This window comes from Somniosus microcephalus, chromosome 9 (assembly GCF_052327205.1).
Source record: "Somniosus microcephalus isolate GS21.2 chromosome 9, FLI_Smic_1.0, whole genome shotgun sequence".
In the NCBI taxonomy this organism is placed as follows: Eukaryota; Metazoa; Chordata; class Chondrichthyes; order Squaliformes; family Somniosidae; genus Somniosus; species Somniosus microcephalus.
Window position 1 is genome coordinate 182,532,851 of NC_140995.1, and position 72,089 is coordinate 182,604,939.

The window sequence follows — 72,089 nt, forward strand, 5'->3', positions numbered from 1 at the left end:
CCTCTCTGGCGGGGGTTGCTCCACCTCCGCCTCCACCTCTGGCTCCACCCCCCCTTGCTGCCAAACCTCGCTGAAACTTGGCGCTACGGGTGGTGGTCGTGAGATCTCCTCTCCCTCAACCGGGTCGTCCCTGGGCACTACCGGTGATGTTGGAACTGTCCTCCCCTCGTTCCTCATAAAATCTGCCTGGCCTGCCTTTGGGCTTATGAGGCATACTATGCCTTTTGCCTTCTGGAGGGCCCGGCTCAGATTTTCTATCCTCTCTCTACAGGGGCCGTGGTCTGCCTCCTCAAACCCCTGTTCGCTCGCTAGCTTGTAAGTTGCCTTTACCTCCTGTACTTTTTCTTCTTGTTCCCTAATTTGCCTTGCCAAGCGAGCATTCTTCTCCCGCAACCTTAACTCATTTCCCTTGGCCTCGGTGACTTGGCACCATAGGTATTCCAACTGGGCCTTGTGTTCTCCCATTAAATGCACTCTTTCCTGATTCAAGGCCTGCAAAGCTACCAATAACTTCTCACCTGCCAGAGCCTTATCCTGGACCTCCAGGGCTGACTCCCTTAACTCGACTGTCTGTGCTGCAACGAGCCTGTCCAAAAGCTGGACCTGCTTTTTGAAACACATATACCTCTTTGACCATGCTTTCGGTCACTTAAATAATTGGAGTCGATGGCAGGAGCTGCATCGACACAACAGCGTCCCCCCCGCCCGCCCCCCCCCACTGGCCCCACTGAGGCAGCTGAATGTCGGAGCGACACAGCGCTGCTCTGAAAGGAGGCACCTGAGGCTGGGAGCAGGTCGAAGACTAAAGGGTCAGCCATGTTTTTACAATGTCAGGCAGGGCTGATTGGACCCTTTGTCAATGGCAGTCTATTTTTCTGGGATTGATTACCATTTGCCTTTGCAACTTCAGGCCCCATGAATCAATGGGGTGGAAACCCAGCAGATCCGCGTTCCACCCCAAAATACGGCCACCTTGCTGAAATCACAGTCCAGTTGTGCTCTCCTCATTTATGCAGTTTCTGGGCTGTTGTGTTACTGAGTAAAACTCAGACAACACATTCCAAAAAGGTGAGGACTGAGTGTTCATAATGAGCTTTTCTTTTTTTTTCGCGTTCCTTCTCTCTGAAGCTATTGACTTCCCGCTGGGATAATTTTCTGTAGGGGGTGGCGGGTGGCGCGTCGTGTGTGCCCAGTCAGTTATGCCCCTGACTGTTGGTGAGCGGTTCGAATCGCTCCCACGCCCCTGGGTTCTAGACACCGGACTTAGGTACAGGCGGCGATACAGAAAACTCGAGTAGACAAGTGGTTTGGTGTAAGAAAACCAAGATTTTATTGAACAGAGATAAAACACAGTCTAATGAGAAATTACTGGTAAACAATTACAGGCATAAACAAAATAACTATGCTTATACAGGGAATGGGGAACACGCGGCACATCCCCTTATCCTTATCCCACCCCATACCTAACTAGATTAAGCTATGAAGGGCCAGGAATTCATGCTCACTGAGTCAAAATCTGCTGAGTTCAAACGGCTGTGGGGTTTGGGGTTCGCTCTTTGTGCTCGCTGGGGCCTGCCATCGTCACATGGTCTCAGGGCGCTGCAAGGGCGTCGTCCAGATAAAGTACCCCGAGGTTAAAGTCTTTGCTTGGGTACTTTACCTCGCAGGGATGATGATTCTTCTTCCTCGGGCGGCAGCAGCTGGGGTTTGCATGAAGATAGTTGCAGGTCGGCTGGATTGAAGGCCCGATTATTCGAAGCGTTCTTCAATCTTCTCCCAATTCGTCTCGTCTCATCTCATCTCACCTCGCCCTGTCTCGTCCCGCCTCGTCTGGCCTGGTTTGCCCGTGTTCGCCTGGTGCAATGCCGGGCGTCCCTGATGGAGTCGGGAAAGACACAGGCAGTGGCCAGGTGGCAAGCGTGGGAGGGGAAAAAGAGCAGGAGCCACGATGGCAAGGAGCAAGAGAGCGTCGGTTACCGGTGGGCCTACAATTATACTCCTTCGGATGGCCCTTATCTGCGCGCCAAATCAGGTCAGTTCATTGTTTCACTTTTGACGGGCTGTTTTGAATGATTACACCAATCTAAACTAATTGTTTTTAGATGGCCATTTATCACACCTAATAATGGCCTGATGTCCGAGCTGTATTGTCATTAATGCATTTTAATCGGCCTGTGCAGCCTTGGTCGCTTCCCTTAGCTGTTTCCGATTATGTATGTGGACAAACTAATGGCCTTGCGCTTAGGCTAACTGGGGTGATCTGTTCCAATCTGACGAAATGCATATTCAGTGTTTGCTTAACTGTCTAGGTTTTCAAACACAAAAGTCCTTTTTTTCACAGAAATGCATTTTAAGTTTCGATGTCCCAAAACAGCTTGTTCTGTGCTGCAGAGTCCAAGCTTTTAAAATCTTACAGGCTTTTGGTCACGAGGTGCGGACGCCATCTTTTTGGGTACCCCTTTTAAATTGTCCATGCAGGGTCCCTTTATTAATAACCTTGGGGGAAATGTGGGGATTTTGCAAATCTTACAGTTGCGTAGACACTGGCAGCTCTCCAGTTACCATTCTTCATGTGTAAGTCTGGACAATGTGAGCCTCCAGACTAATTGCCTGCGGAGGTCAACACAAATGAGCTCAATCCTGTCCTTACCAGACATCCATAAAAGTGCACTTTCCAGCCGGGATCACTGGATAACAATCAGGAGCAGTAACCTTGGATGATATTTCTCCCCTCAACCTAGGAGACTAATTGTAGGATCCCAAATGCTGCCCTAACTTATATCAATCAGCATAGCTCAGCCTGGGAATCCCACATGGGATTCTTCGGTTTGTATGATTTAGCACTACAATGGACAGTGCCGTCACCCACTATGGAACTGGGGAAGCTTTTCATCTAGCATCAGCTAGGCTCAGTTGATAATACCACTGCCTCCACATCAAAAGATTGTGGGGGAGAAATTCGGTTGGTTGCGCCACCGATTAACGCCTAAAGAGGCCGAGAAGTGGGGCGCTAGCCAATTTCCAGGCGGGCGCAGGGAGCCTAGCACCTCGCCCCATATTGAGCATGCATCTAGCGCCGGTGCAAACTCTTAGCGTCCGCTCGTGGGCGCAGGCTGATCATGACGTCATTTCAGTGTGCAACGCCTTTTTGGCGCCCCGGACCGGAAATTGAGTGGCGTCCGCCTCCGTTCCGCCTGGCGCTAATAGTGACAGTTCACTGGAACGTTCCCCAGGCACTCCTGGGCTAGGGGGGCGCTCTTTAAAGGGGACTGCACTGTTATCAAAGCGTCAGCCATTTCGAGAGCGCAACTTGTTGGTTGGTTTCAGAGAGTTGCAGAGCTGCAGTGGGAGAGCCTTATTGCCATTCAGCCAGCGGTGCCAGAGGACCGTCAGCCCTGTGAACATTACCTTGCTGCTGGTGAGACATTACAACCTTTACCTTGTTCGCTCTTATTATGGGGGCTGCTCTGGAGGGGAACGTCCTGCTGGTCGACCATGCTGAGAGGGCACAGAGATGGAGGGAGAGTGGGCCAGGAGTGGCCAGACGGGGGAGGGCCAACAGACATCACCACTGCAGACCTTACGCGGCGAGGGTTTTCAGGCAGCAGTTCTCCTACCACAACATGTCAGAGGAGCAGTGTGTCAGAAGGCTGCGATTCCACAAGGAGGTGGTGACTGAGCTGTGCCACCTGCTTCAGGACGATTTGCAGCCGAAGATACGGTGCAGGACCTCTCTGTCGGTGGCCGTAAAGGTTACTGTAGCCCTGAATTTCTTTGCCAGCGGCTCGTTTCAGGCAGCAACTGGGGACATTGCTAACATTTCCCAGTTTGCGGTGCATTGCTGCATCCGCCAAGTTACAGATGCCCTATATAAGAGGAGGCGGCAATTCATCTTGTTCTCTTTGACACCGGAGAAGCAGCGGGAGCACGCACAGGGCTTCGCGGCAATAGCTGACTTCCCCATGGTGCAGGGCACCATTGACTGTATGCACGTGGCTTTGCGCGCGCCTGTACATAATCCCGAGGAGTTCCGCAACCGCAAGGGGTTCCACTCCCTCAATGAACAGCTGGTCTGTGACCACCGGCAGCTGATCCTCGCGGTCAACGCACAATTCCCTGGCAGCAGCCACGACGCTTTCATCCTGCGACAGACCTCAGTGGCAGACCTTTTCGAGGCCCCGGCTCACCCACGAGGCTGGCTTCTTGGAGACAAGGGCTATCCTCTGCGCCCCTGGATTATGACCCCACTCCGCTCGCCCAGCACCCCGGCAGAGGAGCAGTACAACGCCAGCCATCAGGCGACGCGGAACATTGTGGAGCACACAGTCGGTGTGCTCAAGCAGTGGTTCCGCTGTCTCGACCATTCGGGGGGCGCCCTGCAGTACTCACCGGAGCGAGTCGCCCAACGTCATCGTTGTCTGCTGCATGCTCCACAACCTGGCCATCCGACGCACCCAGCCAATGCCAGCCGACCTTGAAGGACCAGCAGAGGAGGAGGAGGAGGAGGAGGAGGAGGAGGAAGACAGGCGGGTTCCAGAAACTGGAAGGGCCGTCCGTCAGAGGCTCATAAGGGGTCGGTTCTAGGCCCCTCTGACGGAATGCTTGGTGGCATTGGGAGAGAACCGTCCGGGTCACCCAAAGCCTATGAAGGCCAGAATGATTGCAAATAGTATAGATGGCCATTGTAAATAAAACCTTTTCTTTATTTTCAAAAATGTGCTTCCTTCCAACATGACAAAGCAATGGCAACCGAAAGCATAACTAACGAAATAACACACAACTGTCTCGCAAACCCGCCAGACTACCCAAAACATAACTAACATTCACAGCAGGTGTATACGGCCTTGAATTCAACAAATAAGACGTCTCAGCAGCTCCCTATACTCTTTACCCCTTGATGGTGATCTACTTCTCTTACGAGATCGGCCCCTTCCCTCCCTGCAGCTCCTCCGTAATTGGACCCCAGTGGCTGCATCAAGACTGGGGGACGCCTGCTGAGTGTCTGAAAGCGCAGAAGTCCCTGAGGGATGGTGTGGACGACCTCTGGGCTTGGAGGGCCCAGGTGCTGACTGCTCCAACTGTGCATGGGTGGAAGCAGCCTGTCCTGCAGGTGGTGGCAGCTGCAGTGGAGACGTCCCAGTGGTGGCATCAGGAATGCTGACATCCTGAGAGCGGACACCTGCTCCGTGCTCAGCCGACACACTGGCACTCTGACGGGGCAGCACCGCAGCATGCGCCCCAATCGGCTGGTCCACAGATTGACGGCCTGCTGTGGTGCTGCAAGGGCCCCGGGTAATCCTGCCTGATCCATCGAGGGTGGCAGCAGTTGGTGCTCGCGTGGCCTCAATCTGCATCTGCATGAGGCCAGCGAGTGACTGTGTGGCAGCACTCAGCACTTGCATGGCAGGTGCCTGTCGGTGAAGCCCTGGATAGTCCTTTCCAGTGCTTCGCTGAAGGCCGGGACAGTCCTTTCCAGTGCTTCGGTGAAGCCCTGGACATTCCTTTCCAGTGCTGCCCCGAAGCCATGGACAGTCCTATCCAGTGATGCCCTGAAATCCTGGACAGTCCTTTCCAGTGCTGCCCCAAAGTCCTGCGCACTCCTTGCCTGTGCTGCCCCGAAGTCCTGCGCACTCCTTGCCTGTGCTGCCCCGAAGTCTTGGACACTCCTTGCCAGTGTCTCGACGGATTCAGGCATTGTTGCCACTGCAGCCATCAGCTCAGTGTGCCTGAGCCGAGCCTGGGCGCTCATTTCAGCGAGGGACCGCACCTCCTCCGCGCTCTATGCAGCAGCCATCGTGGCCTGACTCGCCCTCTGGGGAGACGGCCCCCGAGCTTCCCTACCCCCCTTGCGTTGCTGCAGCCCGCTGGTTCCTGGAACTGGTTCCTCATCAGAGCCATCCCCCCCGCTCCCCTCCAGGGAAGTACTATCCCCAGCCTCCAGATGGGCTGGCTCGCCTGAGGCCGGCACGGATGTTCCGGCTTCCTCCTGCTGGTCGCCTCCAGAGTCAGTGGCACTGGCAGCTTGAGGGCCCGTCTCCCGAACTGGTGATGCAGCATCTGAAAGCAGGGAGGTTGAAGAGTGGCTTTAGCGAAAGGACAGGGTGGCAGCAAGGGATGCAAGATTGCTGCAATGCTATGACATGGGTCCAGAGTGAAAAGCATGCTGGTGGGGGGAACAAGTGGAAGGAGACAGATCAAAAAGGTGATGACCTTACCATCGCTGTGCACAATGGGGTCGGCAGCTCCAGTGGTGACAGGTCCAGTCATCCGGCCGCCAACAATCTGGTGAACTCTCTTCTCGAGGTCCGTGAGGGTCTGGAGGTGAGGAGTTCCTCCTCCGGTCCGAAGCTGCTCTTTGCAGTTCCTGGCCAGCTTGGCCTGCAGGAGAAAGGACGGGAAGTGATGAAACATGATGCCCTGAGCTGTCATCTCATGCTCCCCATGGTGGAATAGCCCTTACATCATGCCCTGAGTTGTCATCTCATGCCCCCCATGGTGGACTAGCCCTTACATGATGCCCTGAGTTGTCATCTCATGCCCCCCATGGTGGACTAGCCCTTACATGATGCCCTGAGTTTAATGTGCATGTGTGTTCCCAGAAAGGGCCATGGGTGCTTGCTGACAGATGGCCAATGGGGCATCGCGCACCCTCTGGCCATAAAGTCAGGTGCAGATGGAGGGATGAAGAAGATTGCCGAAACACCACTCATCCTGACGACCCGAGTGAGGCCGTTGAATTTCTTCCTGCATTGCACAGGGCTCCTGGTCACCATGCTGTTGGAGTTGACCTTTTGAGAAACTTCCCTCCAAGCTCTGCGGTATTCCTTCTGATTAGGCCTCCTGCCATTGTCGGGGTACAGCACAGCTCGCCGGTGCTCCACTGCGCCCACCAAAGCTTCCAATGCCCCATTGGTAAAGTTCTCCGCTCTCTGCCTCACCCTCTCCGTCTTCTCAAAGTTTTTAACGCCACAGAATGCCCAGTGCCGATTTTGAGGCCTACAAGTCGCAGAGTGTGGCTGCTGATCCTTACTGACCCACCCCTTTAAGAGCTGGCCGGCACCTGAAAGTCTCGTGGTCATCGATTATTGACAGCACCTGCGCTGCGCCCGCCCGTGCCGATATTGAGTAGCGCCGCTGAGTTAGCGCCTTAGGAGCCCCGTGTAATGCCTGATTTTGCGCCGCAATCACCTTTAGGGGCGCTGCAACCCAATATCGCGTGAGGTGGCGATAAGTTGCGTCTGGCTATAAAATTTGCGCAGCGCCAATTCTACCACCCCAAGCGGGGCTATTCCCAATTTCTAGGCCTGTAGGTTTAAAGCCTTACTCCAGGATTTAAGCACATAATCCAGGCTGACACTTCAGTGCACTGCTGAGGGAGCATTGCACTGTCGGTGGTACCGTCTTTCCGATGAGACGTTAAACCGAGGCCCCGTCCGCCCTCTCAAGTGGATATGAAAGATCCCGAGACAATATTTGAAGAAGAGCAGGAGAGTTCTCCCTGGTGTCCAGGCCAATATTTATCTCTCAATTAACATCACTGAAACATCATCTGGTCATTATCTCATTGCTGTTTTTGCGACCTTGATGTGTGCAAATTGGCTGCTGTGTTTCCAACATATTACAACAGTGACCAAACTTCAAAAGTATTCCAAGCGATTTGGGACGTCCTGAGTTTGTGAAAGGCACTGTATAAATAGCCTCAATTCTTTCTTTCATATAACTTAAACTGTCAATTTAGTGCAGTACTGAGGAAGGCTGCATTACTGGAAGTGTTGTCCTTCAAATGAGACGTTAAACTGAGCCTGTCTGCCAGGTGGATGTTAAATATTCCATGGGAGGTGGACAGCATTCGATAGGCATGAAGACAGCCTGAACCATATTTGGGTTTGGGACTCATTTGAATCCCATCGGCAAGTTGCGGGTGTCAAGCGGGCATTATGTGCAGCTGGCTGGTTTTGGGAGGGCAGGAAATTGGCCTGCTCCCACTCTGGGCTGAAGTTTTTTAAGGATCGTTGGTTAGGGCACTTTGCCATTTGTACCTGAAAAATTGCAATTACAACCAGCATAGGTTTGCATATTTATGAAGCCTAACACCTGTTTCAGGCAGGCAGGCTGCTTCCCCGTTTACAGGCCCATCCGCAAATTGCATCAGGTCACCCCATCCCCGATTTCCACCCGTTTTTCAGGCACGGAATAGGCGATTGGCAGTTGAAAATCACCTCTCCCCCCGCCCCCCGACTCCCCTCAACTTATTCAAAGAAGTGCAAGGAGCTGCTCTGGCCTCCCTCAACCAACACCATCAAAAATAGGTTAACTTGTTGTTGCCAAAATAGCTGCTGTGTTTGCCTACAAAACGAGTAACTACACTTTAAAGTACTTCAATGTATGTGAAGCGTTTTGGAATATTTGAGGCATTGTGTAAATGTAAGTTATTTCTTTTCAATTGACTCAGATTCAAAATGTGCAATCTTCAAACAAAGGCCGGAATTTTCCAAGGGGTCAGTGGGCGTGATCAGTGGTGGGTCGGGTGGGAAATGTTATGTTCATAAATAAATAGACGTTTTCATTATGAACAGCTAGCTTGAGCTAGTCATTTATTCAGCCATGTGGACTAGTGTACAGGCATCCATCTTGACTACTGCCTTGTGGGTAGCCCACTACTAAACATACAGCTCCACCTAGTGTACCATTCTAGAATGACATGTTACTGATCATTACATCCCCCTTCCTTAGAGGTTAAACAAAATCAATATCAATCAATCATAACGACATAAACATCTTCACAACAGTCAACACATTTTCAAAGCTTTACTTTATGAGCTCTAAGCTTTTCATTCTTTTATTATAGTTTTCTTTGTACTCAAAGATTAAGTCTGTCAGGCTTTTTTACTTCACGTGTGGATCTTCTCAGCACAGGTAAGTTTGATGTGTTTTCATGAGAGCCTGTATGTGTGTTTGTGTTAGATTGTTCTGGTGGTGAGTGACAAGATTCAGTTGCGGCATTGTCATCGATTTGCTCTTGGATAGATTCTTGTGTTTTCAGGAGGGAACGGCGGTTCCTCCTGAGAATCTGTCCTTCCTCAGTTCTAACAGTGTATGACCTTGGTCCTACTTCCTCAAGAACTGTAGCTTTCCTGTTCCTTGCATCTGGATCCTCAATCCTGACAACATCATCTCTTGTCAATGGTTTCAGAGTTTTGGATGACTTGTCATAGTGTGATTTCTGTTTCAGCTTTAACAGTTGACGTCTCTGTCTCAGTTCCTTACTCTGCTTTTCTTTTGCACAGCAGGGTAGCGTGGTGCGCAACTTGCGACCCATTAGGAGTTCAGCAGGTGAAGAACCACAGTCTAAAGGGGAGGCTCAGTAGCTCAGCAGGGCGAGATAAGGATCAGACTTGCTTTCTGTTGCTTTCTTTAGTAGCTGTTTGAGAACTTGAACACCTTTCTCTGCCTTACCATTTGACTGAGCATACAGAGGACTGGATGTGATGTGCTGAAAGTCATAATGTGCTGCAAACTGTTGCCACTCCTTACAGTTGAAGCACGGACCATTGTCGCGAATGGCAATCCTGGGAATTCCATGTCTGGCGAAGATGGATGTAACATGCATTATGACACTGCTTGCTGATGTGCTTGAGAGCAGCGCCATCTCAGGATAGTTAGAATAGTAGTCGATCACTATTAGATAGCCTTTACCATTCAAATGAAAGAGGTCCATACCAACCTTTTGCCATGCTGCTGTTGGTAAGTCAGCTACTATCATTGGTTCCTTTGCTTGTTTGTTTTGGTGTTTCTGACATGTTTCACATTTGCCTATCATGTTCTCAATGTCCTTATTTATGCCAGGCCAATAAACAGTGTCTCTTGCTCTCCTTTGGCATTTTTCAATTCCGAGGTGTCCCTCATGAATCCTTTTGAGCATGTCTTGACGTAGAGCCTGTGGAATGACTATTCTGTTCTGTTTTAGTAATAGTCCATTTGCGACACTCAACTCTGACCTGATGTGATAGTACTTTGGACAGGAACCTTTTGGCCAACCATGATGAATGTTCTCTATTACTGTTTGTAACACATCTTTTACTGTTTCTTTTGCTATTTGCTTTGATTTTGTGTCTGACACGGGCAGTGCAGCAGTGACCATACTCACATGAACATCCACGTCTTCCTCAGTAGAGCTCACATGACTCATTGTGGGTGCTCGGGATAGTGCATCTGCTAACACTATGTGTTTGCCTGGTGTGTAGATCAGTTCAAAGTCATATCTTTGCAGCTTCATCATGAGTCGTTGAATCCTTGGAGACATCTCATTCAGATTTTTTTTAATGATGGCAACCAGTGAGCAGTGGTCTGTCTCAACTGTGAAGGTGGGAAGTTCATATATGTAGCCATGGAACTTTTCTAGTCCAACTACCAAGCCTAGGCATTCCTTTTCAATCTGGGCGTATCGACACTCAGAATCAGTCATAGACCTGGAGGCATAGGCAACAGGCTTCCAATCTTCACCCTCTGCTTGTAGCAAGACCGCGCCTAGGCCATCTTTTGATGCATCCGTTGACACTTTGATTCTCTTTGTTGGGTCAAAGAAGGTGAGTACAGGGGTGGTTGTCAGCACTGTTTTAAGGTTCATCCACTCTTGTTCATGTCTTTCTGTCCATGCAAACTCATTTGTTTTATGTAGCAGGTCTCGCAGACAGGCTGTCTTGGCTGACAAGTTAGGAATGAACTTTCCAATGAAGTTTATCATCGCCATGATGCGTAGCACTCCTTTTTTGTCAGTGGGTCAGGGCATGTTGAGTATGGCGTTTACTTTTTCCATATCTGGCTCTATTCCTTTACCAGATAGATTATCTCCTAGGAAAGTGACTTCCTGGACGCCAAACTGACACTTGGCTTTGTTGAGCTTCAGTCCATTCTGGCGTATGCTCTGTAGCACTTTAGTCTGTCTCTCATTGTGTTCTTTCAGTGTGGAGCCCCAGATGATGATGTCATCAACATAGACCCGAACTCGTTCCAGACCTTCAATTATGTGTTCCATCGCTCTATGAAAGATTTCAGATGCAGATATTATCCCGAAAGGCATTCTGAGGAAACAATACCTGCCAAATGGTGTGTTGAAGGTACAGTATTTGGTGCTCTCTTCATCCAGTTTTAGTTGCCAAAGTCCTTGTGAGGTATCGAGCTTTGTGAAGTATCTGACACCTGATATTTCACTGGTGATTTCTTCTCGCTTGGGAATCTGGTAGTGTTCATGTTTTATGTATGCATTTAAGTCCTTTGGATCCATGCATACTCTTAGCTCATTGTTCTTTTTCTTTACACATACCATGGAGTTAACCCAGTCTGTTGGCTCTTCGACTTTCCTGATGACTCCTAGTGTGGTCATTCTGTCCAGTTCTTTTTTGAGCCGGTCACGCAGGGGTGCTAGAACTCTCCGTGGAGCATGTACCACTGGCTGAGCATCCTCCTTTAGCTGGATCTTGTAAGTGAATGGTAGAACTCCAAATCCTTTGAAAACATCCTGGAAATTATTCACTACAGAATCCACCAAGTCATCTGGTCTGCTTATGGCACAATTTATATGGTAGACTCTCTTGACCAGTTCTAAGTCCTCACAAGCTTTGTCACCTAGTAGTGAATCAAGTCCTTTAGCCACAACAGAAAACATGAGATGATGCACTTTGTCTTTGACTGTCACTTTGAGTGTGCATACACCTAAGCTCACCATAACCAAATTTACTTCACTTGATGCTGTACACCCTGGCTGCCACATGATGCGCCAGGTTGGCACCACCCCATACCAACACCATAAAGCATCCCTACAATACCCAAGCCATTCCTTTCACACTCCTCACCATTGCGGGGGTACCGTTATATCTCACCATTCACTGCAACTCGCTAAACCACTTCCAAAGGTGCACACAAATCTGTCCAAGAATGCATAGTGTTGAAAATAAAGTTTTCAATGTTTGACACCACATTAACAGAAACTTTACATGAACATTACATAAAATACCCAAGTGGCTACCCTTGTGTGTTGTTAGTTGCTATGATTGCACTAGGATGAGAGTGAGTATGAAGGGTGGCAAGTGAGATAGAGAAGTGATAACATAGATAGAGAGGGATGGGTGGAGGTCCAAGGTTAGTTGGTGTGAGTAAGGATGTGCAGGAGTAGGGTAGGGAAGGCAGAGTGATGGGGATGTGGTGAGAGGCACAGCAGGATGAGGCCGAGTGTGGCTTTGTACTAATGTTTTGTGATCTAATGAGATCATTGAAATGTTCGCGCCACTGCAACCAGGTCCCCCTGACCACATCCCTGCTTGTGCCCACCTGTGCAATGTGCAACTAGGCTATGTTGACCTCCTGGGGAGGCCTCTTCCGCCCATGGGAATCGAAGAGAACCTCCTTGCATGCTGTGACGCCCTCCATAAGCATATGGAGGGAGTCATGGGAGCGCCTGGGTGCAACCCTCTATCTCTGTGCTGTGATTGTCAGCATTTGCAGCACCTCAATGCTGTAGAACACTGACAGCACAAATGTCAAAATAAAAATTTGTGCATGGTCCCTTTAAGGAAACCGGCTGATGATGCATCATCAAATGATGTTATCAGACCTGCTTCCTCTAATTGGGCCAGGAAACATGTTGGGCGGGTTTAACAAGCTCAATCAAGGAAAAGTCATTTCACAAAGCAGGATGGAACCAGCAGTAGGGCCGGGACCCGCCACTGACGTCACCCGCCATGGACCCACCAAGGTGAGCAAAATCCTGGCTCAAAGTCTTTTATTGACTGATTAAATCCATTGAATTGTATTGAAAGGATCTGCAACACTTACACTGTAAAAAAACATCTAAAATCAAGACAATAAGCCATTTTGTATTAACTACTGTAAACACTTCAACTCTTTGACCTGGCAGGAAATGATGAAAATTCATGGGTTTTGGACTTGACCTGTAGACCTCCTGGCATCAAGTTCCTACTATTGAAAAGACAATAGCAGCCACCATCGCTCTGCTAGAACAGAGACATTCCTCTTGCCTGTCTGTAATAGGAGTACTGCTTTCTTTACTAATGCAACTTTAAAGCACATTCCTTTCTTTACATTTTCAGTACATGGACATATAGTTCATCTCTTTGTGTCTGACACAGCTGGACAATGGAAACCCTCCAGAATGTAGACCAACCTTCTTTAAATGAACTTTTGAATACCCTGTCACTCTTGAACCTGTCGGTAAGTGTGTGAGAATTCAGCCGTTTAATGGTTTTTGGACCTACACCATAGACATCAAGCTGTCATGTCAGAGTTTTAAAGGGTGTGTGGTAGAGTCAAATCCTGACACATCATTTGCCAAGAAATGTTATGCTTAGAATCTATAAAGTGCAAAGAAAATATACAGTCCATTTAATCATTTAATAGCTCTGTCTAAATAAACACAATGGAAATTTTGAATAAAGCCATATTTTACTTTAATTTAATTAGGGGGCTAAATTAGTTTGGTTAGCGCCCTAAGATGACGTTGTCGCCATGTGCAGCGGCCCGCTCGCGCCCCGGCTGTAATATTGGGTGGCGCCCCCCGACTTACCGCTGGACACTATGTCCGCCGGGGTCAGGGGGGCCTACCTGCAGCCGGGGCGGCGCTAGTTAAAGGGGAGGTGGCAGGCGGCCATTTTTGTTGCTGGCTGCCTGCCAGCATCTGCCCCCGTTGCTGTCCCCGGCCCCCATGAAGCCCCCCGCGGGGTGCCGGCTGCTCTCTGTGAGCCCGGCACTCCTCTTGAGTGCCGGGCTCATTTGCCAGTACTCCCGATCCCTGGTGGCCCAGCTGGGTGCCGTGACGCGCTGTGCCAGGCCCCTCCCCTTTAATAAGGGGAGGAAGGCCTGCAGTACTGCGGCGCGATGTGCCCCGGCGAAGGTAGTGCCCCAAAGGGGGTGCTACCCAATTTTTACCCTTAGTCTTTGAAAATATCAAACTAGTGCCAGTAATTACCATTGAGATTCTCCAAATCTCCGGCCATAATTTTGGCAGGAGGTTGGTATAAACCCTGAAGAAATGGTGTAAACGGCCAGTTACACCGTCTCTCTGGGGTTTCCGCTGATCTCCTGCTGGCGAGAGATTGGGGATCCCCTGTGGAAATTCTACCCTAGATATTTGGGGTACAAAATGATTCGAAATTTGTGTTTTCTGACATACATGGAACTCCCATCTCCAGATGAAATTAATAAGCAATTCACAAAAGTAGAGTTCCTGACTGCCTGATATCATGTGTACACTCTTCCCTCTGGAGACATACCTCTTTACTTAGTAAAGTAGAACTTAGGCACAGGTTGGCAGAAGTCAAGGCTTAGGGACTCCAAGGGTGTCTGGAGTGGAATGGGTTCGGGACTACAAGGGTAACCCTAGGAACCGGCAAATGTGTGCTGGAGTACTGCTGGAGTTTAACCAGATAAAACCACACACAAAACACTGGTAAGCTTCTCACTGATAGTCCAGTTTGGACCTTACCAGTTAGGGGCATGAACTTGCGGGGTTATTTAGAACCAATTGGCCGAGTGAAGGTTTATCCCTCCAGATCCCATCACTGAGCCAGGCTGCTTGGTCAATCATCATCGGTGCCCTGGATACTCTGCACCTGGCGGGCTCAGGTATTGGATGATCGAGACCACACGGTATTATCTCTGTTCCAATCTTACCATTGTCAGATGTGCTACAATTGTTGGGATACAGCATTTGAGTCATTTTAGATATGACATGTGGTAAATGTACTGTGCTTGGGAAGAAGAAGGTGACTTTGGAGCAATGGTTCCTAAAGCTCTCCACCGCTGGAATTTTTCTCATTTTTTTGAAGAACACGTTAATCATTGGCACTGGCTCAGAACTTTTCAACAATGAGAAATAACAGAATTTAGCCAGTAACAACATGATTTAAAAAAAAAGACACAGAGACACAGGCAGTCAGTCAGTTAGGTTTTTAAACAGAAAGCTGTGACTTTCTGAAGTTATGAATTTTAGCATGCAGGAGGGTAGTTAGGAATTACTTTTTTAAGTAAGTATGATGACCCACTGATATGGGGAAGTGTAGCATGCAGGATTATTTGTTATTATTAGGAAGACAAATTGTACTGATTAAATTAAGTTAGTCTGATCATAGCTGTTGCTCAGTATGTTAACTTGCTGTGAAATAAAGCAGCTTAATGAACATGTGCTGCAGATGATTTTTTGACCATTAATTCAAATGGTTGGATGACCATGTGCAGCCTGGATTTCCAGTACGTGCTCACTGGCAGACGAGGCTCCCAGCAACAGTGTAAAGTCAGAAAATCACCCCTATAGGCTCTATCAGTTTTCCATCTACTCTTAAATCAATGCGAGCTGGCGACCAGGAGGCAGCAGAGACTATCCAGGCTTGATTCTCATGCTGAGAAAAACCACAGGCTCCACTCTCCACTTCCCCATTCAACATGGCTCAGAACAGGAAGTGAACAATGTGGGGCTTGAACCTGCATCAGTCCTCGTTCTGTCCTGACTCAAGTATAAAAGCAAACACAACTGCAACGCCTGACATTGCGAGGAAATTTCGGACCACTTCTATCTGGGTTATAGTTACCTGGAGTTAACAGTACAATTTTTCATGCAAAATAGAATGATCTTACTCTCAAGATCATCTGCTATAAAATAATTCATTTCACTGGAGAGTGAATATATCAGTGAAAAGATGACACTCATGCAAAAGAGGAACAATAAGGTTTACACAGCTAAACTGTCGTTATTATTCTAGCTTTCTTTTCCTTTTTTTTTAGAAATGGTGCAAGTAGTTGATATAATCCAAGAATGCTGAGATAATGACGAGATTAATTTTAATTGAGAGTTAGTTGTTCCAGCAATTTCCTGACCGTAATTTATTTTGTACAGAGGTAGGGGCCGGTGTTGCTGAATTAATAGTTAATTTAGCAATGTGAGCATAGTTTGCATTTCTGTTGAAAAAAAAGATAAGTGACAGTTGAAAAGAAACTGGACTAAGATTTAATTAAATTGCAGAATTAGAATGTATGGTTGATGTTTTAAAGTAAATGGGGGTTACTTTGGCCAAATGGTGAAAACAGGCACTAAATCGATGCTGTGCTAGTAAGACACGCCTGTTTGAAAGTCTGGATTTAGCACACAATTTTCGTCCTAATTGCTGATTACTATAATTTGAATTTGCCTGAACGTGTATGTGGGCTCCTCGCGCCCACTTCCAGTTGTAAGAAATTGTGAATTGGAAGAAATAACTTGAGACAAAAAAGTATTTTCAGACTGGTGTTAGAATAACTGGATGGACGCTTAGAATTTGCTTATGTTCTTGGTTCCCTGCGGATGTGATAACATTCTGCACCATGGCGGTGACTTTGTTTCCAGACTAGCTGTCTGTTGTTTGTGTACTAGAAAGGTTGTTGACTGTATCTTTGATAATCTACCCTAGGCCCACCCCTAAAAAGAGAGTAAAAGGGATATCTAAAGAGCTTTTAGCTCAGACGGTGAAGGGAAGGGAAGAGCTGTTCACGCACGCCAGTCGTCTGTCCGATCGGGACCAATACCAGCTGCTTGTCACGGTCGTATGTCTACTATGTCTATATTGATCGCATGTTGTACTTAACTTAAACTGCCGCTCTTTAATAAAACACCTTAAAACTCCTAAGACCCTCTGGATAATCTGTGTGTGACCTGTGATCCAAAATCTTACACACGGAAGGTGTGGAGCGCTCTGGCTGACACACGGGCAGGTTTCAGGATGGCTCAGGGGCCTAGTGAGAGGGTGCACAGTGTAATGATCAGTAACATGTCATTCTAGAATGGTACACTAGGTGGAGCTGTATGTTTAGTAGTGGGCTACCCACGATGCACTAGTCAAGATGGATGCCTGTACACTAGTCCACATGGCTGAATAAATGACTAGCTCAAGCTAGCTGTTCATAATGAAAACGTCTATTTATGTATGAACATAACACACAGGTTATCGGATGCGGCAGTGGACGTCCTGGTGGAGGAGGTCCAGAGGAGGAGGGATGTGTCCTGTAGCCGCAGGCGGGAAGGAGTCCACCTCGGCCACCTCACCCCACCCCCCCTCCCCCCCATCTTGGTCACCTCAGAGGCTCTTTAGCGTCTAAAGTATTCAGCGCAAAATTTCCCCCACTCCGCCTGCAGGGCGGGCGTAACAAGCCCAATCAATGAAAAATCACTTGGAGAGTGTGGGCTGCAGTAGGCAATGGGCTGGGACTGCGACACCGCCCCCGGCCACCCCGGACCCGCCTTGGTTGGCAAAATCGCGGCCAATGTTTTTGTGTTAGGAAAATGAAAATATAGGTTTACTTCCTTAAACAGCCAAGAATGACCTTATACACCCTCCCTTATGTTTCCTCCTTGGTCATGATGGTTGTGAGGCAAGTGGTCACAATCTGTTGTTGGACCCATGGTAATAAATATAAATGCTAAGTTTTTTTAAATTACGCTAATGGGAGGGAGGGTGTGGGCTCCAATCCTGGAGCTACCGGATTATCAGGAAATATTTCTTCACACAAAGAGTGATGAACACTTGGAATGGACTCCCAGATAGACTGGTGGAACTATAGATTCATTAAAGTAATAATTAGATGTTGAAATGAGGGGATTGTAGGGACTTTCTAGATGGATGGCCTTCCTCATCTATAATTAGCTTGTGGTCTTGTGATGCTTTATGGTAAGACTCTAATAATTTGTCCATCTGATCTCTGAGAGAGATATTTGCACCAGATCTTAGAGTTACTGCCAACAACACTTTTGTTTTCTTTATTAGGGGTGTGTTTTTTCCTCCTAATTGTCAAAGTGCTGACTCACAGTGGGGTACAGTTAGAAAATAGCTATGCTTACAAGTACTGGCAGTTCCTTGTCCAAGTGATCAATTTGTTTATCACAGCAGACTCTTTCTCCAGGTAAGCATCACAGCCAAGGCTGATCCTGTTTTCACTCACTGTCCATGCACGCACAACTTGCAGCAGGAGCCACTGGATAGTGACCAGGAGAGGGACCCTGGTTACATTTTTCCTAGCCCACAGGCACTAAGGCCAATTGTAATATCCCAGCCAAGATCAACTAAGTCAGAGTCTCAAACATCTGACAATTTAGTGTGTACAGTTCATGCTACATCAGGCCTTGACTTGCAAGGCCATCGGAAAAGCTATGAGCAGTGCAGATTGAACACAAAACTGTCTTGTGTGTGTGGGGGAGGGGAGGGGAAGTGGGAGGGGGAAGTGAAGGGGAGATTGGTTTTAGGGAATTAGCACTGTCTCCTTTCAGCTTTAGGACTTTGCCTTGCATTCACCCCAGATGCAAAGAAAGGACTATGGTGTACAAGTCACATTGTTCTGAATGTTTATTAGACTCTCTTTGGAAGGAAAACTAATCCATACATTTTTAGGATGGTTTCACTAACAATAACACAAGCTAGCAAAGAATTGTTAACATTTTTGTTTGATAACATTTGAACTTTAGATGCGGTTTAATTTCAAAAATGAAAATTTTGGACACTGATTCCAAATATTCTGGATGTAAATCCCAATGAACATAAATTCTCTCTCTGACATCGACACAATGTGATACCCGCATGAGAACACTGGCCACACCATGAGCTAGAATGTGCCCTTAAATGGCACTAAATTTGCTCCGTTTCTGTTGGGAAGGAGAAAGGCATATCTGCCTCCAGTTTTCATCCTAAATTTACAAGGAGGAATTTGCACTTCATTAGGCATTGTTTTAACTTTTGCACTGATTGTAGTACAGTCTGCAGTAAGGTTTCTGTGCCTTTCTCCTATTGTTTCAAATCATCCTGCATCCTGCACCAACCTCATTGAATTTGTTGAAGAGGTAACAGAGAGAGTAGACAATGGTAATGCAGTAGATGTAATTTATCTCGATTTTCAAAAGGCCTTCGATAAAGTACCCCATAATAGACTGATGAACAAGGTCAGAGAATGTGGAGTCGGGGACAAGGAGCAGAATGGATTGCTGGCTGGCTTCAAGACAGAAAGCAGAGAGTGGGAGTAAAGGGTAGCTATTCACAGTGGCAGACGGTGGGTAGTGGTGTTCCACAAGGATCAGTGCTGGGACCACTGTTCACAATTTATATTAACGATTTAGACTTTGGAATCAAAAATACAATTTCTAAATTTGTGGATGACACCAAATTGGGGGGGGATAGTTAATACTGAGGAGGACTGCAACAAATTACAGGAGGATATTAATAAACTTAAGAATGGGCATATAATTGGCAAATGAAGTTCAACACAGATAAATGTGAGGTATTACATTTTGGTAGGAAGAATAGGGAGGTTACTTATCACTTGGAGGGTGCGAGTCTAGGTGGGGTGAAGGAACAAAGGGATCTTGGAGTGCAAATACACAAATCACTAAAAGTTGCGACACAGGTTAGCAAGGCCATAAAAAAGGCAAACCAAGCACTAGGGTTTATTTCTAGAGATATAGAATTGAACAGTAGGGAATTTATGCTAAACCTGTATCGAACCTTGGTTAGACCACACTTGGGAGTACTGTGTACAGTTCTGGTCGCCATATTATAAAAAGGATATAGAGGCACTGGAGAGGGTGCAGAGAAGATTTACAAGGATGATACCAGAAATGCGAGGGTATCCGTATCAGGAAACGATGAACAGGCTGGGTCTCTTTTCTCTTGAAAAAAGAAGGCTGAGGGGTGACCTAATAGAGATCTTTAAAATTATGAAAGTTTTGATAGAGTGGATACAGAGAGAATGTTTCCACTTGTGGGGAAGAGCATAACTAGAGGCCATCAATATAAGATAGTCACCAAGAAATCAAATAGGGAATTCAGAAGAAACTTCTTTACCCAGAGAGTGGTGAGAATGTGGAACTCGCTACCACAGGGAGTGGTTGAAGTGAAAAGTATAGATGCATTTAAGGGGAGACTAGACAAGCATATGAGGGAGAAGGGAATAGAGGGTTATGCTAATAGATTTAGATGAGGAAAGATGGGAGGAGGCTCGAGTGGAGCATAAATGCCGGCATGGACTGGTTGGGCTGAATGGCCTGTTTCTGTGACGAATATCTTATGTAATCCTATGTAATCCCTGCATGATGCCACTAGCTTCTAACTGGTTATATATGCAAGAGGGAGGGAGAGGGAGAGCATCTAACAGCATCCGTAATAGGAACATTCCGTGGCAGTCTCCAAAAGCAATTGTCCTGGATCTGCAGATATATGGTAATAGGTCTCAGCGGGCAGCAAAACGTGGGTGCAGTTCAGGAACCCTTCAGTGGTGTCAGTAGCAGTTGCCAAAGTGAGTTGGCACTTACACAAACAATCTTTGCTCTGGGACTAAGCACCTTGGGACGTTTTACTACATTAAAGGTGCTCTTTAAATGCATGTTGTTGCTGTTGTGTTCAGGAACAAACTTACTCCATGCTTACAAATGTGTATGTGTGGGGCAAGGAGGTCACATGACTTTACTGTAAGATGGTAGGCTTTATAAGCAACTTGCAAAATCTTGGCAGCTCTTGACATTTTGCTCATCTCCCTTCCAGTGGGTGAAAGTTTCTACTCGAGAATTGCTGCGGTTCTATTTCTTCTCCCATAGGGAGTGTCACAAACAACCCAAGTTGATCACTGGCCTTATTATAAGCTGACATAAGTTTGGGGTGCCTTAAAATGAGGACATGGCGAACTAACATTTAAGTTTCATTTTATCTCAGTTGTTTTTTCCAGAATTCTGCAATATCTTAGCCACAATTACAAGGCCTATGTACACTGCAGTTCCAGTCAAATGTGACATATGTAGCAAGGGTCAACAAGTATCACTAAATTTACCCCAAAATAACTCCTTTTAAATTTTCATGCCAATTAATTACAATGCTGGATCATATCTGGCAGCCTAACTTAGAATAAACCTTTATTCATTCCTTGTGACGGAACTGTTTGCACCAGACCTTTACTCTGGAACTGCTGATTGGGTCTGGATTAGAGTAGGGTGAGATTCTGTGAGGGATTTGTACACTCTACCTTCATTTAGAAACATAGACATAGAAGATAGGAGCAGGAGTAGGCCATTCGGCTCCTCGAGCCTGCTCCGCCATTCAATGCGATCATGGCTGATCATCCAAATTCAGTACCCTGTTCCTGCTTTCTCCCCATATCCCTTGATCCCTTTAGCCTTAAGAAATATATCCAACTCCTTCTTGAATATATTTAATGAACTGGCCTCCACCGCCTTCTGTGGTAGAGAGTTCCACAGGTTCACCACTCTCTGGGTGAAGTATTTCCTCCTCATTTCTGTCCTAAATGGCCTACCCTTTATCCTTAGACTGTGTCCCCTGGTTCTGGACTCCCCGACCATCGGGAACATCCTTCCTGCATCTAGTCTGTCCAGTCCTGTCAGAATTTTATAAGTTTCAATGAGATCGCTTCTCATTCTTCGAAACTCCAGCGAGTACAAGCCCAATCGACCCAATCTCTCCTCATACATCATTCCTGCCATCCCAGGTATCAGCCTGGTGAATCTTCGCTGAACTCCTTCCATGGCAAGAACATCCTTCCTCAGATAAGGCGACCAAAACTGCAAACAATACTCAAGGTGTGGTCTCACCAAGGCCCTGTACAACTGCAGCAAGCCATCCTTGTTCCTGTACTCAAACCCTCTCGCTACGATTTGCCTTCTTAACCGCCTGCTGCACCTGCATGCCCACCCTCAGCGACTGGTGCACAAGGACACCCAGGTCTCGTTGCACTTCCCCTTCTCCCAATCTACCACCATTTAGATAATAATCTGCCTTCCTGTTTTTGCCACCAAAGTGGATAACCTCACATTTATCCACGTTATATTGCATCTGCCATGTTTCTGCCCAATCACCCAACATGTCCAAATCATCCTGGAGTTTCTCGACATCCTCCTCACAGCACACATGCCCACCCAGCTTTATGTCACCTGCAAATTTGGAGATATTACATCTAGTTCCCTTGTCTAGATCATTCATATATATTGTGAATAGCTGGGGTCCAAGGACTGATCCCTGTGGTACCCAACTAGTCTGCCTGCCACTCGGAAAAAGACCCGTTTATTCCAACTCTTTGCTTTCTGTCTGCCAACCAGTTCTCTATCCAAGTCAATACCTTGCCCCCAATCCCATGTGCCTTAACTTTACACGCTAATCTCTTATGCGGGACCTTATCGAAGGCCTTCTGAAAGTCCAGATACACCACATCCGCTGGTTCTCCCTTATCTATTTTACCAGTTACATCCTCAAAAAATTCCAGTAGATTAGTCAAGCACGATTTACCTTTTGTGAACCCATGTTGACTTTGTCCGATCCTGTCACTGTTTTCCAAGTGCTCTGCTATTACATTTGATGGATTTTGGTTTGAATCTAGCTCTGAGCTATAAGGATACAATAAAGGTGGCATTCGCAGGAAGTGCTTCTCGCAAAATTACAGGCATGTGACCGACGATATTCCACCCATTATCATTCTGCCGGGTGATGGAATTACCCACGTCTTTTCTCTCTGCTGACTGACTGAACCAGTTTGAGTTGGAGGAGTGCTAAGCCAGTTTCTATTGGGCATGGACCCATAGCACAAAATGCCCAAAATTCAATGCAAATTAATGCTTAATTGACAAACTTTAAAAAATTATCCTTCAGGATGTGGGCCCATCCCTAGTTGCTCTTGAGAATGTGGTGGTGGGCTTTCATCTTGAACCGCTGCAGTCTGTGTGGTGAGGGTACTCGCACAATGCTGTTAGGTAGGGCGTTCCAGGATTTTGACTCAGTGACGATGACGGAATGGCGATATATGTCCAAGTCAAGATGGCATAAGAACATAAGAACATAAGAAATAGGAGCAGGAGTAGGCCAATCGGCCCCTCGAGCCTGCTCCGCCATTCAATAAGATCATGGCTGATCTGATCCTAACCGCCAATCTACTATCACAGAACCATCTCCTGAATCTAACAGAATTAGACACACGAAATAGGAGCAGGATCAGGCTACACGGCCCCTGGACCCGCTCCGCTACCCACAGGGCCATGACCGATCCAAACCTAGACTCATGTCCAAATTCCTGCCCGCTCCCCGCAACCCTTTATTCCCTTTCTAGGAAACTGTCTATTTCTGTTTTAAATTTATGTAATGATGTAGCTTCTACAGCTTTTTGGGGCAGCATATTCCATGGACCTACCACCCTCTGAGTGAAATAGTTCCTCCTCATCTCAGTTTTGAAAGAGCAGCCCCTTATTCTAAGACTATGCCCCCTAGTTCTAGTTTCACCCATCATCGGGAACATCCTCCCCGCATCCACCCGATCCAACCCCTTCACAATCTTATATGTTTCAATAAGATCGCCTCTCATTCTTCTGAACTCCAATAAGTAGAGTCCCAATCTACTCAACCTCTCCTCATATGTCCATCCCCTCATCCCCGGGATTAACCGAGTGAACCTTCTTTGTACTGACTCGAGAGCAAGTATGTCTTTTCTTAAGTATGGACACCAAAACTGTATGCAGCATTCCAGGTGCGGTCTCACCAATACCTTGTTCAACTGAAGCAATACCTCCCTATTTTATTATTCTATCCCCCTAGCAATGAAAGCCAACATTCCATTGGCCTTCTTAATCACTTGCTGCACCTGCATACTAACCTTTTGAGTTTCGTGCACCAGGACCCCCAGATCCCTTTGTACTTCCGTACTTTCCAGTTTCTTGCCATTAAGATAATAACTTGCTCTACGATTTTTCCTGCCAAAGTGCATAACCTCACACTTTCCAGTGTTGTATTCCATCTGCCAAATCTCTGCCCACTTACTTAGCCTGTCTATGTCCACTTGCAGGTTTTTTATGTCCTCCTCACTCACTACTTTCCCTCCCATCTTAGTATCATCTGCAAACTTTGATATGTTACACTCGGTCCCCTCCTCCAAATCGTTAATATAGATTGTAAAGAGTTGGGGACCCAGCACTGACCCCTGTGGAACACCACTAGTTACTGATTGCCAGTCCGAGAATGAACCATTTATCCCAACTCTCTGCCTTCTGTTAGATAGCCAATCCTCTATCCATGCCAGAATATTACCCCCAATCCCGTGATTTTTTATCTTAAGCAATAATCTTTTGTGTGGCACCTTATCAAATGCCTTTTGGAAGTCTAAATACACTACGTCCACTGGTTCCCCTTTATCCACCCTATATGTTATTTCCTCAAAGAACTCCAGCATATTTGTCAAACATGACTTCCCCTTCATAAAACCATGCTGACTTTGTCCTATTAAATTATGATTATCCAAATGTCCTGTTACTCTCTCCTTAATAATGGACTCCAATATTTTACCTACCACAGATGTTAGGCTAACCAGTCTATAGTTTCCAGCCTTCTGTCTACTGCTTTTTTTAAATAAGAGCATTACATTAGCAGTTTTCCAGTCTGCTGGGACCTTTGCTGAGTCCAGGGAGTTTTGGAAAATAATTACCAATGCATCCACAATCCCTACCGCCACTTCCCTCAAGACCCTAGGATGTAAGCCATCAGGTCCAGGTGATTTATCCGCCTTGAGTCCCATTATTTTACCGAGTAGCACTTCCTTAGTGATTTTGATCGTATTTAGCTCCTCCCCCCCCTATAGCCCCCTGTTTGTCCAGTGTTGGGATATTCTTAGTGTCCTCTACTGTAAAGACTGATACAAAATATTCATTCAGTGTTTTTGCCATCTCCATATTTCCCACCATTAGTTTCCTGGTCTCATCCTCTAAGGGACCAACATTTACTTTAGCCACCCTTTTTCTTTTTATATAACTGTAAAAACTCTTACTATCTGTTTTTATATTTTTTGCTAATTTACTTTCATAATCTATCTTCCCTTTCTTAATCAATCTTTTTGTTATTTTTTGCTGTCTTTTAAAGTTTTCCCAATCCTCTGTCCTCCCACTAGATTTGGCTACCTTATATGCCCTTGTTTTTAGTCGAATACTATCCTTAATTTCTTTACTTAGCCACGGATGGCTGTCTTTTCTTATACACCCTTTTCTTCTCAGTGGAATATATATTTTTTGGAAGTTGTAAAATAACTCTTTAAATGTACACCACTGATCATGTATCGTCTTACCCTTTAATCTATATTCCCAATCCACTCTTCTCAATTCCGCTCTCATACCTTCATAGTCTCCTTTATTCAAGCTTAGCACGCTTGTTTGAGATCCAACCTTCTCACCCTCCAATTGAATATGGAATTCAACCATGTTATGGTCACTCATTCCAAGGGGATCCTTTACTAGGACATTTTTAATTAATCTTGTCTCATTACACAGGACCAGATCTAAGGTTGCTTGCCCCCTGGTCGGTTCAGTTACATACTGCTCAAGAAACCCATCCCTAATACAGTCAATGAACTCATTCTCAAGGCAGCCCTGCCCAATTTGATTTGTCCAATTAATATGATAGTTAAAATCACCCATAATTATAGATGTTCCCTTATTACAAGCCTCAACTATTTCCTGATTGATACTCCGTCCAACAGAGTTGCCACTGTTCGGAGGCCTATAGACTACGCCCACTAGTGTTTTTTTCCCCTTATTATTCCTTACCTCCACCCAAACTGTTTCATTATCCTGATCTTTTGACCCAATATCATTTCTCTGTGTTACAGTGATTCCTTCCTTTATTAACATAGCCACCCCACCTCCCCTTCCTTCCTGCCTGTCCTTCCTGATCGTTAAATAACCTGGTATGTTTAATTCCCAGTCATTGTCACCCTGCAGCCATGTTTCTGTAATGGCCACAAGATCATACCCATATGTAGTTATTTGTGCCATTAACTCATCTATTTTGTTACGAATGCTACGTGCATTCAGATAGAGAACTTTCAAATATGTTTTGTGACACTTAGTTCCTGCTTTTGCCCTTTTTATTACTTTACCTTTTACTCCATACCTTCTGCCCCATCCTGACACGCTCTGGTTTTTAATTTCCCCACTGCTACCTAAGTCTATGACCTTCTCTGTTGTCATTTTTATTATTTGCTCTCTCGGAACCTCCCCCCCACTAGTTAGTTTAAAGCCCTCTCTACAGCCCTAGTTATATGATCCGCCAGGACTCTAGTCCCAGCACTGGCCAAGTGAAGCCCGTCCCAACGGAACAGCTCCCTCCTGCCCCAGTACTGGTGCCAGTGTCCCAGGAAGCAAAACCCATTTCTCCCACACCAGTCTTTGAGCCATGCATTTAACTCTCTAATTTTATTTGTCCTAGCCAAATTCGCTCGTGGCTCAGGTAATAATCCAGAGATTATTACCCTTGAGGTTCTGTTTTTTAATTTGACCCCTAGCTGCTCATACTCCTTTAACAGAACCGGCTTCCTAGTCCTATCTACGTCGTTTGTACCAACATGGACCACGACAACTGGATCCACCCCCTCCCACTGCAAGTTTCTTTCCAGTCCAGAGGAGATGTCCTTAACCCTGGCACCGGGTAGGCAACACAGCCTTCAGGACTCTCGCTCTCGGCTGCAGAGAACTCTATCTATCCCCCTAATAATACTATCCCCTACCACTACAACATTTCTATTTACTCCCCCCTCTTGAATGGCCCCCCATTCCACAGTGCTGTGGCCAGGTTGCTCATCCTCCCTGCAGTCCCTGCTCCTGTCCCCACAGGGAGTAAGAACCTCGAACCTGTTGGTCAAGAGCAAGGGCTGCGGCTCCTCCAGCTCTACCTCCTGGATCCCCGTACCTGCCTCACTCGTAGTCACACCGTCCTGTCCCTGACCATGGGCTACATCTGAATTACTTAACTTCATAGGTGTGACCACCTCCTGATACACAGAGTCCAGGTACTTCTCCCCCTCCCTGATGTGTCGCAGTGTCTGAAGCTCAGACTCCAGCTCATCAACACAGAGCTGGAGTTCCTGTAGCAGCAGACACTTGTCACAGATGTAATCAACCGTGAGCCTCAATGGGGTTAACCGGCTCCCACATCTCGCAACAGTAACACATCACCTGCTCCATTCTATGTAATTAATTAAAATTTTTATTGTTAGTTATGGACACCCTCTGCCTGATTTTAGATGCTAGTATCCCCTTTAATTAATTGGATTTAAATTAAATCAATCCCTCTAGTTACACCAGTTAAATGGTTTACCAACAGTCACTCTGCACCAGAAAGGCCTTGGTACACCACAGCAACCTTAAAAACTATAAACCACAGACTTAAAGTTTTAAAACGAGAGAAATACTCCAACCAATCACCTACCTGTTTTGTGGTGACGTCACACCTTGAATACTTTTTACCTCTCTCCTTGCCTGAGATTGGAGATTGGTGAGGCCTACCTGATCCTCTGGGGCCTCTTGTAGTCACTCTGCCGCGCTGCTCCGCCTCCACCCGCTGCCGATGCTGCACTGAGGCCTACCTGAGCCTCTGGGGCCTCTTGTAGTCACTCTGCTGCGCTGCTCCGCCTCCACCCGCTGCCGATGCTGCACTGAGGCCTACCTGAGCCTCTGGGGCCTCTTGTAGTCGCTCTGCCGCGCTGCTCCGCCTCCACCCGCTGCCGATGCTGCACTGAGGCCTACCTGAGCCTCTGGGGCCTCTTGTAGTCGCTCTGCTGCGCTGCTCCGCCTCCACCCGCTGCCGATGCTGCACTGAGGCCTACCTGAGCCTCTGGGGCCTCTTGTAGTCGCTCTGCCGCGCTGCTCCGCCTCCACCCGCTGCCGATGCCGCACTGAGGCCTACCTGAGCCTCTGGGGCCTCTTGTAGTCGCTCTGCCGCGCTGCTCCGCCTCCACCCGCTGCCGATGCCGCACGTGACTTTGGAAAGGGACTTGAAGATGATGGTGTTCCCATGCGCTTGCTGCCCTTGTCCTTCTAGGTGGTGGAGGTCACGGGTTTGGGAGGTGCTGCCAAAGAAACCTTGGCGAGTTACTTCAGTGCATCTTGTAGTTGGAACACACTGCAGCCATGGTATTCTGGTGGTGGAGGGAGTGGATGTTTAAGTTAGTGGATGGGAAGGTAGAATTAAAAGACTGCAAATGTAGTTAACACTGTATCCACAACAGCATGATCTGCCATGGATGGCCAGCAGGAACTGGAACGTAGCAGTTGCTTCGGCATTTATGTGTTGATGCGCTCTGTTCCACCTTGAATGTGTAGGCTTCTATATTACATTAGTAGCACAAACTAGACTGGATTATTTGATTAGTTAGTCAGTCTCCAAACCTGTGCATCAAGAGACCAAAAACCACTTATATTTGAACACTACAGCTTCTTCAGCTCCAGTCACCCCATCCCATGAAGTGGACTCGAGCCCAACCAAACCAAGGATAAAAACGTCATCTCAGCACCAAATTACAAGTTGCTGATATAAATACTATAATAAAGAAAAGGGCAAGGATTTGAATGCTTTGGAGAATGGCCCAGTCAGAGAAAATCATGTACTTTGAGAATGTCTGGTCTCCATGCCTGTTCTGCTGTGATGAGCGGGACGTGAATTAATTTAAAAAAAAAATTCATTCATGGGATATGGGCGTCGCTGGCAAGGCCAGCATTTATTGCTCATCCCTAATTGCCCTTGAGAAGGTGGTGGTGAGCCTCCTTCTTGAACCACTGCAGTCCGTGTGGTGAAGGTACTCCCACAGTGCTGTTAGGGAGGGAGTTCCAGGATTTTGACCCAGCGACGATGAAGGAATGGCGATATACTTCCAAGTCAGGATGGTGTGTGACTTGGAGGGGAACTTGGAGGTGGTGGTGTCCCCATGCACTCGCTGCCCTTGTCCTTCTAGGTGGTAGAGGACGCGGGTTTGGGAGGTGCTGCCGAAAGAGCCTTGGCGAGTTGCTGCAGTGCATCCTGTAGATGCTAATTAATAGGAGAGGAGTTTGGTGTATGTACAGTAATCAGTGTGAGGCAGTCTTATAGGAAGTGTTGATTGCAAAATTTAAATAGAGAGTGCCATCTGCGCATCCTCTCCCCACCCAGGTATTTATAGTGTGCATAGTAAAGAAAAAATCTTGCATTTATATATCATTTTGCAGGACCTCAGGATGTTCAAAAGCACTTCACTGGCAATGATGTACTTTCGAACTAGTCACAGTTGTAATGTAGGGAAATGTGGCAGCCAATTTGCACACAGCAAGGTCCCACGAAAAAGCAATAAGATAAATGACCTGATAATCTATTTTTGGTGGTATTGGTTGAGGGATAAACCGGGAGACCTCCCTTGCTCTTCTTCGAATAGTGCCATGGGATCTTTTATGAGGCAAATGGTTTGTGGTTAAACATCTCATCCAAAAGTAATAATTGAACTCTAATTAATGTTTAGTGCTTTGCTGGTATTTTGTGTTCTTTATATTGAAAAATGATACATGATTTCACAATAAAAGCTGAACAAATAACATCTTGAAATTATCTTGAATATATATGAGTTTTTATTTTTGCCATTTCCAATGGCTTCAGTGCATGCTAATACTTTTGACTTCCTATTTCATTACTTTTGAAAATTGTTTCCTTAATTAGTAATCTAGTTTGTTAGTGATATTGGCATAATAATAATTTTATGAGTTCGAACTTCCGTAGGGTGGCTCACCCTCTGGGAGTGTGTATTGCATGTTTGGTGGGCATTGTAAACCACTGAAGTTAATGGAAAGGAAAATAAGGCGTGGTGTTTAATGGGCGGCTGATCCGCTACCGCCCATTTTGCGCCCCACTGAAGTTGAATTTTACCCCGTTGTATCTACTTGGCAATAACTGAAAAGTACAACCTTTGAAAGCTGTTACAGAGCACCATCTGCTTCAGGAAAACCCACAGACAACCTTGCACATAAAGACAGCACTGCCAGTGACTGTTAAGATCATGATGGCCCCCAATTTTTTATGAGCCCTGCAACTTCCAAACCAGCGCAGAGAAAATTTGCTGTATCAGTCAATTTTCTGTCTGCAAATGTGACAAAAGAGGTGATTGATGCTTTATGCAAGAGAACCAATGCTTTCATCTCTTTTTCCACTGACCAGCAACAGCATCATGACAGGACTGCCAATTGCACCAGATTGCTGGCTTTCCTAAAATTTAGGGGATAACTAGTGGCACTCTGCCACAATCTGGACAGTGTGCATAGTGCAATGGCCTACATGAACAGAAAGTGGTTTCACTCATTCACCATGCAGCAGGTCTGTGATGTCTAGCACTGTATCATTCAGGTCACTGCCTTCTTCTGAGACAGCTCCCACAATGCTTTCATTTATGCACCAAACATTTGTGCCTGGCTGACTTGAAGTTGAAGGAGTATTGGAAGGTTACCTTCTTTAATCCTGGCTGATGATACTCTTGTAGAAGCCACAGACAGAACCTGAGCACTGATACAATGAGACCTACGTAACTAGCATTATTCAGTATGTTATAGGCATCTTGTAGCATTGCTTCTGATGTTTGGACATATTCCTGAGACATGCTCATCCAAGCCTACTTCAGCTATGTCACTGCTACTGGGTGCTCCCTCAGCACATTCACTGATCTGTGTGGGTGGCAAACTTCTGGGCAGCATTGAGATCTGTAAATCCCTATATCAAGTTTCTCTCAATCCAATCAATTAGCATGATGAAGCCAGACAAGAAAGCTTGCTGTAGTTTGGCACTCAAAACCTCTGTAGCAGCAGTCTGACCATTCATGAGAGATACTCCCACTGTGCTTAGGACCTGTCACTGAGTGCTTTGCTACAGATGCTACAGATGTTGTCATGTCTGTGCTCCCTGGCAAATGACAGTGCAGACAACCCTTCAGTGCAATATTGAGGGAGTGCTGCACTGTCGGAGGTGCTGTCTTTCAGACGAGACGTTAAACCGAGGCCCTGTCTGTGTCCTCAGGTGGGTATAAAAGATCCCATGACACTATTTCAAAGAAGAGTTCTCCCCACTGCCCTGGCCAATATTTATCCCTCAACCAACATCACTAAAACAGATTATTTGGTCATTATCTTGTTGTTGTTTGTGGTACCTTGCTGTGTGCAAATTGACTGCCACATTTCCCTATGTTACAACAGTGACCTCACTTAAAAAATGCTTCATTGGCTGTAAAGCGCTTTGGGACCAATGTTCCCTTTAAGCTGCATGGCTGCGCAGTTCTCTGAACCTCCCATGCAGCCGGCTTGCCAGCTTTTCAATGGGAAAATCTGCGCATGCGCGGTATTTTGAATGGGCCGCGTAGCCCCTTAAAGGGGCCGTGCAAAAAAAATTAACGGGAACATTGTTTGGAACGTCCTGAGATCACGAAAGGCAAATCTCCTGCTGGTGTCACTGGGGATTAGACACTTTAGCCTGAATTGTCCTGCTGTTGGTAGGGTAGTGGTGGGGCAGAAATTCTGCCCGACATTTGATCCCCGCTGTAACCCTGACGCATTTTCCTGGGTCAGGGCTCATTTTCCATGCAGCGTGGACCTTCAGTGGGATCCCCACCATCAGCAAGGACCCCACCACTGCAAACAGAGATTTTCTTTTAGGCCCAGTCTCTCAGAACATTTATAAAATCAACAAGCAATATAAAATTTCAATTGCAACATTTCATGTTCACACTTGTCCGCTGGTTTAGCCTGTTCTTCATCTGTCACCATCACTTATTCACCCTCATCCAGGCACTGTAACTCACCCAGTGCTACTTCCTCAAGTTTACTATATACATCCTTTGGAGCGAGTGGAGCTGTGTGATGTTTGGCTATGCTAGTGACAGTGATGCAGGCTGTTGAGAGGTGCAGGCCTGTTCAGTGACTTTGGCTGTCATGTCAATTTGTTCTTCCAGGCCAACAAAAACAAAAAAATGAACAAGTGTCAAAACACTGGCTCAGAGAAACATCTGCAGACTTTGCATTACAATATGCAATGTTTTTGAAGTTGTGTGCAGCCCATATGTCAGTGCCTGAGGAAGAGGGCAAGACATAACAAGACCAGGATGGTTGTCATCATCAGCGGTCTTCCTAAGACATGTGCTGGCTTAATTTTCCCTTCTCCAAACCACTTTGTTTGTTCTTGTACTCCAGCTTAATTTCTCAATATGATCTGCCATTCTTCAGGTGATCCAGAATCATCCTTCTTTTCCTCTGTCTTGGTCTTTTTCCTTCCATCTGCCCTCCTAACAACTCTTTCAACATCACATCCTCTCTCAGCACAAGCCCAATCCAATTAATTTGCCTTTTTCTGATAACATCATTCAAACTATGTTCTTCTTGTATCATTGCCAACACTTCTTCATTACTTTTATTGTCTATCCACTTTACTTTCCTCAAGCATCTCCAAACCTATATCTCAAAGCTCTCCAGAACCCTCACATTCTTTTTCCTCAACGTCCATGTTTCAGCACTATACAGTATCACATTCCATATCAATCTATTCACTAATCTTTACTTTAGTCCATTCTCCAGTCAATATCTTCTTCATTCTACAAAATGCAACATTTCCCATTATAATCCTAGCTCTCACCTCTTTGGAATATCTGCCATCATCAGTCACAATACTTCCTAGATATATAAATTGTCTCAGCTGATCCAACTGTTGCTCATTCTCACTCTTTCATCTGCATTCATACACGAATCACTGAAAGTTAACATGCAGGTACAGCAAGCAATTAGGAAAGCAAATGGTATGTTGGCCTTTATTATAAGAGGATTTGAGTATAAGAGAAGCTGTCTTACTGCAATTATATAGGGCCCTGGCGAGACCACACCTGGAGTACTGTGTACAGTTTTGGTCTCCTTACCTAAGGAAGGATATACTTGCCATAGAGGGAGTGCAACAAAGGTTCACCAGGCTGGTTCCTGGGATGGGGGGATTGTCCTATGAGGACAGATTGAGTAGACTAGACCTATATTCTCTAGAGTTTAGAAGAATGAGAGGTGATCTCATTGAAACATTCAAAATTCTTACAGGGCTTGACAGGGTAGGTGCAGGGAGGATGTTTCCCCTGGCTGGGGAGTCTAGAACCAGGGGTCACAGTCTCAGAATAAGGGGTTGGCCATTTAGGTCTGAGATGAGGAGAAATTTCTTCACTCAGAGGGTGGTGAATTTTTGGAATTCTCTACCCCAGAGGGCTGTGGAGGCTCAGTCGTTGAGTATATTCAAGACAGAGATCGATAGATTTTTGGATATTAAGGGAATCAAGGGATATGGGGATAGTGCAGGAAAGTGGAGTTGAGCCATGATCTTATTGAATGGCGGAGCAGGCTCGAAGGGCCAAATGGCCTACTCCTGTTCCTATTTCTTATGTTCTTATGTTCTTATTCCTAGAAACCTTCATAACTTTGTTCTTACCTACATTGATCTTCATTCCATAGTCATTTGCTGCAGCATTCAGGCTATCTACCAACAACTGTAGTCCATTCATGGTACTTGCTACCAAGGCTTTGTCATCAGCAAATCTGACAATCCTTACTAACTATCCTTCAATTTTCACTCTGTCCTGTGCTTGATTAAGTGTTTCTCTCACCATTGCTTCTGCCTACAAGTTGAACAACACAGGTGACAAATAGCATCCTTGTCACATTCTTCTTCCAATTACTCCTGTTTCTGACTGTCCATTTGCTACCATAACACTTGCAGTTTGTCCCACATACAAAGCCTTTATCATGCACCTATCTCTCCAATCCACACCAATGTTCTTTAGTATCTCCATTATTTGATCCAGTTCACAATCAAAGTCTGGGGGCTAGAAATTCATCTATTTACTGCCACTCCATAGCACCATGAAATGGCGAAAAAATGGCATCCGCCGCTTTTTCGCCAGCTGGTGGCTGGTCCCATGGCGGCCGCCATTTTTGAAAGCCTGGCTGGTAACCGGCAGTGCCCTGGAAATAAAAAAGTGGCGTGGTGATGTCAATCGGCATGCAACACCGACTTAACATCACAAGCACGAACATCAACCCTGGCGCTGGGTCCTAAGCATGCCAGGTAAACCTGGTGTGCCAGCAGACTGACAGTGGCAGTGTCAGCACCTCTTAAAGGGACACACATATCTTTCCGATAAGTTTAGATTTAAGCTTTTGGACTGGTTTTTTTTGATTTTATTGACGTGGTAGCTTGTTGCAAGATGTTAAAAGTTTTTTAAGTGTGTAGGGAGTGCTGCTGGACGCTTGCAAGGCCTCGGATGGTAAAGGAAGGCCTCTGAGAAGACAGAAAATGCTGCAAGTACTCAACTGGTCAGGCAACATCAGTGGAGAGAGAAACAAGTTCACATCTCAGGTCGAGATGCTACCTGACCAGCTGAGTATTTCCAGCATTTTATGCTGTCATTTCAGATTTACAGCATCTGCTCGCAGAGGGAAGAGGAAGACACAGAAGAGGGAGAAGCTGAAGAGGAGGAAGCAGAAGGAAGGATGCAGCCCAGACAGTCGCTTTCTGGCTGGGATATCGAGATGGAAACATCCGCCTGCGGTACCAGTGACCACAACCCCAATTCCATTTTCCACATTTGCCCCACACCTTTCCTTCCTTCTGTTACTGACCATCACAGTGTCCTCTTGGTCACAATGCTGAAATAAAAGCCACCACAAAGCAAACCTTCCTATCTAACTTTATACATCTATCCATCCAATATAACATTAAGAAATCAACTCACCACCCTTGTGCATTCTCTTAGTGACAGTCTTCTGTGTGCCTTTGCCTATCAAATCAAATCAAATCAAATCAAATCAACTTTTATTGTCATTGTTAGTGCACAAGTGCAGTACAACGAAATGTAGGCTTGCGGCTCCCGAGAGTGTACAATTTGGATTAGGACACTTAAACATTTCAACATACATTTGTACATATATATTAGCATAAATATGCCCATAATAAAGTGCATCGGCAGATGTGCAGGCTTTAGTGTTTATTTGTGGAGTTCAGTAGGATGACAGCCCTGGGAAAGAAGCTGTTCCTAAATCTGGTCGTATGGGTGCGAATGCATCTGTAGCGTCTTCCAGATGGTAGGAGGGCGAACAGACTGTGGCTGGGGTGGGTAGGGTCTTTGATGATGGACCGTGCCCTCCGTAGGCAGCGTTTCTGATATATATGTTCTATGGTCAGTAGCCGGGTGCCGGTGATACGTTGGGCAGTTTTGACTACCCGCTGCAGGGCTTTCCGGTCATGGGAGCTACAGCTGCCATACCATACCGTGATACAGTTTGTCAGGATGCTCTCTATAGTGCAGCGGTAGAAGTTAGAGAGGATACTGATGTCATGCAGTGCAACCCCAGTGACTGCAGCATGGCTGGTGGAAGGCTTCCAGTGGGGGACACTGCAGATGGCCTTGCTGTTTGACCTTGAGGAGCTGGGAGTGTCAACTCAATTGACGGTGTTTATTATTCTTCTTCTTCTTCTTCACTTAGTTTTCCCTCTTCTTGGTCACCCACTGGCTGGGCAAGCTGCATTTCTTGGGTGTGTTAAATGAGGAAGGCACAAGGGTGGATTTGTGGTGACGGGAGGGTGGGAAAGCAAGAGGTGCATGCCAGAAGGAGGATAACACATGAGGATATCAGCATCTTGTATCCTTTCAGCCCCGCCGCTGGCCAAGGGCTCAGCCATGCCCCTGCCAAGAATGGCCTGCACCGTCTCCTCCAAGGGGGTAAGGTGAGGCTAGAAATGGAAGATGTGCCTCATGATTGGTACAGATTATTGGGGGAGGGGTTCAGGGGGTCATGCATTGAGCAGTGTGTGAGGCTAGAGGTGTAGTTGGTAGGAGACGGCTTTTGAAGATGCATTCACTGACCTTGACCACTGCTCAGAGGTCATGAAGCTTCTTTGGGCACTGGAGCCAGGTGGTGGGGGCAACACTGCTGGCAGTGACGGCCTTGGTAATGTACTCCCGCATCCTTCTTTCTGGAGTGCCTCCTGGCCCCTGTGGGTAGAGGACCTGTCTTGCAGTGTTGACCCCCCTGCACAAAGCTGGAGTGGTGCTTCCCATTTTTTGAGGTTGGGAAGGGATTTCAGCTTTAAGAGCTGAATAATCACATTTGGGACTTCTTTTTAATGTTAAATTTTTGTTGGAAATGCAGTATAGGCTGAAACCTCAATTTTTTCACTTCATTTTAATTTGTATTAATTCTGAGTGCATTGCCTCTTTAGCCCATAGCCCTTTTAATTGCCCACAATTCCTTGCGCGCTCCACAGCCTCGCTTCCAGAGGCTGTGCAAAGCTCGAAAGCTACTTCAGGACGGGAGCTTCGCCTCAGAGGCCTCCACTAATGCCACCAGGAGGACGTTGCATGGAGGATTAGCGCGGCGCCACCAATCCCCTGCCCCCCGAGATGAATTTATCCTCCTTAGCGTTGCGGCCATTTTCAGCGGCTGTTAACTCCAGTTGCCGGTGACACTGGCAACTTTCGTGGCAAACGCAAATTTCTAGCCCTTAGGGTGGATGGTATTAGCCCTGAACTTGACAGAGGCCTCTCACCCTTTGCTATTCACCACTGTTTATGCCCTAACAACGCTTAACATAAAAAAATCTCCTAACTTGGGAGTTAACAAACAGAAGTAAATTCTCCCAGAAACTTTCAGTGATCCAGTTAACTATTGAGTAACAGACAACAGCAATTTCTAGGCTCTGATTACTTTCCTTCAAGGCCAATTTAATGCTTATTTGATAAATGCTAGATAAAAGTTGAGCTGATCACTTAAGCATCGAAAAAGTCTCAGAGGAAACAAATTAAAATGTAAAGGCAGATTAGCAATTGTTATATGCTTTCTTGTGCGTGGGATGTTTGGAGTAGTATTGATATGGACATGTGCAGTTTTAGTTTGGAAGTAGATGAGTCAGTCTGTCACTGTGTGGGCTGTTATCTAGACCTTTGTCCTTACCTGTATGATTTGAAATTCATTATTGGCTTTGACAATGCTTGCAAGTTCTAGAAGCTGTTAAAAGGTTTATGTCAGATCTGAAAGCATTTTTTTCACTTTTAAAAGAAAAATTATTTCCCCTTCCATCATTTGCTTATTGTTTGTCGGGAGTTTTCAGCCTTCAGCGACACTTCACACCCTCAGTATTTCTCCCTCTCTGTATTTTCAGGTCTTTTGTCTCAGCTGCTGAGAGAGCCTGTTTCCAGACTCCTGCCAATTCCTTCTTTGGCCTATCAGAGAGGGCTGCACAACATTTGCCATGGTGATGACAGCCCCTCGTGCGTGCAGGGAATAATTGAAATCTTTGTCTGACATCTTCTAGCTTGGCATGACATAGATGAGAAATTGAGCATGGTTGGAGTATAATTGGTGATTGGTTGATTTGCCTCTCGATGTTCCTTCCTTCCGTCCTATGAAAAAACACTGAGGCTGCGATTTTGCCTACCTGGGTGGCTTCAAGGCGGGAGAGGTCGGCGGCGGAGGGCGACCCCACTGCTGCGTGGATCCCATCGATAAATATGATCTTGCTCTAATGGGCCTTGTTAGTCCTGCCCTGTGCGTTTCCCGGCCCTATTAAAGGGTGCGGCCTAGTGACATCACCTGATGACGCGATTATTGCCTGTTTGTTTAAAGGGGCCATGGCCCCAGTTAGTGTCAGTTGCAATTTGATAGCATTCAGTGCCTCACTTCCCAGATGAGTTCCTCCATCATCTTGTTGAGGGAGTGAGAGCACATAGGGAGGTTCTCTTCCCTATGGACGGTAGGAAGAGGCCTCCCCAACAGACAAAGACAGCATGGCTGCAGATATTGCAGGAGGTTACGGGGCTGTCAGTGGTGGTCCGCACCTGGGTGCAGTGCCGCAAGAGGTTCAATGATCTAGTAAGAGCAGGAAAAGTGAGTATAAACCCACAATTACCTTGATGCTGCTGTGTGTGTCATCACATTCCTACCACTCTACATTGCCACCCCTACTCCTGCACAATGTCACACACCCCAACATCCCTTGGACCTTCATCCATCCCTCTAACTCTATCTACATTATCAGGTCCCCATCTTAATATGCAGCCCTCACACTCAGCCTCATCGTTATGCAATAACAGCAACTAACAACACAAAAGGAGGCAATTTGGTATTGTCAACCCACTCCATCAAAATCTCTGTGCAAAGCTCTATGCCATTCAATTCCTTACACTCATACTGTCACACTCACTGAACCTTCTCTTCTTTATTGCCTTGCAGGAAAAGACAGCCTGCAATAAGAGGGAGAGGGAGAGAACGGGAGGAGGGCCTCAACAAACCATGTCATATCTGAGCACTGCAGAGGAGGCAGCACTGGAAATTGCTGGAGTGGTGGACCTGCTGGAAGTGGGGGACAGAGAGAGGGGCTCATTAGAAGAAGCTGGTGATAGAATGAATTTCCATACAATTGCCTTTCATCAGTCCCTCAAACGGGGTTTTATGTCAAGACAAGATGAATGCTCCTCATGTGGATGCAGTAGACATCCTGTATATCTAACTGATATCTTTACTCTCCCACAGGTCCATCAAGAGCCCCCCCCAGTGTCCGGGAGGAACAGCAAGAAGACTCCTCTGAGGAGCCTCTTGCCTCTGAGGGTGCAGCGTTACTTCAGACAACGCAACCCAGCACCAGCGCAGAGTCGCACACCTCGGTGGGTCTGTCGCGAGATAGAGTAATGTTGTCACCTGGTGTCTCACCGATCACAACTGAGCAGCAGAAGATGGTGGAGACGCTGACAGCAGTAGAGACTCCTCGTCGGAGGGCATAGGAGTCTCCTAGCTGTGCTCAGCTGCATGCAGATGCTGAGCCTCGGGAGCCATCCAGGAAGAGGGCGATCCTGGAGCTGCAGGAACAGGTGCAGGAGGCTCTGACTGGTCTTGCAGCTGTGGTGACTGCGAGTGCGCAGAGAATGGAGGAGTCCATCCCCAGCATGAGCAACACTGTGGCGCACTCACTGGCAACTATAGCTTCCTCCATGGATAGGATGGCCACCTGCATGGAAGAGACATGGCGCCAGTCACATGAGAACATGGTTTCCCTTCAAAATAGAAGCTCATCTATGGAGGAGAGATGGGCATCTATGGAGGAGAGAAGCCAGAGGCTCATTGACATCTTTTGTAGGAGGGATGTCAGTATAGAGGTGGGCCCTCATGGCCCCACTGATGTGCTGCAAGGTGCTCGTCAGCTATTTGCAGCTACTGGCTTCATCAGTGGCAAAATGGATATAATTTGCAAACTTGTTAAAGAGTGCATCCGTTACCTATGTGATGCATCTGTGTGCGGCCGACTGTGAGATAGAAGATAGGAGCAGGAGTAGGCCATTCAGCCCCTCGAGCCTGCTGCGCCATTTAATGAGATCATGGCTGATCATCCAAATTCAGTACCCTGTCCCTGCTTTCTCCCCATATCCCTTGATCCCTTTAGCCTCAAGAAATATATCTAACTCCTTCTTGAATATATTTAATGAATTGGCTTCAACTGCCCTGTGTGGCAGAGAATTCCACAGGTTCACCACTCTCTGGGTGAAGAAATTCCTCCTCATCTCAGTCCTAAATGGCCTACCCCTTATCCTTAGACTGTGACCCCTGGTTCTGGACTCCCTGCCATCAGGAACATCCTTCCTGCCTCTAGTCTGTCTAGTTCTGTTAGAATTTTATCAGTTTCAATGAGATCCTCTCTCATTCTTCTAAACTCTAGCAAATATAAGACTAATCGACCCAATCTCTCCTCATACGTCATTCCTGCCATCCCAGGTATCAGTCTGGTTAATCTTCGCTGCACTCTCTCCATGGCAAGAACATCCTTCCTCAGATAAGGCGACCAAAACTGCACACAATACTCAAGGTGTGGTCTCACCAAGGCCCTGTACAACTGCAGCAAGACATCCTTGCTCCTGTACTTGAATCCTCTCGCTATGAAGGCCAACATACCATTTGCCTTCTTAACCGCCTGCTGCACCTGCATGCTTACCTTCAGTGACTGGTGCACAAGGACACCCAGGTCTCGTTGCACTTGCCCTTTTCCCAATTTATTGCCGTTCAGATAATAATCTGTCTTCCTGTTTTTGCCACCAAAGTGGATAACCTCACATTTATCCACATTATATTGCATTTGCCATGCATCTGCCCAATCACCCAACCTGTCCAAATCATACTGGAGTTTCTCTGCATCCTCCTCACAGCACACCTAACCCTAACCCTAAATGCAGCACACACACACACCCAGCTTTGTGTCATCTGCAAACTTGATCACTAATAGATCATTAATATATATTGTGAATAGCTGGGGTCCTAGCACTGATTCCTGTGGTACCCCACTAGTCACTGCCTGCCACTCGGAAAAAGACCCGTTTATTCCAACTCTTTGCTTCCTGTCTGCCAAGCAGTTCTCTATCCAAGACAGTACCTTGCCCCCAATCCCATGTGCTTTAACTTTATACGCTAATCTCTTATGCGGGACCTTATCAAAAGCCTTCTGAAAGTCCAAATACACCACATCCACTGGTTCTCCCTTATCTATTCTATCAGTTACATCTTCAAAAATTTCCAGCAGATTAGTCAAGCATGATTTACCTTTTGTAAATCCATGTTGACTTTGTCCAATCCTGTCACTGTTTTCCAAGTGCATCTTTTATAATGGACTCTAGCATTTTCCCCACTACCGATGTTAGGCTTACTGGTCTATAATTCCCTGTTTTCTCTCTAACACCCTTTTTAAAATCGGGGTTACATTAGCTATCCTCCAATCTATGGGAACTGGTCCAGAGTCTATAGAATTTTGGAAGATGACCAGCAATGCATCTACTATTTCTAGGGCCACTTCCTTAAGTACCCTAGGATGTAGATTATCAGGCCCTGGGGATTTATCGTCCTTCAATGCCGTCAATTTCCCTAACACCATTTCCCTATAAATACTGATTTCATTCAATTCCTCCCTCTCATTAGACCCTATGTTCCCCGACATCTCTGGGAGGTTATTTGTGTCCTCCTTTGTGAAGACAGAACCAAAGTATATATTTACTTGGTCTGCCATTTCTTTGTTCCCCATTATAAATTCCACTGATTCTGACTGCAAGGGACCTACGCTTGACTTCACCAATCTTTTTCTCTTCACATATCTATAGAAGCTTTTACAGTCAGTTAGTTTGTTCCCTGCAAGCTTACTCTCATAATCTATTTCCCCCCTCTTAATTAATCCTTTTGTCCTCCTTTGCTGAATCCTAAACTGCTCCCAATCCTCAGGCTTGCTGCTTTTTCTGTCCAAATTATATGTCCTTTCCTTGGATCTTATGCTATCCCTAATTTCCCTTGTTAGCCATGGTTGAGTCACCTTTTTTGTTTTATTTTTATGCCAAACAGGGATGAACAAATTCTGTAGTTCATCCATGCGATCTTTAAATGTTTGCCATTGCCTATCCACCGTCAACCCTTTAAGTAATGTTCCCCAATCCATCCTAGCCAACTCGTGCCTCATACCATCGTAGTTTCCTTTATTTAAATTCAGGACCCTAGTCTCTGAGTCAACTACATCACTCTCCATTTTAATGAAAAATTCTATCATATTGTGATCGCTCCTCCCCAAGGGGCCTCGCACAACAAGATTGCTAATTAATCCTTTCTCATTACATAATACCCAGTCTAAGATGGCTTGATCTCTAGTTGGTTCCTTGACATATTGGTCCAGGAAGCCATCCCGTATACACTCTAGGAATTCTTCCTCCACAGTATTGTTACTAATTTGGTTAGCCCAATCTATATGTAGATTAAAATCACCCATAATAACTGCTGTGCCATTATTGCATGCATCTCTAATTTCCTGTTTAATGCCATCCCCAACCTGTGCATTACTGTTTGGAGGTCTGTATACAACTCCCACTAATGTTTTCTGCCCCTTGGTATTTCTCAGCACTGCCCCTACAGAGTCCACATCATCAGAGCTAATATCCTTCCTTACTATTGTGTTAATCTCCTCTTTAACCAGCAGTGCTCCCCCACCTCCTTTTCCTTTTTTCCTGTCCTTCCTGTCCTTCCTGAATATTGAATACCACTGGATGTTGAATTCCCAGTCTTTGTCACCCTGGAGCTATGTCTCTGTAATCCCAATTATATCATATCCGTTTACATCTATTTGTGCAGCTAATTCATCCATCTTATTATGAATGCTCCTTGCATTAAGACACAACCTTCAGGCTTGATTTTTTAACACTCTTAGTCCTTTTAGAATTCTTATTTACTGTGGTCCTGTTTGATTTACACCCTTGATTTCACTGCCTTCCACTTTTGCTTTTCTCCTTCCTGTCTTTTGTTTCTATCCTTGCTTCCCTTTCCTCTGTCTCCCTGCACAGGTTCCCAGCCCCCTGCCATTTTAGTTTAAACCCTCCCCAACAGCACTAGCTGGTGTGCCGCAAAGGTCTGATGCAGATGCCTGGAAGGAGCCTAAGGTGAAGAAGTTGAGGGCAAGGGTGAGTTTGACTGCCACTGGAAAGGAGTGTCCACCCCTTCCTTTTTGCTGCAGGTCTTGCTCCAGTAAAGTGCTAATGTTGGCGATGACCTGGCACGATAGCCTGAGCCTCCTTTGTCACTGCTGCGCTGTCATGTTGAGGAAGATCATCCTCTGCCTGTATACCCTGTTTTGGGTGTATGGCCTCCAGCACGGTGCAGTCCTGCACTGATGCACTCTGTCCTGTACTGCATCAGCTGGTTGAGCAGAAGGTTGGTGCGCTTGTTGTTGTTGCTGCTGCTGGTGTGGCTGGTCCTGCTGCTGCTGCGGCTGATCATCATCAGATTCTGAGGACCAAGGTGACAGAGCATAAATAGTGCCCATTCTGATGTTTCGTATGGCAGGTGAAGTTCAGATGACAGAAGCAATCTATCAAGCGTGAGATATGATGTTGGAAGGAAGTGACAGTGATTAGAGAATTTACTGCAAACACTTCCCAACTGCATAAAGCTGAAAAATCTCTTCCAAATACTGAAAGCTGAAGCTTCTGAGATTGGAAAGTGACCAGCTGTAAAATGGTAGATTTTATATCATTTTTGCAGCTGTCACCTATTGAAAGAAATGGAGAGCTGTTCAGAACCCGACATACTTCCCTGGCGTGATCCCCTAGTGATGGGAATCTCGTGGAAAACTTGGGAAAATGCGTTGTACCTGGTAAAATGGGGATTAAAATGCTTTAAACACCCTCTTAACTAGCACAATTGCATGACCCGCCGCTTAGTGCCGTGTCTGCAAACGCAGGCAGAGCCGGCACTAGGGAAACTCACAAGGAAGCGGGTTTAGAGCGAATTACTGCCCCTCTGTCAATCTTTTGGATTTTGACAGCAGACATACCTCTGAACCCGCTCTGTGAACGCTGGCAAAATGCTGGTTTAAGGCATGCACAGCACATGCGCTGAAAACCTGCATTGCCGATCTGTCAAGAATGCTCGATAGATCGGACGCCTGCCCTGGAGAAGGGCCGCTGCAGGCGGATAGTCCTGCTTTCTGGAGCACCCCTGCCCACAGAAAACCCTTAGAAATCTTACGCCTGGTAAAAGCGTAAGGTCTCCTTTTACCAGCATAAGATTTGAAAAAAGTAAAAAGAATTTTTTTTCCCACTCATTTATCATTTAAAAATACTTTAAAAAAAGGTAAGTTTATTTTTAGCCCCGTAAAAAACTTTAATTATTGTTTTAAAAAAATGTAATTTTTGCTTAAAATTTTTAATTTATTGTAATTTCAACTAATTTTAAAAATGTGATGTTTTTTAAAAATGTATTTAATGTTTTTAAGTGTTTTTGGGTGATCTCCATTCATATAATTGACAGGTCTATCTGTCAAGTGTATGAAGGGAGATTCCCTTCTTTGATTGGCTCCCCATGGCCCACGTGATCCCAGGGACGCTGCGAACTGCATGCACCCCTGGGATATGTGGGCCCTGTGCACTTGGAGTTGGAGAGGCCCAGGAGCGGAAGTGTCCGGACCTCGGGAGCCCTCAGGTAAGTGTGTAGATTTTTTCCAGATCGGAAGCCTCCACACGCGGGAAACCTCCGATTGGGAAATACGGCCCATGGTTTTTTAAAATTCATTTATGAGATGTGGGCGTCACTGGCAAGGGAGCACTACACATCCTGTTGGGAGTTTAAGGGACCCATGTTTTGTTTCTGAAAAATGCAAATGAAATTGCAGAGGCCAAAAATATATGTGCCCAAAAATTCCTGTATCCGGCCCACGAGTGGCGCCAGCTGTTAGTTAGACTTGCCCTTGTCCATTTAATGAGTGGCGCCTGCTGTTCGTTAGACTTGCCCTTGCCCATTTAATCTCCAGGGTATTTTGCATGGCAAGTTGCTGGAAACATGAGATGAAAACCCTCCACAGGGCATCGGGGATCTGAGTGAACAGGGCAAACAACTTTGTATCTTCTTGACCAATCAGATTGAAGGATTGTGAAATAAACAGCGCAAGATCTGAACAAGCAAGTGTAAATTAGAGTGGCTGAATTCAATGTCAAATTAAGTACAGAAAGAGAAATAAAGAGAGGAAAAGAAAGACTGGATTAAGAGAGAGAGAGGAAAAACAAACAGGAAAGAAAAGTAAAAAACAATTAATTTTAAATTTTACATTTAAAAATCTCCAAAAACAATTAAAACCTGAAGGAATGAGACTCCACACTTATAATACTTAATTTTCAGTGCCAGTGAGGTTGACTGGCAGTAATTAACAGTTATCATGTAGGAATGGAGGTTCCTATCAAAAAGACTGAGTTCGACTCAGGTAATTAAATTAATGAACTTTAATGAAATCAAACGAGCTTAAACTGGAAACTGCTAGGACACATCAATAACAGGTCTATTCTCCTTGAGGGCTCCACGAGGACTGATCCCCTGATCAGGAGAGTGACGTCATGACGTCATCACGTTCTTCCCGCCATTGGGGCATCACGTGACTAACGGCATGACGTCATCACGTGCTGTAAAGGTAACTGGGCATGTACAGTCAAACAGTGTAATTAAAGGTACAGGCACAGACAGTAACTACATTGCTGTTAAAGGAATTATGTACAACCGCTCTGAGTCCTTTGGTGGCTCCGCCACATGCGCCCCCCCAGAATTGTCTTTAACAGAAAAGGTGAGGCGAGGAGGAGGCCTAATGAGCCTGTCCGATTGACTTCGATACCCTGGTAGAGGAAGTTGACGCCCGGTGGACGCGTTGGCAGTCGGAATTGCCTCTGGCCACCTAGTGGCGCGGTCCACTATGGTAAGGAGATGAGTATAATCCTGAGAAGGAGGAAGCGGCCCCACAAGGTCCACATGCACGTGGTCGAAACGACGCTCCGGAACAGTGAACGCAGCCACTGGAACCTTGACATGACACTGGACTTTGGCCTTCTGGCATACGACACAGGTATTAGCCCAGTCACGGACATCGATGTGCATACCTTTCCAGACGAACTTGGCTGACATAAGCCGTTGCGAAGCCTTCACCCCTGGGTGCGACAACCCGTGTATGGCATCAAAAACCCTCCGGCGCCATGCGACTGGCACTATGGGACGAGGAACTCCCATGGAAATGTCGCAAAGGAGCGTGGCCCCTGCAGCCTGGAAGACGACGTCGGTCGCTTGGAAGCTAGAGGGAACAATTCGATAGGATTGGACCTCCGAATCCGAAATCTGATCTGCCGCCATGAGGGCGTAGTCGATTCCTAGGTGTACCGCGTGGACCGTCGCACGGGAGAGGCAATCTGCCACCAGGTTTTCCTTACCAGACACATGTTGAATGTCCATGGTAAATTCGGAAATGAACGTCAAGTGACGTTGTTGATGAGCGGACCACAGTTCGGTGGTCTTGGCCATGGCGAACGTAAGGGGTTTGTGGTTGACAAAAGCCGCGAAGGGGCGCCCCTCCAATAAAAACTGGAAATGGCGAATGGCGAGGAAAAGGGCCAGTAGTTCCCTATCGAAGGTGCTGTACTTTTTTTCATTTGTGCGCAATTGACGGCTGAAAAACGCCAGCGGTTGCCACGTGCCGTTGACCCACTGTTCCTGCACCACACCGATGGCGTAGTCTGACGCTTCGGTGGTAAGGGCGATAGTAGCACCTGGAAGTGGGTGCGCCAGCATGGTTGCATTGGCCAAAGCGTTCTTGGTGTCGCCGAATGCCTGGGTCATTTCAGCTGTCCAGCTGATTGGGTCTTTACCGGACTTGCCCTTGAGGGCCCCGAACAAGGGTTGCATGAGTTGAGCCGCCTTGGGGACGAAACGGTGGTAGAAGTTGACCATCCCCAGGAACTCCTGCAAGGCCTTGACTGTCGACGGCCGCGGGAAAGAAGTAACCGCCTCAACCTTCGTCGCCAAAGGGACGGCGCCGTCCGATGTTATGCGATGTCCCAGGAAGTCGATTTGTTGCAGGCCGAACTGGCACTTGGCCGGGTTGATGATTAAACCGTGTTGGCTGAGGCGTGTAAAGAGGGAACGCAAATGGGAGATGTGCTCCTCCTTGTTGGCACTGGCGATTAAGTATGTCGTCAAGGTAGATGAAAAGGAAACGAAGGTCTCGAAGAACGGAGTCCATTAAATGCTGGAACGCCTGTGCTGCGTTCTTTAAGCCAAACGGCATCCACAGGAACTCAAAGAGGCCAAAAAGGGTGATGACTGCAGTTTTCGGGACGTCTTGTGGGTGCACTGGAACCTGGTAATATCCACGGACGAGGTCGACTTTAGAGAAGATCGTATTTCCCGCCAAGTGGGCCGAGAAGTCCTGGATATGCGGGATCGGGTACCGATCCGGAGTGGTGGCGTCGTTGAGGTGTCAGTAGTCACCGCATGGCCGCCAGCTGCCGCCTGGTTTCGGCACGATGTGGAGAGGCGAAGACCAGGGACTCTTCGATCGCCTAATGATGCTGAGCCACTCCATTGTGGTGAACTCCGCCTTCGCAGCTGCAAGCTTGCCGGGTTTGAGCCTTCTAGCCCGCGCATAAACCGGGGAGCCAGTAGTGGTGATGTGATGTTCCACACCATGTTTCGTCGCTGAAGAAGAGAAGGTGGGCCTTGTCAACTCCGGAAACTCCCCGAGGAGCCGCGTGAAGTCGCCTGGAGGAGGGAAAGCACAGGCAATGGAACGCGCCACGGAGGTACCGTGGAAGCACGGGATCGAGTGGAAGGTGGCCGCGTTGATCAGCCGGCGGTGTCGGACATCAACTAGGAGGCTGTTGGCACACAGAAAACCTGCCCCTAGGATAGGCTGTGAGACTGTAGCCGTGACAAAATCCCAAAGGAAGCGCTGACCGCCGAAACAGACTTCAACCCGCCGCTTTCGGAACGTTCGAATAGCTGCGCCATTAGCCGCTACAAGGGAAAAACCGAGGTTCCCAGTCTGCGTGTCGAGCTTCGACGCAGGTAGAATGCCACACTGCGCCTCGGTGTCACAAAGGAAATGGCAGCCCGAGAGGGAATCGGTGATATAGAGGAGTTTCCCCGTAGAACCGACGGCCATCGCCACCGTGGAACGCCCATTAGACTTGGTCATCCGTCGCCAGGGACGCCGCCTGCGCCGCCTTGTTTTTTTGGGGGGAAAAACTGCAGGGGGAACGGCAGCATCGTGCTTTCGCGCCAAAACGTGTGTGGTAGGAGCACCAGCCCACTGTAGGAGAAACCGGGACCGCATCTGTGGGGGGTGGGCGCTTCGTGGCCGTGCAGCACTGCTGGGTAACCGTGAAAATCTTATCGGCTTCAGCCGCAAGCTTGGCGCTGTCAGTAATGTCGGAGCTGGCCAGGGCAGCCTGAACCTGTTCAGGCAGTTGATAGAGGAAAAGCTCCCGGAAGATGAAACATTCCGGTTCAGCACCCAAGAGCGTGAGCATTTGGCTCATGAGCTCGGACGGTTTGGAGTCACCGAGGCCGGGCAGCGTGATGAGCCGGCGAGCACGTTCCGACTTTGATAGCCCGAAAACCTGAAGCAACCACGCCTTAATTGCATCATACTTGCTGTCAGTAGGAGGACTACCGATGAGGCTGATGATCCGGGATGCAGTTGCGCTGTCGAGGGCGGAGACCACGTAATAATAACGGGTCTGATCCGCGTTGATGTTCCGAATGGCGAACTGGGCTTCAGCTTGGATGAACCAGGCGTCTGGTTGTTGCTCCCAGAACTGTGGCAGTTTCAGCGTGACGGCGTTCATGTCCATGATGAATCTTCCACAAAAGTCGTCTGTAGAAGTCGGGGTCACCAATGTAGGAATGGAGGTTCCTATCAAAAAGACTGAGTTCGACTCAGGTAATTAAATTAATGAACTTTAATGAAAACAACGAGCTTAAACTGGAAACTGCTAGGACACATCAATAACAGGTCTATTCTCCTTGAGGGCTCCACGAGGACTGATCCCCTGATCAGGAGACGTCATCACATTCTTCCCGCCATTGGGGCATCACGTGACTAACGGCATGACGCCATCACGTGCTGTAAAGGTAACTGGGCATGTACAGTCAAACAGTGTAATTAAAGGTACAGGCACAGACAGTAACTACATTGCTGTTAAAGGAATTATGTACAACCGCTCTGAGTCCTTTGGTGGCTCCGCCACAATCAAATCATTAAAATTATACTTAGACATGAAATGACTTGACTTAATTTACCGTGCAAATACAGGAACTTCACGGTGTTCAATGCATTTGAATGGGAAGCCAGACACAGCGAGGGCATTTCTGCAAAGCTAAAAGTGGAGCGATGCATCTTTGACAGCAACTTCCCGATCTCTGCATTTAATCGCGCATCTGCCCTTGCCTGAAGTTGCCTTGGCATTTGTAGATAAATAACGGTGAGCGCTATTAGCCTTGCTGTCATTTTGACAGCAATTCTTGGGCCATGATGGAATGGAATACTTTTAAAACTATAATGTTGCTTATGTAACACAAGCATATAGCTAATAAAAAGAGGGGAAGGACAATGTTTGGAATTTGATAAAAACAGGTAAAAAGATTCCTGGAGATGAAGATAGCAAAGATGTTAAAAGCATTCTTCTGGTATTTTTCGCACTAAAAGAATAGCTAGAGAGGAAATTAGAATTCTGAAAGATAGACATTCATATGAGTTTAAAGATAAAATAGTTTGAAATATTAAATTAATATTTTCTAAAGAGGGTAATACTAACTTGCTGTTCAATGTCTATAGGACATCTAATATCCTACAAGATTTTGCGATTGATGCAGGAGAAGTCCTTAATAGCTTGCCTAACAAATATCCTGGGCCAGATAGCATATTTCCTGGGGCACTGAAAGCGATTATAGAGCTCGTCTTTGAATAGTGCCATGGGATCTTTTACATCCATCTGAGCAGACAGATGGGGCCTCATTTCAATGTCTCATTTGAAAGATACCACCTCCAACAATGCAACACTCTCTCAGTACTGCACTAAAGTGCTAACCTAGATTAGAAACTCCTGTCCTGAAGTAGGGGCACGGTACTGTAGTGACAATGTTACTGGGCTAGTAATCTAGATGTTTGGACTAATAATTCAGAGAATGCAAGTTCAAATCCTACCATAGCAGTTTTATGAGAATTTGAATTCAGTTTAACTAAATCTAGAAATAAAAAGCTGGCATCAGTAAAAGTGACAATGAAGCTGTTGGATTGTCGGAAAAGATAAACCTGTTCACTACTGCCCTTTAGGGGAGGAAGCCTGCTGTTCTTACCCAGTCTGGCCTATATGTGACTCCAATCCTAAACCAATGCGATTGACTCTTCACTACCCTCAGTCCTTTGCATCCATCAGTCTGCCTAAACTATTAGGGAGAGGCTAGCAAGCCACTCAGTGTATCAAACCGCTATCAGCACCATCACCACCTGATGGCAACTAGGGATGGGCAATAAATGTTGAACTTCCCAGCATCGCCCACATCCCGAGAATGAATATTAAAAAAAATTCATAACCTTCTGACTCAAAGTCAAGTGCACTGGCGACTGAGTCAAGCTGCCTACCATAAAGAGTCACAACTGCTTTGCTCCACTCACTTCATCATAATGCCACCAGACTCACTTTTGTCCCTCAAGGAATTGGAAGGAAACACACTCCCCTCAGTCCTTTCCATCCATCAGTCTGTCCAAACTACCAGGGAGAGTGGACAGAGGATAATAGCCGTTAGACTGGCAGACTCTGAAGCTCCCCAATCCCCCAACATACCTGTCAAGTGCTACATACGTCTTGGAAAGCTCCACATTCCCAGTGGGAATCTTCCTCTGTACCCCCGCTCTCCCACCCCACTACACACTGAAACTGAATTTTTCACATTGTCTCCGAAAGCCAATTTTTTTTTAAACCCCAACATCCAAAATACTGATTTCAGATTACCTTGGTTAACATAACATCTTCCATTGGGGGTTCTTTGAATTCTGAATTTAGTCCAGGTCTCACTCACAATACAAATGAAATACTGGAGGAATGGATTGCTGTAATAAGCAAGCTATGCAATCGACCAGGCAGCGATGGCAACTGAAAAAATGAATGAATAATGTCCAAAGACCAAAATTACAAATTTATTTGTGTGGCACTCTGATGTCAGAAAATAAAAATTACAGGGGTAATTTTACAAATTCATGATGCTGTGGAAAAGCTTTGTCCGCCTGTAATATCCTGCAGTCAGTGGCCTTCTGTGTCTGAATTCCTGATATGCACACTCAGTGGTCCAGAATGGAGTGTAACACCATAAAATGTACTTTTGTAAGTTTATTTTCTTTCCCAAAATGACAATAATATTCAGTGCACTGGCACCGTATATAGATAATCATGGGATGCCAGAGATAGATTACAGGCATGTTTTGTGGTCCTGAATTTGACTGGAGCCAGTATCTGCAACGGTTCTACAGACATGAGAGCAAGAATAGCTCCAGCATAGTGAATGATCCAACGTTAGAAATCTACCACCTACACGTAGCACATGTACATCAGGAAGGATTAGCGTTCCAAAAATGGGAAGTGACATTTCCGGGACAAAGTTTCAGTTCTAAAATATCAAGGAGAAATTTAAAAAGGTTACTGAAGTTCATAATTTTGCATCAGCCTTTGAGAAATTATCCACTACAAAATTGGCTGCTGTTTTTTAAATGTATTTTTGATATGGCCACTTTCTTCCCAGTCTTCTGGCTCATGTTGCTTGCTAGAAATCATGATGTCAAAGTTAAATGGGGATCATTGTTCCACATATTTCACCTACATGGTGACCTAGAAAACCAGGACAAACTGGAAAGCAGTTTTTAAAAAAAAGCTGATGTAACCCCCAAAAAAACCGACAGCTAAAAAGCAGAATCTGAATAGGGGCCTTATGGTACATGAAGACAAGGGCCGGGAAATTTCTCGGAGCTGCTCCCGTTCCTCCAGTGTTACTTCGCCGGAAGAGTGGAGGAAACCCTATTTGCTCCGAGGAATTTCCCAGCCAAAGAGTTCCACTGAAAGTGCAGTGGTAGAATGGGTTCGTCATAACTCAGGCTAAAATTATCTGTGACATTAGGATCACTTGTATTGCAGGGGAAATCATTCTAAATGACACAAAGCACAATTTGCAGAAGTGGCGCATTTCGAAATTATGCGAAGAGAGATGTGAGTGCTGAAGGCATGGGCTTTATCTTCCAGAGCGACCTGGGATCTGCTTCCCCCAGAAGATTTTGACGTTGAAACTTTATTTGCTCTGGGAGCCTACTGTAATTTTGCTTTACAAGCCGATAAATAATTAACCCTGGAAGGATTTTTGAAATGCATCTTTACAGGGTCCAGTTCCCGGAGGTGGCATTAAGATTGGGCAACACGTATAATTGCGTGGGGCCGTGAGCCAGTCAGGTTCCAGTGACAGGATACCTACACAATGGTAATAGCCGATCATTTTGTCAGCCATTTTTATATTGCCTTGTGGCGGAGGCACAAGAGACTCAGTGTACTTTAGTATAATCCCCTTAATTGTATTATAGTGCAGCCTGGGACTGCACCTTTAAACTGATTGTTATCTTTACAGTGTGTGTTTGCCTTTATCCTGCGTGGTGACGTCATGACGCCGATCACGTGACCGCCAGTGGCGCGAAGAACGTGGGGACGTCATGACGTCAGCTTAGAGAACTTTCCAGCAGTCTTCGACTACCTGGCATCTTGAACGAACGTGTTTTGATTTCCTCCTTGTAACGTCCAGCAAACTTCGTTGTTATTAAATTCCAGTCTTTTAATCCATCGAGTTGAGCTGAATTATTTAGTTAGGAACCTCCGTTCCTACATTGGTGACCCCGATCTCGTCGAACAAACTTTGAAGAGAATTCAACATGAGCACAAATGCCGTCGCCCTCAAATTGCCTCAGTTCTGGGAGCAGCTACCAGAAGCTTGGTTCCTACAGACGGAAGCACAGTTTCACCTGCGGGAGATCGTAGCAGATTCGACCCGTTATTTTTACGTGGTCTCCGCTCTCGACAGCACCACGGCCTCGAGGGTCGTCAGCCTACTGAGCAGTCCACCAGACAAGGGCAAGTATGAGGCTCTCAAAGCTCGTTTACTGCAAATATTTGGCCTTAACAAATCAGAGCGCGCACGCAGGCTCATTGCCATGCCAGGTATTGGGGACTCAAAGCTGTCGGAATTAATGAGCCAACTGCTCACCCTACTTGGTTCGGAAGACCAATGTTTTTTATTCCGAGAACTTATCCTCTGCCAGCTACCTGATGCGGTGCAGACAGCCTTGGCCAGCTCTGAGATCACCGACTGTGTTAAGCTCGCGGCAGAGGCAGACAAAATTTTTGCAGTCTCACAGCAGTGCTGTGCAGCCATGAGGCACCCTTCTCCTGCGCGTGCGAAGCCCAGCCCTCCTCCAGCAGGCTGGTGCACGTACCACGCCCGTTTTGGCGCCAAAGCTCGATGCTGCAAGCCTCCCTGCAGTTTCTCCCCCCAAAAAAATCCTTCAGCAAGCCATTGCCCTTCGAAAAGGACGACAAGCCCTGAAAAGCGCGTTCAATTTACCATGGTGGTTGGTTCAACGGGGAAATTACTTCATGTTACGGATTCCACAACGGGGAGGCGATTCCTCTGCGACACTGGGTCCCAGTGCAGCATTTTGCCAGCTTCCAGGCTGGATCTACAATCCGGCGGCCGCGGCCCTGCACTCGAGGCAGCCAATGGCGCGGCGTTTCGCACTTTTGGGAAACGGACGGTTACCATTACTTTCAGCGGTCAGCAGTTCCTCTGGCAATTTATCAATGCCACAGTGTCACAGGCCATACTAGGAGCCGACTTCTTTTGTGCAAATGGTTTTCTAGTCGACGTCAAAAACTGCCGCCTTATTCACGCGTCCACTTACCACGCGGTGCCCTGCCACCGCAGCACTGCCGTGTCCTGGTCGGTCGCCTGTGCGGTACCAGTTCAAGACGGGTTTACACGCCTACTCAGCGAATTTCCAGAGCTCACCCGGCCTACCTTCTCGGCAGCAGTCACGAAACATGGTGTGGCACACCATATCACCATGAATGGATCACCGGTTTACGCCCGGGCGCGCAGGTTAGAACCCAGCAAACTCGCGGCGGCTAAAGCCGAATTCCAAACAATGGAGCGCCTCGGGATCGTCCGACGCTCCGACAGTCCTTGGTCCTCTCCACTGCATATCATCCCCAAACCAGGTGGAGGGTGGCGGCCTTGCGGTGACTACAGACGACTAAACGATGCCACGACTCCTGACAGGTATCCCATACCTCATATCCAGGATTTCTCAGCACATTTGGCTGGAAACTCAATATTTTCAAAGGTGGATCTCGTCCGCGGGTATCACCAGGTTTCGGTGCACCCCCAAGATGTTCCCAAGACGGCGGTCATCACACCTTTTGGCCTTTTCGAATTTCTCAGAATGCCTTTCGGGTTAAAAAATGCAGCGCAGGCTTTCCAGCGGCTCATGGACTCTGTTTTACGGGATTTGCCTTTCCTTTTCGTATATCTGGATGATATACTTGTCGCTAGCAAGAACCCCAAGGAACACTTGTTACATCTACACCAGCTCTTCACTCGGTTAAGCCAGCATGGCCTCATTGTCAACCCGGCCAAATGCCAATTCGGTCTCACCAGCATTGATTTCCTGGGGCACAGGATAACATCGGACGGCGCCGTTCCACTAGCCACCAAGGCCGAGGCTGTTACAGCTTTTCCACGTCCCCTCGCTGTTAAGTCCTTGCAGGAATTCCTGGGGATGGTTAATTTTTACCATCGTTTTGTCCCCAAGGCAGCGCAGTTGATGCAACCGCTGTACGAAGCACTGAAAGGGAAATCTGGCACGGTGGCATAGTGGTTAGCACTGTTGCCTCACAGCGCCAGGGACCCGGGTTCAAATCTGGCCTCGGGTGACTGTCTGTGTGGAGTTTGCACATTCTCCCTGTGTCTGCGTGGGTTTCCTCCGGGTGCTCCGGTTTCCTCCCACAGTCCAAAGATGTGCAGGGTAGGTTGATTTGGCTATGATAAATTGACCCTTAGTGTTAGGGGATTAAATACGTGGGGTTACGGGGATAGGGTGGGATATGTGTCGGTGCAGGCTCGATGGGCCGAAATGGCCTCTATCTGCACTGTAGATTCTGTGATTCTGTGATTCTGTGACCTCATCAACTGGACTCCCCAGATGGACCAGGCCTTCCTAGATACCAAAGCAGCACTGCAGATGCAACTATGCTGGCACACCCTATTCCAGGTGCAACCATCGCTCTCACGACGGATGCTTTGGGCTACGCCATTGGAGCGGTGCAGGAGCAGTGGGTAGCCGGGACTTGGCAGCCGCTGGCCTTTTTCAGCCGCCAACTACGCAAGAACGAACGCAAGTACAGCACGTTCGATAGGGAGTTGCTCGCCCTGTTTTTGGCTATTCAACATTTTCGCTTTCTGCTAGAAGGACGCCCGTTCAACGCGTTTGTGGACCACAAACCACTCACGTTTGCCATGGCCAAAACGTCTGAACCTTGGTCAGCACGGCAACAGCGCCACCTCACCTTCACTTCGGAATTCACCACCGATCTACGACACGTCTCAGGCAAGGACAATCTCGTGGCCGATTGCCTCTCCCACGCTCCTGTCCTGGCAGTTAACCTGGGCGTCAATTTCGCTGGCTTAGTGGAAGAGCAGTTGGCTGACCCCGAAGTTCAAGCATACCGGACCATGCCTTCCAGTTGGCTAGTCGCTGACGTTCAGTTCCACTCAGCAGGAACCACCCTTTTGTGCGACACGTCCATGGGAGTGCCTCGTCCCATAGTGCCGGTCGAGTGGCGCAAGAAAGTCTTTCGGGCGATACACGGGTTGTCGCACCCAGGGATGCGAGCTTCGCAACGTCTCATGTCCCGCAAGTTCGTGTGGAAAGGCATGCACTTAGATGTCCGAGATTGGACAAACAATTGTATTGATTGTCAAAAAGCGAAAGTCAACCGGCATGTTAAAGCCCCTTTGGCTGAGTTTCCGGTGCCAGAGCGACGGTTTGACCACGTGCACGTGGATCTAGTGGGTCCTCTCCCCGGTTCACGGGGTTTCATGCATCTCACAATAGTGGACCGCACCACCAGGTGGCCAGAGGCGATTCCGTTGGTCGCTACCACTACAGCTGATATTGCCAGGGCATTCCTGTCATCGTGGGTGGCTCGCTTCGGTGTCCCATCCGACATATCATCGGACTGAGGTCTACAATTCACTTCCGAATTATGGAACGCTGTTGCACACGGCTTAGGTACCAAGCTACACCGTACCACCGCCTACCATCCTCAGGCGAATGGCCTGTGCGAAAGGTTCCATCGGTCGCTTAAGGCATCCCTTCGTGCCAGCCTGCGCAGATCCAACTGGGTAGACAGATTGCCTTGGGTGATGCTAGGGCTAAGGACGGCTCCCAAGGAAGACCTTCAGTCTTCATCAGCTGAGTTAGTTTACGGGCAAACCTTGAGGGTCCCTGGTGACTTCCTGCCTCTGCATACAGAACCGTGGTCTGCAACTCAGCAGCTTATCCAGCATCGTGAGGCGGCCAAGAACTTCCTGCCCATTCCGACCTCGCATCATGGCTTACAGAGGCCTCACGTTTCTGCGGACCTCATGTCTGCCGATTATGTCTTCATCAGGCACGACGCGCACAGAGACCCACTTAAACCACCATACGCCGGCCCATTTCGTGTCATATCTGCCGGTGAGAAATATTTCACCGTCGACGTAGGCGGCAGACCGGACACCATCTCCATCGACCGTCTGAAGGCCACTCACCTCGATCGCACTGAAACAATAGTGCCTGCCCAGCCACCTCGCGGAGGACGACCGCCATTGCACGCCGATTCATCATTACAACAGCCAGCCGTTGAACCACCTACAGATGCCTCACCGTCGTTTTCGCAGTCAGACACTGCGTTCGCCGCACCTGACACGCTGCAACAACCACAGCCAGGCTCCATGCTTTCTCCCGACGTTCCACTTCCGCCGCCTGAGGGTCGTCGACGCTCAGAGAGAACCATCAAGCCCCCTGTTCGTTTGACACTGGCCATTAACGGGGATTCTGGGGGGGCACCTGTGGAGGAGCCACAAGAGACTCAGTGTACTTTAGTATAATCCCCTTAATTGTATTATCGTGCAGCCGGGGACTGCACCTTTAAACTGATTGTTACCTTTACAGTGTGTGTTTGCCTTTATCCTGCGTGGTGACGTCATGATGCCGATCACGTGACCGCCAGTGGCGCGAAGAACATGGGGACGTCATGACGTCAGCTTAGAGAACTTTCGACTACCTGGCATCTTGAACGAACGTTGATTTCCTCCTTGTAACATCCAGCAAACTTCGTTGTTATTAAATTCCAGTCTTTTAATCCATCGAGTTGAGCTGAATTATTTGGTTAGGAACCTCCGTTCCTACAGCCTATTGCAAACCTGCCTGTTCGCGATAGTACATGTGCCAATTTGACACCAGCTTGAGTTGATAGTCTTTAGAATCATATGTCTAGTAAAGAGGTTGGGGCCCCCAAACTGAACGTTTGCACAGGGTCCCTTCAAAGCAAACACTGCCCCGGCCAGTTCCTTTAATTGGAAATCTAACTCCAGATACATCAAATTATTTGTTAACTGAAACCTACAGAACATAACTCTACAATAATCCCAACCAGCAGTGCATTCGATATTCACGAGATAAAACTGACTCACTGTTGCATCTGCTCCTGCACCACATCCCAGGGCAGCCCAGATTCAGGGGGTGGATTACGGGCATACTGAGTTAACTAATTTAAGCAACTTTTATTTTTAAATAGCTCCAAGGGAAAAAGGATGAGTCAAAATCATCGAAAGGCAACTTTAGAATGGAGATCTGATAAAGCGTCTCACCCACACATTAACCTGTCATTTCCTCTTTTAAATATAGACCAAGCTGTATTTTAAACATTCTCTTTTTAAGATCTTAATACGCATGAGGATAGAAATGAATGTCGGTGATAATAGCAAAGCTTGTCGGTGGTGGATTTCCACGGAGGTTCTCCCGCTCGTCCACCTTAACTTCAACAGAAGAGCCGCCAAAACCCCAGAAAAAGGTGTAAACATTGCCTACACCATTTTCCAGGGGTTTCCGTGGCTCATCTATGGAAGTTACCGTGAACAAGCAGGAGAATCCCTGTGGAAATTCACCTTCACTGTGTTAGTAGAGTATCACTCTGTCCTCTATTTTAACTCCCTTGGAATAAATGCCCTCTCAGAGTGGTTGACAGCCTCCAATCCCAGTGAAAAAATGTTTTTTTTTGTGAACTGCTGACAGGCTGGGACATAGGTTAAAACAAAGGCTCCTTAAACTGCTGATGGTTGATTCCTTAGCACAGAGGTAAAGTTCTGTCCATCTATGCTAATTCCAGAATTCAGAATGGTGATATGGTCAATCGTGGCAATGAAATTTTTCTATATGGGTGTATTCCACAATCCAGAAATTTTAATTAATTTTACTAAACAGGAAGTCAAGGCCTGAACGGCAGTGATTTCCTAACATCCAGGGCTGCCTCCCACTGGAAGTGCCAAATTGAAGAATCAACCCTGCAGCAATTTGGACTTTATCTGTGTTGCCTGAGCTGAATTTTGTAACTTATGGTATTTTTGCAAGGTTAAACTCAACATTATTCAACAGTACTTCAACTTATAGACCTAGAAATTGGGCCACGTAGCGTCCTTTGGTCATGTGTTACAATGTTTTGAGGTTTCATGCAAAAGGAAACACATTCATGGTGGCCCTTAATGTGCTCACTGCTGCAAGTAAAGATTTCCCTGGTTTTTCAATGCTGTCATTTCACCAAAATTTCCTGGACTCTGGAGAGGTCCCAACGGATTGGAAAACCGCAAATGTAACACCCCTATTTAAGAAAGGAGGGAGACAGAAAGCAGGAAACTATATACCAGTTAGCCTAACATCTGTCATTGGGAAAATGCTGGAGTCCTTCATTAAGGAAGCAGTAGCAGGGCATTTGGAAAATCATAATGCAGTCAAGCAGAGTTAGCATGGTTTTATGAAAGGGAAATCATGTTTAACAAATTTGCTGGAGTTCTTTGAGGATGTAACGAGCAGGATGGACAAAGGTGAACCAGTAGATGTGGTGTATTTGGATTTCCAGAAGACATTTGATAAGGTGCCACATAAAAGGTTGCTGCATAAGATATGAGCTCACGGAGTTGGGAGTAATATATTAACATGGATAGAGAATTGGCTAACTAACAGAAAGCAGAGAGTCGGGATAAATGGGTTATGTTCCGGTTGGCAAACGGTAACTAGTGGGGTGCCACAGAGATCGGTGCTGGGGCCCCAACTATTTACAATCTACATTAATAATTTGGATGAAGGGATCGAGTGTAATGTAGCCAAGTTTGTGGATGATACAAAGATGAGTGGGAAAGTAAGTTGTGCAGAGGACTCAAAAAATCTGCAAAGGGATATAGACAGGCTGAGTGAGTGGGCAAACATTTGGCAGATGGCGTATAATGTGGGAAAATGCGAGGCTATACACTTTGGCAGGAAAAGTAGAGAAGCAAATTATTATTTAAATAGAGAGAGATTACAAAGTGCTACAGTTCAGAGGGACCTGGGGGTCCTTGTGCATGAAACACAAAAAGTTAGCATGCAGGTACAGCAAGTAATCAAAAAGGCAAATGGAATGTTGGCCTTTATTTCAAGGGGTTGGAGTATAAAAGCAGGGAAGTCTTGCTACAACTGTACAGGGTATTGGTGAGACCACACCTTGAGTACTGCGTACAGTTTTGGTCTCCTTATTTAAGGAAGGATATACTTGCATTGGAGGCAATTCAGAGATGATTCACTAGGTTAATTCCAGAGATGAGGGGTTGACGTATGAGGAAAGGTTGAGCAGGCTGGGCCTATACTCATTGGAATTTAGGAGAATGAGAGGTGATCTTATTGAAACATATAAGATACTGAGGGGGCTCGACAAAGTAGATGCAGAGAGGATGTTTCCCCTCATGGGGAAACCTAGAACTCGGGGGCACAGTCTCAGAATAAAGGGTCGCCCTTTTAGAACTGAGTTGAGGAGGAACTTCTTCTCTCAGAGCGTCGTAAATCTTTGGAATTCTTTGCCCCAGAGAGCTGTGGGTCATTAAATACATTTAAGGTGGAGATAGACAAATTTTTGCAAGATAAGGGAGTGAAGGGTTATGGGGAGCGGGCAGGGAAGTGGCTTTGAGCCCAAGATCAGCCATGATCTTATTGAATGGCAGAGCAGGCTCAAGGGGCCAAGTGGCCTATTCCTGCTCCTATTTCTTACGTTCTTACTGCAGGCTGACTCATGACAGAGCTTGCAAACAGAAAGTCCTGGGTAGCTTTTCCACCTGCTGCCCTTGCAATCGATTCATTTCTACCTTCTCAGTTGCCATTTATTGCATTTGTATGACTATGTAAGCCAATCAGGCACCACTGTGAATCAGAAATTTGCATATATGTATGTTGTGATGTTCACATTGTGACACACAAAGACTTGCACCAGAAAGAAATACACTGACATTTATACATAATTCCAGGTGGTAGATGAATGGAATGCAGGCCACTGCCCTAATGATAAATTAAATTTGGTATGTGGCGTGTGTGTTTTGTTGAAAAATCATTAGCAATACCTACAATTCCTGTTACTCCTATAGGTGGTGCTGCGACAGGCATTTTCAATGTTAAAGGAGTGTGACACGCACCATCATCCACTATTTTCCTCACACTCAGCAGGCCAGAGACACTCACTCAAGGTGGTATAGATAGTGTAGATGAGAAATCTGGCCACCAGATTCCCATAGATCGCTCAAAATGCTATAATTTACCACTGCAATTTTTTTCTCAATTACTGAATATATAGGATTACATAGGATGTACGGCACAGAAACAGGCCATTCAGCCCAACCAGCCTATGCCGACGATTATGCTCCACTCGAGCCTCTTCCCGTCTTTCCTCATCTAACTCTATCAGCATAACCCTCTATTCCCTTCTCCCCTCGTATGCTTATCTAACCGCCCCTTAAATGCATCTATACTATTCACTTCAACCAGTCCCTGTGGTAGCGAGTTCCACATTCTCACCACTCTTTGGGTAAAGAAGTTTCTTCTGAATTCCCTATTTGGTTTCTTGGTGACTATCTTATATTGATGGCCTCTAGTTTTACTCTTTCCCACAAGTGGAAACACTCTCTGTATCTACTCTATCAAAACCTTTCATGATTTTAAAGGCCTATATTAGGTCACCCCTCAGCCTTATCTTTTCAAGAGAAGATTGTGCAGCCTGTTCATCCTTTCCTGATATTTATACCCTTGCATTTCTGGTATCATCCTTGTAAATCTTCTCAGCACCCTCTCCAGTGCCTCTATATCCTTTTTTATAATATGGTGACCAGAACTGTGTGCAGTACTCCAAGTGTGGTCTAACTAACGTTCGATACCTTGCACCATCATCCCTTTTGTCATTTAATCACTCCTGCCCTCCACCCTTTTAACATTTCAAATATCCAAAATAGGGGCGTAAACAAAATAAAAAAGTTAAAAATTACACATTGCATAATAATATAATTGCATTTATTCATCAAATTGTCTTTTGTGTCTTTTAATGCCTTTATTAAAGTTTTTACTTGAAGGCCTCAGCTTCTGGCAAAAGCTTGGGCTTGGACTTGATATTTTTCTGCAGACTTGTAACTGAGTGTGCTGAATTGGGATTGTGCAGCTGAGCATGTGCAGTGTACCTCATTTCTCAAGATGCCTCAAGTACCATTCAATTACCTGTACTGGTGGAATATTTTCCCTCACCCCCTGGCACTTTCCGGCCAATTAGTTACAAATAACTTTGAAAAAGAGGAAATGTTTGCAAAGTTTAACTGAGGTAAAATTCATATTGGCCCTGAAATTCTGCCAGAGTTTTCTTGGTCTCTTGCCATAAGTTTGGCAGGAAACTGGCAGAACATCCGGAGAAACAGCATAAACTGCAGAAAACAGCTATTTACACCATTTCTTTGGGGGTTTAATTTTTCAAATCCACATCCTTTTATTTGTATGATGATGAAATAGTCTCTGTAATAAAACTAAGTTACAATTTTTCCCATATAATAGCTATGTTTGAGCTGTTGACAAAGCCCTTTCACTAGATGTGTCGTAATTAGCATTTGTCCAATTTAGTTGAAGAAAAATTTCAGGCCATGCCGATCTATAACTTTTAAACCAGATCTTACTAATCTGACTAAAGTACAGTTTAGGCCATTGTATCCTGTGGTGTCAATTGTAGAGAAAAAATATGAGGATTTGACACAACATGGAAGATGTCCCAGAGTTGACTGTAAATAACACAGGGCTTGGTGAAATATGAGTTTACAAAATGAAATGCTTTTGATTGGACAGCTGACCTATTTCATTCAGATGAATTGGATTAAATCCCAGAAGAGCAGGATACTTCAGCTCTGGGTCACCAATGAGGAAATTATCAATTTGCCTCTGTCCTTCTCACTCCCTGACCCAGTAACAGTCAGTGACAGACATGTCTTTATGCTTGGTCTTAAGTGGATTTGGTGTCCCTAATTTTAGATTTCGGAAACTAAATTAGTAGAGACTGAACCATTTCAGCTGAAATACGTAATTGTGAACTACAATGTCTTCAGGCGCACAGACACTGACAGTTTAAACACAGAATATTAGCTCTGCAAAAATTGGCATTGTTTTGAAACTGGCAGCCTGCCTGTACTCTTCCATTTGTGTTCTGTCAGAGATCACTCAACAATTCAGTCCAGTCTTTCACATACACACATGCCCTACATGAAACACATTTTCCACTATGCCTCACTCTAGACATGTTCTTTCTAAAGTACTTAAAATATATCATTCTGCACAGTCATGCATCAGCTCTTGGACAGTTATTCATCATATTCAGACAACAGTATTAGGTTAAAGTCATTTCTATTTATACTGTATAGCACCTGACAGAAAGTGATACAGTTCTAAGTTGATAGATGGTTGTACTGAAAACTCATACATATCCAGTTTGAAACTTGACTGCAGCTATTTCTCACCAGTCAACATTGTATAGTTCCTGTTAATGTGTGCAAGTTTTTTTTTCCCTTGTTAACTGCGATCACAAGAGAGCACTAATGTCTTGTTGGCTTGTAGAATCATTAGGGGAGAAATTCGGTATGTTAGAGCCTCCCGTTAGCACCTGGCGGGGGCGCTAGTGGGGCGACGCCTGCGAACTTCAGTGCCGGTTCAGTGCTGGCACTAACTCTTAGCACCTGGGCTTCTAGAGCCTCGCAGATCATGACATCATAAAGTGCGCGGTGCCCCGTTATTGTCTGGATGGAAAATTGACTCTCGCCCCCTGCTTTATTGCCTCGCGTCGACAACACCAGCAAGAGGAGGTGTTGTGAACTCGGCTGGCTGCTTGGGAGCGGTAATTAAAGGGAGTGCTTTTCAGCTAGCACAACCTTTATTATTTGCAGCAGTCTGGTGCCTGTGCAAAGTTTTTAATGTTTCATTGGTGCAAGATGTCCAAGCCCTCCACTCTGTGAGAGTGTTTGGGCTGTAATGGCAGTTGCCCAGGTCACCTTGCAAAACAGAACAAATGACAACTAGCTTGTGCAGCATCATTGGCCCTTCTCTTTAAGCGTGGGAAGCAGCCTCTGTGATGAAAGAGTGCAGTTTACAATGCGTTCAAAATTCTCAGACTTTAGCGCCCTAATAGACGTGTTTAGCACGTGATTTAGCGCTCCACTTCTCTCTTGGAGCGCTAAAACTGAATTTTTTGGGAGGCGAGAATGATTAGTGCCTGGCGCTAATTTTTCAGCTTTTAAAGTTTTAGCACCCCAAACGGGGCTATACCGAATTTTAGAATCATAGAATGGTTACAGCACAGAAGGAGGCTATTCGGCCTATCGAGCTTGTGCCGGCTCTCTGCAAGAGCATGTCAGCTAGTTCCACTCCCCCGCCCTTTCCCCATAGCCCTGCAAATTTTTTTCCTTCAGGTATTTATCCAATTCCCTTTTGAAAGCCACAATTGGGTCTGCCTCCACCACCCTTTCAGGCAGTGCATTCCAGATCCTAGCCACTCGCTGCATAAAAAAGTTTTTCTTTATGTCGCCTTTGGTTCTTTAGCCAGTCACCTTGAATCTGTGTCCTCTGGTTCTCGACCCTTCTGCCAATGGGAACAGTTTGTCTCTATCTACCCTGTCTAGACCCCATATGATTTTTAACACCTCTATCAAATCTTCTCTGCTCCAAGGATAACAACCCCAGCTTCTCCAGTCTATCCATGTAACTGAAGTCCCTCATCTATGGAATCATTTTCGTAAATCTTTTCTGCACCCTCTCTAAGGCCTTCATACCCTTCCTAAAGTGCGGTGCCCAGAATTGGACACACTACTCCAGTTGAGGCCGAACCAGTGTTTTATAAAGATTCATCATAACTTCCTTGCTTTTGTACTCTATGCCTCTATTTATGAAGCCCAGTGTCCCGTATGTTTTTTTAACCGTTTTCCCAACCTGCTCTGCCACCTGCAATGATTTGTGCAAATATACCCCCAGGTCTCTCTGTTCATGCACCCCCCTTTAGTTTATATTGCCTCTCCTCATTCTTCCTACCAAAATCTATCACGCTGCACTTTTCTGCGTTAAATTTCATCTGCCACGTGTCCGCCCACTTCACCAGCTTGTTTATGTCTTCTTGAAGTCATCACTATCCTCCTCACTGTTCACTATACTTAATAGTTTTGTGTCATCTGCAAATTTTGAAATTGTGGCCTGTACACCCAAGTCCAAGTCACAGAAATCACAGAAATCACAGAAACCCCACAGTGCAGATAGAGGCCATTCGGCCCATCGAGCCTGCACCAACACATATCCCACCCGATCCCCGTAACCCCTACACCAACACATATCCCACTCTATCCCCGTAACCCCACGTATTTAATCCCCCTAACACTAAGGGTCAATTTATCATAGCCAATCAACCTAACCCGCACATCTTTGGACTGTGGGAGGAAACCGGAGCACCCGGAGGAAACCCACGCAAACACGGGGAGAATGTGCAAACTCCACACAGACAGTCACCCGAGTCCGGATTTGAACCCGGGTCCCTGGCGCTGTGAGGCAACAGTGCTAACCACTATGCCACCGTGCTGCCCCTGTCATTAATATATATCAAGAAAAGCAGTGGCCCTAGTACTGCCCCCTAGGGAACACCACTGTATACCTTCCTCTAGTCCGAAATACAACCATTCACCACTACTTTCTGTTTCCTGTCACTTAGCCAATTTCGTATCCATGCTGCCACTGTCCCTTTTATTCCACGGGCTTCAACTTTTCTGGCAAGCCTATTATGTGGCACTTTATCAAACACTTTTTGGAAGTCCATACACACCACATCAACTGCATTGCCCTCATCAACCCTCTCTGTTACCTCATCAAAAAACTCAATCAAGTTAATTACACACGATTTGCCTTTAACAGATCCGTGCTGGTTTTCCTTAATTAATCCACACATGTCCAAGTGACTGTTAACTTTGTCCCTGATTATCATTTCTAAAAGCTTCTCCACTACCGAGGTTAAACTGACTGGCCTGTAGTTGCTGGGTTTATCCTTACACCCTTTTTTGAACAAGGGGGTAACGTTTACAATTCTTCAGTCCTCTGGCACCACCCCCATATCTAAGGAAGATTGGAAGATTATGGCCAGTAGCTCAGTGATTTCCTCCTTAATCTCCCTCAGCATCCTAGGATGCATCCCATCTGGTCCTGGTGACTTATCAGCTTAAAGTACAGCCAGCCTTTCTAGTATCTCCTCTTTATCAATTTTGATCTCATCCAGTATCTCCACTACCTTCTCATTCACTATGACTTTGGCAGCATCTTCTTCCTTGGTAAAGACAGATGCAAAATACTCCTTTAGTACCTCATCCATACCCTCTGCCTCCATGCGTAGGTCTCCTTTTTAGTCCCTAATCGGCCCCACCCCTCCTCGCACTACCCGTTTATTATTTATATGCCTATAGAAGACTTTTGAATTCCCTTTTATGTTAGCTGCCAATCTATTCTCATACTCTCTCTTTGCCCCTCTTATTTTCTTTTTCACTTCCCCTCGGAACTTTCTACATTCAGTCTGATTCTCACTTGTATTCTCAACCTGGCATCCATCATATGCGCCCTTTTTCTGCTTCATCTTACTCTCTATCTCTTTTGTAATCCAAGGAGCTCTGGCTTTAGTTGCCCTAACTTTCCCCCTCATGGGAATGTACCTCGACTGTACCCAAATCATCTCCTCTTTAAAGGCAGCCCATTGTTCAATTACAGGTTTGCCTGCCAATCTTTGATTCCAATTTACCCAGGCCAGATCCATTCTCAACCCACTGAAATTTGCCTTCCACCAATTAAGTATTTTTATTCTAGATTGCTCCCTGTCCTTTCCCATAGCTAATCTAAACCTTATGATACTATGATCACTGTTCCCTAAATGTTCCCCTGCTGACACTTGCTCCACTTGACCTACCTCAATCCCTAGAACCAGATCCAGCAATGCCTCCTTCCTCGTTGGGCCAGAAATGTACTGATCAAGATCTCCTGAACACACTTCAGAAATTCTTCCCCTTCTCTGCCCTTTACACCAATGCTATCCCAGTCTATATTAGGATAATTGAAGTCCCTCATTATTACTACTCTATTACCTCTCTGTAATTTCCCTGCAAATTTGCTCCTCTATATCTTTCCCACTAGTTGGTGGCCTATAGAATATGCATAGTAGTGTAATGGCACCTCTATGTTTCTATGTTTCTATTATTTCTTAACTCTAACCAAATAGATTCTGTCCTTGACATCCTCTCTCTCCAGCACTGTAACATTCTCCTTAGCCAATACTGCCGCCCCACCTCCTTTCTTTTGTGTTAACTTTGTCACTGGCAGGTCGTTCTTGATCTTCTGTATATTAAAAATCAATACATGATCAGATGACATGGGACATATATTACATAGTCAGGGCCCCAGATGCCTCTTCGGATCGCGATAGCCGAGTCTGCCCCTGCACAGTCACAGAGGGAGTAGACTTTGGCGCGGCCATCACAGGCTCTAAAACCCAGAAGATGTCTGCTAAAAGTGTCTATGCAGTCGCAGCAGGGAAGTGAGCAGGCTGCCTCTACCTCTGCTTAAAGCACAGGGGTAGTACCTTGTAGAAGCACGCGTAAGAGAAAGATGAAACACAAGTTAATTCACAAGAGTAGCCACTTGGGTGTTTTATTAAATGTTTCTGTAAAGTTTTCGTTACTGTGATGTCACAGATAAAAATCTTTATTTTCACCACTTTCCGGTCATGGGCAAATTTGTTTGCAACTTTGGAAGTGGCTTAGTGAATTGGAGTGAATGGTGAGACATAACATTACCTTCAGCAATGGTGGTTAGTGTGAAAGGAATGGCTTGGTCATTGTAGAGATGTTTTATGATGTTGCTGTGGGGTGGTGCCAACCTGGCACAGCATGTGACAGCCATATGGGTGTAATGCATAAAGTTAAGTAAATCTGGCCATGATGAGGTCATCTCTGGCCTCCTGAGGAACAATGTGCTCAGGTGCTGGTGGGATCTGGACTGCAGGTTCCTCCCTCTCCTGTTCCTCCTCCTCTTCCAGCTGATGTTCCTCCTCCTCCTCCTCCTCTGAAGAGGCTGTGCGCTCAGTGCATTGCTCCTCATGCAGCGCTAATCCTCATTGCTGCGCTATGTTGTGCAGAGCGCAGCAAACGACGACGATTCTGGAGACCCTGGCTGGTGCGTGCTGAAGGGCTCCTCCAGATCTGTCAAGGCATCTGAAGCGCATTTTCAGCATGCCTATTGTCTGCTCTATGACACATCTGGTGGAAATGTGGCTTTCATTATATCTCTCCTTGACCTCAGTACTTGGCCTCCTCAAGGGTGTCATGAGGCATGTCTTCAGTGGATAGCACTTGTCTCCACTGGAAAGTCTGTTTGGAGGAGCAAAGAGCTGAGGAAGGGTGGACTGGCGCAGGACGAATGAGTCATGGCAGCTGCTAGGGAATTTTGCGCACACATGCATGATGATCTTCCTATGGTTGCAGACGAGCTGCACATTGAGGGAGTGGAAGCCCTTGCAGTTCACAAACGCTCCTGGGTGATGATGGGGTGCCCTGATGGCCACATGTGTGCAGTCGATGATGCCCTGCACCCCTGGGAAGCCAGCCAGAGTGCTCGCTCAGTAACACTGGCTTCATCAGTGGCAAAGTTGATATAATTGGCTGGCTTGCCAAAGAGGGCATTGGTGACCTGTGTGATGCACCTGCGGGTGACCGACTGCGAGATGCTGCAAATGTCTGCTGCAGATCCCTAGAGGAACCACAGAACCACAGAAACCCCACAGTGCAGATAGAGGCCATTTCGGCCCATCGAGCCTGCACCGACACATATCCCACCCGATCCCCGTAACCCCAACACCAACACATACCCCACCCTATCCCCGTAACCCCACGTATTTAATCCCCCTAACACTAAGGGTCAATTTTTATCATAGCCAATCAACCTAACCCGCACATCTTTGGACTGTGGGAGGAAACCGGAGCACCCGGAGAAAACCCACGCAAACACGGGGAGAATGTGCAAACTCCACACAGACAGTCGCCCGAGGCCGGATTCGAACCCGGGTCCCTGGCGCTGTGAGGCAACAGTGCTAACCACTATGCCACCGTGCCTGAGGCGAAGAAGTTGAGGGCGCTGGTGACTTTGACAGCCACTGGTAAGGAGTGTCCACCAGGTCCTCTGGGCTGCAGGTCTTGCTCCAGCAATCTGCAAATATCTGCGACGACCTGAGCCTCCTTTGGCACTGCTGCTCCATCATGTTGAGGAAGCTCATCCTCTGCCTGTATACCCTGTGTTGGGGGGATCGCCTCCGGTGCGGTGCAGCCTTGCGCTGATGCCCTCCATCCTGTGGAGCATCAGGTGGTTGAGGAGAAGGTTGGTGGTGTTGTTGTTAGTGCTGCTGGTGTACCAGCTGCTGCTGGTGTTGCGGCTGATCGTGGTTCGATTCTGAGGACCAAGGTGAAACAGTGTAAATGGCACCAATGCTTATGGAATAGATGTCAAGTCAAGTAGAGGTCAGAGAAGCAATCTGTCAATGGTGTGATAGGTTCTACCAATGAGGTGACAATGGATCCCGACTTTGCTGGAAACACTTGCAACCTCTAGAAAGCTAAATCTGTGCTAACGATGAACTCAGCAACAGCATCTGCCTTAGGAAAGTGACAGGGTGTCAGGTGGGAGTATTTATTGTACTTTTCATGCTGTGCACTAATGAGCTGGATCAACGGCCACTCAACTTCCGCCTCAGGTTCACAGACGTGGTTCCCAAGCTGCGTGATTCCCGTACGCATCCAGGGCAATTTGAAAGGTAGGGTCAAAAAGGCGCTTAAGGGCCTGACAAGTATCTAATAATCATCTGAATTAGCTCACCCACCTCTGCCATTCGGGTCGCTGCCGCGCTGGCAAACGTGCCCGAGGGAAAGGCGTGTGGGGGCGGGATGACAGTGGTTTCCCGACCCGCTGCAAGATATTTCAAATTTCCCACCCAACCCGCCTCCAATCGTGCCTGCACAGACCCCAGAAAATTCCGGCCACAATTTCTAAATTTACAGATGACACCAAATTGGGGGTGGGGTAGTCAATACTGAGGAGGACTGCAACAAATTACAAGAAGTCATTTATAAACTTGCAGAATGGGCATACAATTGGCAAATGAAATGCAACACAAATAAATGTGAGGTATTACATTCTGGTAAGAAAAATAGGGAGGTCACATATTACTTGGAAAATAAGAATCTAAAGAGCAAAGGGATCTCGGAGTACAAATACACAAATCACTGAAAGTAGAGAGATAGGTTAACAAGGCCATAAAAAAGCAAGCACTATGGTTTATTTCTAGCGGGATTGAATTGAAAAGTAGAGAAGTTATACTAAACTTGTATTGAACCTTGGTTAGACTACACTTGGAGTACTGCCTACAATTCTGGTTGCCATATTATAAAAAGGATGTAGAGGCACTGGAAAGTGTGCAAAAATGATGTACAAGGATGATACCAGAAATGTGAGGGTATACCTATCAGGAAAGGATGAACATGCTGGGTTGAAAAGAGACGGCTGAGGGGTTCCCTAAAAGCGGTCTTTAAAATTATGAAAGGTTTTGATAAAGTAGATACAGAGAGAATGTTTCCACTTGTGGGGAAGAGCAAAACTAGAGGCCATCAATATAAGAAATCAAATAGGGAATTCAGAAGGGATTTCTTCACCAAGAGAGTGGTGAGAATGTGGAACTCGCTACCACAGGGAGTGGTTGAAGCGAATAGTATAGATACATTTAAGGGGAGGCTAGATAAGCATATGAGAAGGAAATAGAGGGTTATGCTGATAGAGTTAGATGAGGAAAGACGGGAGGAGGCTCGAGTGGAGCATAAACACCGGCATGGACAGGTTGGGCTGAATGGCCTGTTTCTGAGCTGTATGGCCTAGAAATTGGGTTTTGGCGCAGCCAGGGCTTTAGCGCCGGAAGTTAGTGCCGGCGCTAAGTCCCCCTGCGCGCGCCAAAAATTCAGTAGCGCCGCGCCCAAACGGCTGCCGGCGCTACTGGAGGGTTTCAGCGCCTCCCAATGGGCGCTACCTGCCCCATTGCGGCGCTGTTCCGGCGCTGCGGCGCCCGATGCAGTGCGGCAGGCTGGGGAAGTGCAGGCCTCCTCCTTCCGTTAAGGAGGAGCTGCCTGCACCCGACCGCTGGCCGTTGACGGCTGAATAAAAATGAGCCCGGCACCTCGGAGAAGTGCCGGGCTCGCGGCCCACACGCATCTGTGCCGCGGGGGGCTCTTGGAGGAGTCCGGGGAGGGAGGTGCGGGCAGGCGGCCGCCGGGGAAGCGGCCGGCCGCCGCGCGACCTTAATGCGCCGGCGCTAACTTCAGCAAGGCACCTTTTACAGAACGTTGCTTGCGGCTGCCACGGGCGAGGCGGCCGCAACTCAATTTCGGAGTTCGGGCGGGTTACCACGGCAACCGGGACGCTGCGCACACCGATGACGTCATCGGTGCCGGCGCAGCGCTACCGGTGCAACGCCGCTTTAGGGCCCCACTCAATTTTTCAAGTGGCCATAACTCTGGCGCTAGTCCCTCTAGCGCCTCAAAAGCGGCGCTAAGGCTAGTGAATTTCTAGGCCTATATCCTATGTAATCTGCTTCCACTGGGATTCTGCCCTGTTTCTTATGTCCTGCCTTTTTCCATCAGGTAGATCATCCATCTGCCCTCCCATGTCAAGGGGGGGTGTATGTGGAAGTTCTGCGAACAGCCCCAGGAACGCTGTTCATTCCACCCTTATAAGACCACAGGGGAACCCTCAACAGCTGAGAGTCTCACTGTGAAAGGATATTTACTAGTCCTAGCCCCTTTGGGGCTATCCCAGATCAGGCGTATTTCTCAGATGTTCACTTTCTACTAAAGGTTGAGGTAGCCGAATCCTAAAGACACTTAACTGGGTCTAAAGGTCCAGGCTATCTCTCCCTAAAGGAAAGGAACAATCCGAGAATGTTACCGTCCTCCAGATAGCACTTTTAATAAGTTTAGCCAGACACTAAAGTTCCGGATATTATGAGGGTCCGGAAATTTCCTTCAGATATGTAACTCTCCACCAAAGAGTGTACAGAGATTGGGTTTGCGAGTTATTGATACAGAAGACTTATATGAGACAATTCTAAAAATGTATAGAGATTTATTAAAAAAACCGACATACAATTTACAGTTGGTGAATCAGTCAAAAAATACAATCTTATTCTTAACAGAGAATCCTACTTATAAATCTTAACTTCGCTACAGTATTACAGTTCTTGAACTTTTCTATTACAGGATATCCATCAATTATCAAGGTAGCAGTTACCTTCAATCCCCGAGGTACAAAAGAGTGAAGGACTACAGAGCCACCCCTGTAGTTGAGAATTGCTTTGCCCGATTAAAGCAAGTCTGATTTTCTCATTCGAGACTCCAATATTTATACCCCTTTCTCAGTTGTTTTTATAAGGTTTCTGTTAATCCAAGTTAATCATGAGTAATCATCTTTTAGCTGACCTACTGAAATTCTTACTGCCACATCATCAATAGCTATTGGGAGTTTACCATGTGTGGGCAAAGGGCAGATGTACCTTACCTCATGTCATTCTCAAGAGGTTTTAATCAAGATCATTCATCCAGGGCTGACCATTGTCTTATTTTAATAAGGTTACCCATTCGAGGCCACCCATTCTTCTGTTTCAATAAGGTTACTGTATTTATTCAGGGTCAACAACTTGTCCTGCTTCAATAGCCAGAATTCTTTCATAGCTATTTCATAGTTAGGTTTCTAAATTTCCAAACCCAGTTTGTCATGTTTTTTAGGTTTCTAAATTTCCAAACCCAGTTTGTCATGTTTTAAAGAATTTATAAGCTAGAGTTCCTTATAAGGTACTCTTCAGGGTTAACCACTGTCTTCTTTCCAGAATTCTTTCAGAATTCTTTCAGAAGGTAGGATTTCCAAATCCAGCTTGCCATGCCTTCCTATAAAAAAGTTATATAGTGTATTTTTCTAAAAAGACTATAGTGTATTTATCTTATATAGTATATTTTTCTAAAAAGGTTACATAGTAGAATTCCTTCACAACTGGAGGTCTTACGAAGGCCCCGGCACTTTACAAGCAAAGGTAGCTGATCCCAGAGGGGATCTAATTGCTTCCACACAAGACTA